At 38.7% G+C, this 72,089-nt stretch overlaps 1 protein-coding gene across 1 annotated transcript; it reads right to left on the bottom strand.

Moving 5' to 3' along the window:
- Positions 1–21,932: 21,932 nt before the first annotated feature.
- On the bottom strand, positions 21,933–66,904 carry UBE3A (ubiquitin protein ligase E3A). The gene is given in 15 exon segments (XM_032226440.1): positions 21,933–22,713; positions 22,944–23,087; positions 24,688–24,761; positions 24,853–25,008; positions 26,160–26,324; positions 27,344–27,549; positions 29,581–29,725; positions 32,135–33,344; positions 33,346–33,394; positions 34,933–35,243; positions 50,100–50,144; positions 52,650–52,764; positions 54,861–55,024; positions 56,548–56,616; positions 66,454–66,904. Coding segments are annotated over 12 exon segments (2,646 nt in total). The 5' UTR covers positions 52,670–52,764; positions 54,861–55,024; positions 56,548–56,616; positions 66,454–66,904; the 3' UTR covers positions 21,933–22,592.
- Between the last annotated feature and the right edge of the window lie 5,185 nt (positions 66,905–72,089).

The raw sequence follows: 72,089 nt of genomic DNA, 5'->3' as shown, positions 1-72,089 counted from the left end.
TGGATTCTCCTGCAACAATGATTATTTTCTTAATCTCCTTGTTAAACGCTACAGAACTTTAAAACTTCAAAGGAGACAGGAGTGATTTATCACCCTGCCTCACAATCGGCCAGCAGAAACTTTTTTAATTAGTTTCATTTTTACAAGACTTCCTTTCTCTCATTAATTTTGCTTATCTGGAATTTAAATGGTGATGAATCTGCTGAACTGTCTTGTTACAATGCTTATTTTCTGAAATCCTTGGTGAAGCCTTGCCAAGCCTCAAATTTCAAAACAAAGGGAGAAATTCAGCATCTCTTCCTATAGCTGCACAGTCGGCCAGTAGAGTTTTATTAACTGCTTGAAGATAAAATTTGGAATGGCCTCAAACCCAAATCCTAATTTGAAACCGTCGCCCTCTATTCCCAGGGGCACATCCCCAGTGCTGGCACAAGGTCGCAGCCTCCACTCCCTATGCCCCCTGCTGGAGACTTGTTAACGAAAGAATTCTTCTTGAGTGAATTAAGTGTGGCTCTCAACGCTCAGACAATTAAAATGGAAGATAAACTTAGAGATCTTAAAGAGGAGATAAAACAAGAGATAAAACAGGAGGGAAAAGAAGAAATAAAAGAAATAAAAGGGGAAATAAAAGAACTTAAACAGGAGTTGTATGATAAAATTGATGCCAGGGTTGTTAAAATTAAAGATGAAATGCTGGGACTTGTAACTGTATTGACAGAACATGTTTCCGGAATTGAAGATAGTCTAGAGCAGTGATGGCGAACCTATGACACGCGTGTCAGTGCTGACACGCGTAGCCATTTGGGGTGACACGCACAGGATTTCATGCGATTCATCCTCGGCTCCTGCACGGCCGCCGAGGATGAAAGAATCTGTGTGATCTCCCCCGCCCACACTCACTTACTGTATCGCCGCCGCCCCTTTCTGAGCGCAGGGGCTGCTGGTAAGGCGTGCGTGCTGTGCGCACACACGTCATCAGCGCGGCGAGGGAGGACCCGCAGGAGAGGAGCGCGGGAACAGTGCGCGCCTCTCTCCAGTCAGGCCGGCACAGAGAGTCTACTCCTGGGACTGTCGGTTACGACCGCACCACACTAATCTCAGTTCACAGCAGGGCTGTGGAGTCTGCTGCTTCCAGCTCCACGTCCTCATCAACATGCCGCTCCGGCCCGCCCCCCGCTATGAATATTCATATTCTTCGCCCTCGTGTCACTAGGAATATTCATAGCAGGGGCGGCTGGAGCGGCATGTTGATGAGGACGTGGAGCTGGAAGCAGCCGACTCCACAGCCCTGGTTCACGGCACCCCAAACAAGTTCAATAATATCAAGGGCAACATACGAAATCGACTGATGAACAAAGAAGTTACTAAGCAGGTATGCTAAATAATTTGTTTTTGGTTTATTAAATACAATTATATATTGCAATTATACATTTTTGTAGTTTAAACTATAAATTGCGCAAAATTATGTTTTGTCGAAGTGACACACAACGCGAGTTATGCTCAATTTTTTGCCAATTTTTGACACACCACGCCAAAAAGGTTGCCCATCACTGGTCTAGAGGATCTTAATGAGGCTAATACCAACTGACATCGAAAACAGAGATGGTGCAACAAAAGTTGAAAATGCTGAAAAGAAATTATTATGATACAGTATAGACAAATGGAACTGGCATTAAGAGTAAGGGGCTGCGTGAGGAGAAACAGGAGAACCTGAAACAGATTCTATCAGAAGCCTTTGGACCATCTGGTGGGAAGACCAGGGACTAAGCTTGACTGGCAGATCGACAAAGTTTATCGCGTTAACTCCTGGGTGGCAAAGCAGAAACAGCTTCCTCGAGACATCGTTATATACTTCACTACAAGAGAGCTCAGAAACCACGATACTACAAGAGTCTTATAACACTAAGCTCCAAATTGGTGGTCAACACCTGATTGTTTTGAAAGAGATCCACCTCAAATGTTAAGAGCCAGGAGAGACTACGCTTTTTTCGTCGAAGAACTCGGAAACCGTCAGATACAGTATAGATGGGATGCACCATTTGGTATTATACTTACATTTGATAGGCAAAGATATCACCTCAACTCCGTATGGAAAGCCCAAGATTTTACCATAATATTTTGAAGGTTGGACATCCTGCATCATCTGGACCTGGAGAAAGACCACAAGAAGGACAGGACAGACAGCAAACTACACAACTATCAGATAAGATGGAGCATCTCTCTCTCCTAGAAGCACAAGGTGTTATGGAACAAAGACCTAGCCATATGATTACTAGATGAATGGAGAAACAAGCTAAAAGGCAACAACCTCAACAATCACCGGCCATCGATCAAGGTGCTACAGTAACAAGTCTGGAAGCAGTGGGAGGAGCTAGGCCTAAGGTTAAACAGGCCATGCAGGAAGCTCTAAAAAAGCTTCAGCCAACCAAAGATGACAACTAAGATCTTAACATGGAATGTCAATGGATTGAATTCTCCACAGAAGAGAAAGAAAATACTTCACTATCTTAAACAGTTTAAGAATGAGATAATTTGTTTGCAAGAAACTCATATCAAATCAACTGATCAAAAATATCTGATTAACTCAAAACTTGGTCAACATTTTGTAGCTTCTGCTATGGAAAAGAAAAATGGTATAGTTGTATACTTAAGAAAAGACATGAAATCTGAATTAATTGAAGCAGATCCCTTCAGAAGATATATCGCGTTAGATCTTATCCTAGAAGGGAAAAAGACATTACTTTGGAGATTTATGCTCCTAATCAACAGCAAGACAGATTCTATAGAAATCTTCATGCCAAATTAGTACAGTGGGACTATAGGTCCTGTATACTATTGGGTGATTGGAATGGTTTGTGATAGGCACTAAAGAGATAAGAAGACTTCTCGCCCAAATACTAAGGCGAGCAAAGCTACCCAAACCTTTTTTTGACATGATGGACAACTTTGAATTGAGAGATATTTGGCGAGAAAAAATGCAGAGGAATATGATTTCACTTTCTTCTCTGATAGACATCAATACCTTTCAAGGATTGATTTATACTAATCACTAATGATTTGCTTTCTAGGGTCAAGAAGACAAAGATTGCGGCTAGGGTCCTTTCGGACCATAACCCAGTTTGGATGGAATTGGGAAGGGTAGTGCAGGCAAGAAGGTCTTGGAGATTGAATGAAAACTTATTTAGATATGAAAAGTATATTAATGATTGTAAAAATTGTTATCTGAATATTTTGTTTTGAATATGATAAGGGTACATCTATGGAATTCGTATGGGATGCAAGCAAAGCGTATATGAGAGGAGTGCTGATGAATATAAATAAAACACATAGATATAAACAAGGGCTAAAACGAATAGAATTGGAAGAGGAAATTAAGAGAAAAGAGTTGGAGTTAACAATGAATCCAGGCGATACAAGGTTAAGGAAGCTATCACCATATTAAAATTTCAATTTGACATGTTGATCTCTGACCAGGTAGCCACTAATTTATTATATGCAAAACACAATACTTTTTGTAACGCAAACAAACCTGGCAGATGGTTAGCTTATCAGACTAGGAAAAAAAGGAAAACTCGAAATATATCTAAACTGATTTACAGAGGGAAGAAGGTGTTTCAACAGGAAGAGATTCAAAAGGCATTTTGGGAATTTTTTACAGAATTGTATAAAGGGGATAAAATTAATGGTTTAGATATAGACAAATATTTAGATAAAGAGAAAATATCCTCAGTTAGAGAAGAGCACAGGCAAAAATTGAATCAACCAATAACCTTGGGGGAAATTTTGCAGGTAATTAAGCAATTAAAGTTAGGGAAAGCACCAGGTACAGACGGTTTGACAGCGGTTTACTATAAAAATTTACAGTTAGAAATGGTAGAACCTCTTAGAGAATTATTTAATAAGATTCAAACGGAAGGTAAAGTGCCTCCATCTTGGAAGACAGCGTTTATATCTTTGATACCCAAAGAAGATCAAGATACTACCCAACCAAAAAATTATAGACCTATCTCATTACTTAATGTAGATTATAAAATCTTTACTAAAATACTAGCAAATAGGTTAATGCTGGTTATTCAACAATTGATACATACCGACCCAACAGGTTTTATACAGGGGAGACAGATGAAAAGTAATGTCAGATTAATATTAATGCATTAGAATATTTGGGAAAGAACAACCAAATCCCTGCTGCATTTATATTTTTGGATGCTGAGAAGGCCTTTGATCAAGTTAACTGGCAATTTCTGTTGAAGATATTGCAAAAAATGCAGATAGGAGTAATTTTTTACTGTCAATTAAAGCAATATACCAACAGCAAACAGCACAAATCATAGTCAATGGAAGTTTAATGGACTCTTTTCAAATTGGAAAGGTACAAGACAGGGCTGTCCTTTGTCCCCATTATTGTTTATTATAATTTTGGAAGTATTGTTGAATAAAATACGGGGCTTGGATGGTCTAAAAGGGATCAAGATTAGGCAGCAAGAATACAGAGTGGACTTTCGGTGACATCATTGGCTATGGCGGCAGGCTTGGAGATAGCTCTGAAGCCTAGCTGACAACCAGGGGTCTGGCGGCATAAAGAGCAATCGTTCTCTGGTCTTGGAGGGACTCAGCGAAGAACAGAGGTGCTTCTCTGCAGGCGGGGGGAAGTGCAATCTCCTTGGCAAGACAGAGGCTCAGCCCTGATCCCAGACGTCTGGAGAGGGACGCATGGCTGTCCCAGCCATGACACAGCACTTTTGTTTGGTGTAGGATTTTTGGTGTGAATCTGGACGCCCTAAATTTTTTCTGAAGAGTAAGTTGGATTTACTATTTGGTTATTGCATCTCTTGCAATCTTTCCCCCCCCCCTTTGATGGGACTTTTAGCGGCAATTAAGACAACAGGAGCAAATGAACTAACAATTGAAGACGGATTTACATCATAAAGAGTCGTCGAAGGCGGCCTAGGTGGTGGAAACAGAGAAGAGGGAAGTTCTTTACCCTGAGGCATAGCTGATAGTAATCAGCGGACTTGCTCTGCCTGCTCCCAAGATTTTTGGAAAAACTTTTGTGCTGCTATAGGAGGAGATTTAAGGCTCCACTTGAGACAGTCAATATTATATCCACTGTGCGCATTGTTTTCTCTTTTTTTCTTTTGGAGCTGGAGCTGAACACTTGAAAGGGGAATACTTCGAGCTGAACCTTTCTTCTTTTTTATTCTCTTCTCTTTGAGGTTTGATTTTTTTTTGTGTTGATGTATTTGCCCCCCCTTCTTTCCTTTCTTCCCTGATATGAGCTCCCTCCTGTACCTTTTTTAGATCTCTCTATGGGACTATATTATATATATTTTTTCCGTATAGATAGCAGCAAAGTAAGTTGGAACATTGCTTAAACTGGTAGCAGATAGCTTATGAAGCAGTGGGATATACTTAACTTAATTGATATGAGCTGGGCAAAGGGGGAAAAAAAAACCCTCGGCATTACCTACTCAGCCGTCCCCATCTACAACCCCTCCAATAACACACAGAACTTTAGACAATATGGCTGGGGTAGAGAAGGCACCCACATTGCAAAATATACAGAGAACTTTGCTATCGATACAAATAATATGGCTAGGAATCAAGAGATCACCGAAAAATCCCTGGCCGACATTAAAAATGAAATGGGAGACATGAGGGGTGAAATGAAACAGCTGTATTCACAGCAAAAGGAGATCTGGGCAAAAATGGAGAAAACAGGAGGGCCAAATTCAAGAGTTAGGAGTAAAAATGAAGGAAAGTGAAGAGAATATGGCAAGGTGGGAGATGAGGCAGCTACATATTAATAGAAGGTTGGAAGATGAGATTGCTATGTTGGAATTAGAAAAGTCAGCCTTCTTTCTCAGATTTCAAAATATTCCAGAGGAAAGAGGGGAGAAACTGAAGGAAATTATGGTGGAGATGATAGCAGGGATCACGCAGAAAGATAAGTTGTTGATACAGAGTGACATCGATGACGTATATAGAGTCTATACTTCCTATACTAGGAGACAGAAACTGCCACGTGAAGTGCACTTGAGGTTTACTAAACGATCCCTGAGAGAAGAAATTTACCAGAAGGCACGTGACCAGAATACCATGTATGCGGGGGAAATGGTCATAGTACTAAAACAGATACCAAGAAGAGTGAGGGAAAGGAGGCAGAAATATCAGGACCTAACAACACAATTGAGGAAACTTCAGGTGATGTATAGGTGGCTTTTCCCAGAAGGGATATCTTTTCTCTGGCAAGGCCAGAGGTTTTGGATTGAATCATTGCAAGATGCACAAGACTTTATGGAAAGCCAGTTGAAGAGGGGAACCCAGAATAACGATGGAGAATTGGACAACAAGAGCCGAGGAGAGGAGCGAAAGAATAGTATCCCGGGAGATGAGAAAGGGGGAAATGAGAAACAAAGCAGAGATGAGAGACCGCAAACGAGGCAGATAACAAAAGCTAAAGCCTTAAACAAATAAACATGGCGGATGAACTCCGCTTAATTTCCTTAAATATAAATGGTTTGAATTCACTAAGAAGAGAAATAAAATACTGAATGCTCTACGGAAAAAGAATTGTGATTTGACATGCTTGCAAGAAGTACATATAGTGAGCCACCAGCAAAATGTGTTGTATTACCCCCGGCTGGGTATAATGTATACAAGTTTAGCAGATGAAAAGGGGCATTGTGTTGTATGTTAAAGACCATATCGATTCTAAATTGGTGTACACGGATGGGGAGGTAGACTTTTAATGGTTGAATTGAAATTTGGTCGATATAAAATTTTGCTGGTGGACATATACGCACCGAATGACAGCCAAAGTACTTTCTTTAGAAAGTTGCATTTAAAATTGCAGTTAGGCTATGACCATATATGTGTGGTGGGTGATTATAACGCGGTGGCAGATAGGACAATGGATTATAACCCAGGAAACATCCAAAAGGGGGGGAAATTAAGAGAAAGGAGGAGAGTTCGCCCCAAAACCTTTGAAGACATGAGGGAGGAATATGAATTAAAGGATGTATGGCGTGAACTCCACCCACAGAAACAACAATTTACTTTCTTTTCACATAGACATCAATCCTGTTCTAGGATCGACATGGCCTGGTTGACACCAGAAATTGGGGATTTGATTAAGGAAGCAGCAATTGAGGTTAATACCTGGGCCAATCATAATCCACTCTTATTGGTGTGGAAAGGAATAAGGGGCAGGGGAGGAAGAGAAGGTGGATGATGAACACAGAGATAGTGAAAGAACAAGAATTTCAGCAAATGTTTAAAAGGGAAATGAGGTTTTTTTTTTGAAGAAAATAGGAAAGGAGTAACCCCACAAATACTTTGGGATATGGCCAAGGCTTATATGAGAGGCCTAGCTATTAAACATACAACAGGCACACACAGGAAAAAAATTAGAAGAGAGGGCAAAATGGGTAGCTAAACTGGAGGTGGTAGAAAAAGCCTTGCAACAGAACCACTAGATGATAGGAAAAAATAAGAAATGGCTAGAATTAAGCACGGGATCTCTCTTCTAGACCAGGAGGATGTCGCTCGGAAACTTAGGGGGATTAAGCAAAACTTTTTGAGCATGCTAACAAACCGGGTCGTTGGCTCTCTTATAGACTTCGAAAAGAAAGAGAGAGCAGATGTATAGCTCAACTGCAGAACAGTAAAGGGGAATTAGTAGAAATCAAGGGGGAGAAACAGGAAATTATCCAAGGTTTTTTTCAGCAGCTATATAGTAGGGAAGAAGTTTCTGAGGACCAAATTAAGGAATTTTTAGACAATGCAAATCTACCCAAGATCTCAAATGAAGCAAAAGGGGTACTGAACCAAAAGATAACAATAGATGAATTAGAAAAGGCAGTCAAAAAAATGGAAAACAACAAAACTCCTGGCATGGATGGTTTGCCAGTTGAAATCTATAAATCTTTTTTGGAAATTTTAGGACAAGAGATGATAGTAATATTTAATGCTGTCTTGACGGATTCTATCGCACCGAAATCATGGGCTGAGGCTTATATAACCCTTTTGCCTAAAGCTGGAGCTGACCGCACCCAAATTAAAAACTATAGGCCCATCTCACTTTTGAATGTGGATTATAAAATCTTTGCAGCTATACTGGCAGATAGACTTAAATTCTTCCTTAACAAATTTATACACCCTGATCAGAACGGCTTCCTGCCATCAAGGCATTTGAAAGATAATGTTAGAGCCTCACCACTGTCATCATGAAAAGAAAAAAAAATTAAAAGGAAAAAGGCTGAGGTCTTTTACCCGCCTCTGCTGCCGGGCTGGCACTTTCTTTCTTTCTTCTTTCCTTTCTTTCTTTCTTTCTTTCTCTTCTTTCTTTCTTTCTTCTTTCCTTTCTTTCTTTCTTTCTTTCTTTTCCCTTCTCCTCTTCTTTCTTTCTCTTCTCTCTCTCTCTCTCTCTTTCTTCTGAAAGCGGGCAAAGCCGCCCTGCCCTATGTCCAACATAGAAGTGGGACGCCTCTATGTTGGACATAGCGGCAGGGCGCGACCAAAAGCGCTTTCTTTCTTTTTGCCCTACCAGCCATAAACCTCACCGCACATCACTGATATGATGCTACCCAGATATTTAAGCAGAGGTTGTGATAGTGCCCTATTCTGATGTTGAAGATTGTTGAGTCTGGATGCGGAGAAGAACAAGCTCAGTTTGAATTCAGCAAGGTAGATTTGCTGTGGATACAGAGGTCCTCTGACTCCAGTGACCAAATGTCTTTGGTCTGAACTCAAAGGTCCTACATGAAGAACAAGTGGCAGCAGTGGCCAAATTTAGCACTCATAGTATTACATTTAGTCAGAACCTTTTGCCTCCGTTTTGTACACTAGAAGGAGAGAAAACGGAAAAGTGGTAATCAGCCATACAGAATGGAGGATTGTTCCATTAGAAGGAAGTAAGACTTTCAAAGGTTTAAATTTATGTTTAAAGAAAATATGATAAATGGCCCATAATAGACATAATTGGCTTTAGGTTTTGAGAAACCTAGAGCAAGATCTGATCAATGAGTACTCTTTTCATTATTACAATCACTGCTTGCCTATCTTGCCCATTACACAAGGCAGATGGTGCACGGCAAACAGCTTCTCCATGTTTTTGCCATTATTTGCATGCTAAAGGAAGACAGATGAACCACTAGACTGGGAAACCCTTCAGTACAATGTGCCAGGAATTGGCAGTGTCTTGGCAGTAACCCTATGTCTTTAACAATAGCCCTGCTAAAGTATTGTTGGAACAGATGTTGGCATGAAAGACAATAAACTAAGCTTTGTTTAGGAAACTTCATTACCAACTTCAGGCCATCTATAGCTAATCTGTAATCTATTATTCTCTATGACAAAGACAGAGCAAGTCATCTGAAAACCTGAACTGCACAGAAGCAGATAGGAAAGAACTGAATTTAGAGACAAAAAGATGATAAAATCCCAGAGTGTATTAGTCTAAATCGGTGTTGCTCAATCTCAGTAACTTTAAGATATGTGGATTTCAACTCCTAGAATTCCATAGCCGTATGGTTGTGAAAGCTAGAAATTGTCAGAATGCGGGGGGGAAAAATAATGCTTGTTCTGTACATTTCTTTAAAAAGTCCCTGATCAATGCAAAAGTTACAAGGTGAAAGGCCTATTTTAATGCACACAAAGTTCTGACAAGTAACATAATTCATAAACAGTACAAATTTAATTTACTTAATTTCCCATTGAAATAATCCAGAAAGTACTCTAAAAAGAAAACAAAAGGAAATTTGCAGGAAGATTATAGGTTCCTGGAACAGGAAAGAATGAGGGCCTTTTGCAGAAATAAATTAACTGAAGGGAGATGCAAAGATAAAAGAAAGTGACTCTAAGGCTGACTTTTATTACTATTTATTTTTCTGAAGTGAGATTAATCTACAAAATCTGTCCTAGGCAGAGAATATGAGCTGTTTTGGGTGGTTTTTTCCCCCCCAATTCTACTTAAGTCTTCAAAGTAGATCAGTGATGGTAATTTCCTATCATATTCTTCCAAAAAAGCTTCCATGAAGGTTAATTTCTGTTTCCCTAATACCTACTGATCAGTGGTGTGTTTCAATTTATTTTACTACCAATTCGCTCATGCATATTCACCTCCTGCCATTGCCACTACAGGTTCGCCCGATCCTGGGCGAACCGGCAGGAACCCACCTCTGCTGCTGATGGACAAAAAAAATCACTTTACTGCTATTGTCATTTTTTAAAATTATAAATGAATTTTACACTTCTCTTGAAAGGTGAATTTGAATATATTGAATCTACACAACTTAAATTATTTCTCCCCTTCCCCAGATTTTTGACTTTTCAAGGGCTGAAAATTAGAATGAGTTTCAAAACAGCCTTGACATTTCTAGTTAGTCTTTTCAAAAATACATTTTAGAACCTAATTCCACCCTCTTCTATTTTTTCAGTGAGGTCTTAAAGATGTCCAAAAAATACCTCTTAATAGAGTTGTTCCCAACCATGCCATGATTTTACCAGGATCTAAAATAAAAATGGCCCTTTGGATGGGCAGAAAGAAGGGCAATTTCATGTCTTCAATGACTTTTAGTTTTCTGATTATAACTTATCATTGAAATGTTTCTAGTTGTAATTAAAGTTGAAGCATGTGCCAAATTTCAGCTCTTCTTCACTTCTGTCTTAGCCACAGATTATTCCCCTCCTCCAATAATGTAGGGAAATGCAAATTATATATGTACACAGGAGCTCTCACCAAAAACATGTTATCCTTACTTTCATATAAGCATGAAACAGATCATAGCATTGCAGACTTATTAATTTGCTCTCAAATTTAAACTTTCAAACTTTAATGGTATTTGTATGCCGCCCACTCCCTAGGGACTCTGGGCGGCTCACAGCAAATAAAACAATAAAAACATTTTAAAACATTAAAATTACAAATTAAAATCAACACAGCATCCATTTCGTCAAATGGGCTGGAATACTCAACAGCCCCAGGCCTGCCAGAACAGCCAGGTCTTAGTCGCTTTACGGAAGGCCGGGAGGGTGGTGAGGGTCTGGATCTCAGCAGGAAGCTCGTTCCACAAGGCCAGTGCAGCTACAGAGAAGGCCCTCCCTCGGGAGCCGCCAACCGGCATTGTCCGGTCGACGGCACCCGGAGGAGGCCCAACCTGTGTGATCTTATTGGTCATGGGAAGTAAATGGCAGGAGGCGGTCTCTCAGGTAGCCAGGTCCGATACCATGTAGGGCTTTAAAAGTAACGACTAGCAGCTTGAAGCGAGTCCGGAGACCGATAGGAAGCCAGTGCAGCTCGCGGAGGATAGGTTGTAACAGGTGTAGCCACTCGCGCGGCTGCATTCTGGACCAGCTGTAGTCTTAGGACAGCCCCATATAGCGTGCGTTACAGTAATCCAGTCTTGAGATGATGAGGGCGTGAGTGACCATTCAAGTGCCTCCCGGTCCAGATAGGGCCGCAACTGGTTGCACCAGGTGAACCTGGGCAAAGGCCTCCCTGGTCACAGCCGACAAATGGTGTTCTAATGTCAGCTGTGGGTCCAGGAGGACACCCAGATTGCGAGCCCTCTCAGAGGGGTGAATAATTTTACCCCCCAGGCTAAGCGGTGGAATATCAGGACCGTCCTTGGGAGGCAACATCAATAGCCACTCGGTCTTGTCTGGCTTGAGTGCAAGCTTGTTCGCTCCCATCCAGACCCTGACAGCCTCCAGACATTGGCACATCACTTTAACTGCTTCACTGAGTTGGCACGGGGCGGACAAATACAGTTGTGTATCATCCGCGTATTGATGATATTTAATCCTGTGCCGGCGTATGATCTCACCCAGCGGCTTCATGTAGATATTAAACAAGGAGGGGGGACAGGACCGAACCCTGCAGCACCCCATATTTGAGGGGCCTAGGGGTCAAACTCTGTCCCCTGACCAACACCGACTGCGACCTGTCCGAGAGGTAGGAGGAGAACCACTGTAGGATGGTGCTCCCACTCCACCTCCCGTAACCGTCGCAGGATACCATGGTCGATGGTATCGAAGGCCGCTGAGAGGTCAAGAAGCACTAGGATAGAGGAATGACCTCTATCCCTGGCCCGCCAGAGATCATCGGTCAGCGCGACCAAAGCAGTTTCGGTGCCGTAACCAGGCCTGAACCCGACTGAAAGGGATCCAGATAATCCATTTCATCCAAGGTCCGTCGGAGTTGAAAGGCCACCACCTTCTCAACAACCTTCCCCACGAATGGGAGGTGGAGACTGGACGATAGTTGTTCAAAATGGGTGGATCCAGGGAAGGTTTCTTGAGGAGGGGTCTCACCACCACATCTTTTAAGGGGTTGTGGGAAGGATCCCTCCCGAAGAGAGGTGTTAATAATCCCCTGGAGCCAACCATGCATCACCTCCCTGCTGGCCGAGACCAGCCAGGAGGGACACGGATCCAGTAAACAGGTGGAGGCACTCACCGCTCCCATGGCCTTGTCCACTTCCTCAGGAGTGACAAGTTGAAACTCGCTCCATAAAATCCGATCAGGACCTTCCCCCGGCACCTTGGCTGGTACCGTCCAAGTGGAGGTCCAGCTCCGTCCGAATCCGAGCGATTTGTATCCGACAGAAACTGGGAAAATTCCTCAGCTCTACCCTGTAGAGGTTCGTCCGCATCCCTCCCTTTCAAGAGGGAGTGGGCTATCCTAAACAGGGCAGCTGGGCGCGATTCTGCAGATACGATAGAGCGGAAAAATGTGCACATTTGCCGCCCATATCGCCACTAGATAAGTCCTAACAAAGGCTCTTAATTGTGTTCGGTCGGATTCAGAGTTACTAGCCCTCCATCGTCGCTCTAGGCGTCTCTTTTGGCGCTTCATCTCCCGGAGTTCCTCGGTGAACCAAGGAGCCCTCCTGGATCCACTGCCGCGGAGAGGCCATAAAGGTGCAATCCGGTTTAGCGCCTCCGCCGCCGCTATATTTCAAGCAGCGACTAAGGACCTCCGAAGGACTGCGGGCCAGAGATTCAGGTATCTCCCCAAGTGCTGTCTGAAATCCCGTAGGGTCCATTCAGGCGCCTGGGACGGAACCACCTAATCGGTTCCACCTCCCTACAGTGGAGGATTGGTTTCCAGAAGTCAAGCCTCACCAGGAACTGATCTGACCATGACAGGGGCAAGATCTTAATGGCCCCTCACCCAAGATCACATCTCCACTGCCCCGAAAGAAAACACGAGGTTGAGCGTGTGACCCGCTTAATGAGTCGGACTTGAATTACTTGGTGTCAAGTCCATGGCTGTCATGGAAGCCATGAACTCCCGTGCTCCGTCAGAGTGTTCGCCAAGCGACGGCAGGTTGAAATCCCCCAGAACAGTAAGCCTGGGGAACTCAACCGCCAGCTCGGCTACTGACTCGAGAAGCAGAGGTAGGGCTGTTGTAACGGTTAGTAGGTGAGTACGTAGTAACAACCCCACTTGACCCCCAAGGTCCAACTTCACCAGAAGGGACTCACACCCAACAATCTCCGGAGCAGGGATCCTATGAGGAGCTAGACTCCCGGATGATGACAGCCACTCCTCCACCCCTTCTCTGATGTCGCGACTGGTGGAGCAACATTTCAGTGAGGGGGACTCCTCCCTCATGGCCCAGCCAGGTTTCAGTAATACATGCCATGTCTGCCCCCTCGTCTAATATTAGGTCCCGGACGAGGGAGCTTTATGAATCACAGACCTGGCATTTAGCAACAGCAGCCTGAGATCAGGGCCTCAGAACTCTCGCCATCTGGTCCTGGAGTGGAGCTGGTAGGGCCGGAAGGGGGGATCGCTGTAACGTAGCAAACCCTCCTTCCCTGGTAATGGCTAGCCCTATAGCTCCTGTCGAACCTGCCTCTCCCAACAATGACCGGGAATGCACCGGCCCATCCCTGCACCTGTCGGCCCCACTCCCCCCCCCATAGCCTCCGTTCTCCCCGGCAGGCCATTTAAACCAGACATTCTGGGACGAGAGGCGAGTCCAGGCCCCCATCCACTTCTGCACTCAGTGGAGGGGGCACCAGGTCGCACTCTCAATCCCCTCATACACACTGGCCAACCATTCTCCACATGCATACCCCATTAATTAAATAAACAGATACAATAAAAACAATGAATTAAAAAGCATGGGCCACTCAAACAATACTCTCATTGTCAATGGCCCATGGGGACCACATTTTTTATTCCTTTGATTAAATTCTCAGGAGAGGATGAGTGATGAATATGCCCCCCATCCCATTTACTAGGTGTAAGATGTTCAAGGTGATTAGTGAGTTTGCCATATCAAAGTTACAGAATCCAGGTAACCACACAGTGGTGAGTTTCAATTTTTTTTAGAACTTCTTCTGTAGGTGTGCCTGCTTTGTGGGAGTGGCTTGCTGGCCATGTGACTGGGTGGGCGTGGCCAACTTGAAATGTGTGAAACTCACTTAACAACGCTCTTGCTTAGCAACCAAAGCTCAGAAACACTGGCACTTGAAGCACACAAGTCTTAAAGCTGTCAAGTTATAAGACCCTTGCACCCTAACCCTTTAGAAAAAAACCCAGAGGTGTTCAAACTTGACAGCTTTAAGACTTGTGGACTTCATCTCCCAGGATTCCTCCTCTCTCTCTTCATCTTGATGATGTGCGGATGGGGGGGGGGAGGGAGCCAGAACCGGTTCTAAACGGCCTTGTAGATTTATGGAAGAGGTTAGAACTGGCAGGAACCACCCCTGACCACAGATGACATTAAAAAGATACAAAAACTCAAAAGATATTTGCTAATGACACCTCCCATAATATGGAATTGCGTGTAACAAATATTCTTCTGATGTAAGAGAAAATGTAGTAAACAAAGTAGTACTTTAAGAAAGTTAAGAAACAGGATTTTCCAAGCCCGCTATTCTATTGCTTAGTCTCCTGTCATACAGAGTTTCCATCTCAAGAAACTGTCTATCATTGAGGGGCTGCATCAGGGCTGTGGTTGACTTTCGGGGCCGGGTGGGCGTGTCTGACTGGTAAGTGTGGCCAACTGGGTGAGCGTGGCCAACTTGATGCCAGCTTGATGCCACTTCCCCAAACTGCTGGCATGTTCCCTCTTCCCATGGTAGGACTGGGCGTAAGCGATGCAGACGGGCCCCTTATATTTTCCAGGATGGTTCCGTGGGCCATATCCGACCACATCACTGGCCGGATTTGGTCCGTGGGCCTGAGTTTGACACTCTTGATTTGGGAATGTAAGGATTTCAGGATTTAATACTAGGTTTTTTTTTCCTGAAACTAGTGAACAGCCAAACCACCTGATTGTCCTTTCAGCTAATATTTGTATCCACTCAAAGTCCGGCACAATTTTTGTCTCCATCAAATTTCATAGGTTTCAAGAAAACAGAGGGAAAAGAAATAAGTTATCTTTAAGCTACATACAACAGATTTATAGCCTGGGTTAAAAAAAAGAATATTATGGTGTTTTTAGAAAAAAGGTCTTCTAATACCCTTCATACTTTTGTGGTAATTTTCTGTACAATCTTAATAGCTTCCCTTATACACACAGTAAGCCCAGGCAATACATTCCCAAAACAAAAATATCACTTAATAGCTTGAAATATAGTTTCACCACCACTATCACCTCTCTCACTCGTTCATGAGAACGAAGAATAAGATGATGCAGATAAAAGGAATTATGCTACGAAACATGCAAACTTAAATGTGAAAGCTAAATGTTAAAAGTACATCTCACTCATAAGGCACATATAAACATAGTGATCTATAGCAGTCAGCCTCCAACCTTTGGGTGTCAGGATCGGCTCTGTGGAGATAAGTTTTTTCCACAGACCGCAGGGGGTGTGGCTTCATGTGCTGCCTGCATTTTGCGGATGGGGCTTCACTTGTTTGCACTGACCAGTTTTCTGGGTGCCGCAGGCCGGTACTGATCCATGGAGCAGGGGTTGGGGATCCCTGATCTACATGAAACAATCAGCACATCATAAAGAATGGCTCTGAGCAAGTTGACAAAGAACATGAGAAATTCTCATTCATTTTCTATGTCCCACTTAATCTACAATCCCACCTTCCTTCGCTACACCTCCCTTGCCTTCACAGAGACAGTGTCAATTTTGTTCATGACTGCTAGGCAATGGAGTATGGCCTAACTGGCTTCCCTCACCCCTTCCAGCAATTCTATATTAAAAGGGCTGGTTTCCTATTGTGTGCAATTTGATCTGCAAGCAGGGTGCTAAGATAGAAAGGGAATCAATGCGTAAAAGCTATTTACTGAACAGTGGGGAGAATGTCAGAGAAAGGGGACCAAAATAATTTATGGCATGATGTTTAGATGGCATCATTTGCTCAATTTCTTTAAAGGGAGGGAATAACAGAATTTGAAGTCATCTATTATATTGACTTCAAATACATAATCCCTCAATGGAAGGACTGTTAATTTGTGGGTGGAGAAGGTTTACCACTCCCTTTTTAACCACTCAGTTTAAAATTCCAGGTTTTATATTACGGAAACTCAGAGATCTCCAAGCAGTTTATTTGTAGTGGGGAAACCATTTTTAGTCAATATATTTGTTAGAAGTTATGGTTGTTATAATCCTTTGAGTCAATATTGGCACCTGGGGATTACTTGGACAGGTCCACAGTTTTATTGGCAATCTTTTGATGTTTTTTCCCCAGGGCTAAGAAAGGAAACTGTCCCAAAGTTATATGTAGGTTTCTGGTCTGAAGACTATAATTCAGTGCTTCCTTATCCCTAGTCCAGCACTTTAAAATACCATTAACAAACTGGTGCTCTTCATTTTTTAAGAAGTTCCTTGCCTTCTTCTGAAGTTCCCCACTACTTTCCCATCTAGCCTATATAGTCTCGAGTGTTCTTTCTCTGATCCTATTTTACTTTTCAAGCGCTGCCGAGGGTCTAGGAACTACTATAACATAAAACAAGTCTCAATAGTCATTTGTTTGGATTCCTATTGATGCCATGTACTATTGTTTCTTTTTTAAAAAAAATCTCCACAAAGTCATCAGGAATGAAATAAATAGGAACTGACTTAGAATTAGAGCCAAAGGTGTGGCTTCTTTACATTCATATACTGTACATACATACATAGGTTAGTTCTTAAGTTTAGTTCTTAGTTTGCAAGACTTGATCTTTGAATTTGAAGCAATTTCTTTAAAAAATGAAATCTAACGTATACCATTTAATCTAATGTTATAGAAAACGGTAGCATACTCCTTTTGTGGCAGGAATCAAATACTGATAAATCCACCACCCCAGGTATTACTTTTAAGAGGAAACTTTCATTTTTGCTTCCTTAACAACAAAGATAAGGAACTTGATCTGATCAACAAACCCTTGACTGTTGATGTAGCTGGTCAGGGTTTCTTGTGATTCATAATACGTTTTGGGGGAAGTCCAAAAACATGTTGCTCACTACAGTAAGAGATATTGTTGAAATATGATTTGCTGTGAAAAGAAGAATGAGCAGTCGAAACCTAAGCACGGGTTGCGGCTTCAGATTTAAATTTCCAGCTCCCACGATGGATGAAAAAGCTAAATTCAAAGATGGAAAGAAATCCCAGCTGGCTTCCTCTTACAATGAAAAAGAAGAGATCCTGTTAAATAAGCAGCTTAGGATTCTAAACTCCCTGAAGAAACAAGCTGAAAATGCCATAATTCTTGACCAAAGAATCTTGTACAACAGATTCACCACTAAGCTCAGGAAATCTGAAGTGGCTCATGCCAAGCTATTTGGGGATCGAGAGCTCGTCAAACAGCTCTCTCGGAGTCTCTTTCCCAATCTGCATTCTGTTGTGACTGAAGATAGTAAGAAAGCGATTGGAGTTCTACTGCAGAATACAGAAGCCCTCAGAGCTATTTCAGCTCCAGGTAGAATTCAGAAGCAGCAAGCTGCCGCCTCTGTCACTAACAGTCACAGCAGCTACAAAATCTGGCAAGGTAAGGAAGCTGAGATTAAAGAGCGACAGAATTCGGTTCCAGCTTCAGGGGAATTGAATGCTCAACTGCAATGTCGGAAGAGAGTCACCTCAGGTGCTAAAGGAGTTTCTGAAGGTCAGCTTGTTTTTATTCAACCTGCCAGCTCTGCTAGATGCAAAAGGTCCCATATTTCCTGTCATCAAGAAAATGGCAGATTGTCCAGTGTGAATTATGGCTTTGCAAAAAGCTACCCCCAGCCATTGCATTCAGCACATCAGGCTACAGATCCTAGTATGTCTTCATCTCTGAGATGTCCAGAAGAAAAATGCCCAAATGCTAAGAGCAGAAGTCGTAAACGGAGACCAAATTCAAGGAGTCTTTTCTTGAATTTGGACTCCATACATTTAGAAATATGCAACAGCAAGACTAAAAATTTTAAAGTACACAATTATGACTTTTTAAATGACAAGATCAAGCTCTTTCTTGAGAAAGTTGCCACTTTAAAACAAGAACGACTCTGCCATTTACAGGACTATTACTCTGACAGACTGCAGGAACAGATAGAGCAGAAATGTCAGATAAATCGGGATTTTGTATGGGATAACACTCAGGAGCAGAGAAAATGGAATCCAGTAGGTACAGAGATCAACCATCGAAGCATTACAATAAAGAAACTGGACATGGATTTCACCAAAAAAGACAGGCCATTAGATATTTTAATATGGGAATATTACAATAAGTTACTTACTGAAGAGAATTTCATTGAAAGACATTGGCTGAATAATAGCCCTAATCAACTGATTACAAAATAAGACTTGGACAATTTTCTTTCCAAGATTAAGAGCTCTTCTGGGATTAATATTGACTAAAACAGACTATCCTTCTTTTAGTTTTCTTAAGTGGTGCTTCATCATTTACTAGAATCTAAGTATAATTGGGAATATATTCTGCAAATGTTTTCTATTCCTGCCCTGTAAATAACAGGCAGGGAAAGTTAGTGATCTTAACTGTTGTATCTTAGAGTGATCCTTACCAATCTTCTATACATTTGATTAATAAATATGAAAAATATGTGTAAATCATGTACTTTTAAAGTTTAAGCTTGTGGAAACAGACATTTCCTATCTTTTCTGCACCATATTCCTATTAATTGGTTTAAATGCATGTTGATCTTCAGTGTAAGTAATCAACTTTTATTCTACACTTTGTCACCATTCAGATTGTATTGATTTGGGTAACCTGAATCATGAAAAAGTATAGAATAGTTCATTACTTATACTGAAGATCAACATGCATTTAAACACCATGACTGTAAAAAAGTACAATTGCTTCTTAAAATGAGAGCTTAATTTGCAGCAAAAATTAAGCTGCAACATTAATTATAGATTACAAAAGTATTCTTTTAATATTAAAAAAAATCATTTATTTAAATCAGATCTGACCATTTAGCAAAAATAACAATAATGCTAGAATCCTCTTAGTGTCCTTTTCATCAAGCTGCTTTTTCTTATCATTTTAAGAATTTGATGCTGTTAAATTCTAAAATGATTGAACATTATAGTTCAGTTTTTTGATTGTATGCAAAATTAAACTTGTGAAGCAAGGGGTTGGATGTAGTAATCAGCTCTCAGTCTCTCCATTTCTTGGAACAAGAAATTTTCAATTTACTATAATTATTTTTCTGTCTCTGTTAATATGCAAGTATGTTATTTAAGTAAATAAAAACAGGTTAAGAATTAATTCTCATAGTAATTTAAATGGCTTTGCCTGTGAATTTTTATTTATTACATCAAATGTACTAGATCAGGGATCACTAAGAATGCAACACCTTTTTTGAATCTCAAAATTATCCTGTACTTTTGTCATTTTATTTTTGAACACTTATAGGCCTGTGATGAAATGAAAAAATGAAAACTAAGGGCACTCAGAAATTGGTACACTTTTCCTCCCTCTTAATATGAAAAGACCACCAGGGCAGGCTGGCCCCAAAAGAAATGTCTATGGGCACATAATCCATGTATGCCATGTTGGTCCTCTCTTCAAATGAAAATGGCTTTCCTAACTTGATTTCCAAGATATATTCTCTCTTGAGTTTATCCCAGGATGAAATTTCTGGTATTGGACTAAAATGGAAGCCTTATATTTTTAATATCTAAGACTGCATGAGCCTAGTAAGGAAAATCAAGAGTTCTAGTGCATCCCAAAATAACTTCTTGGTTGTTACTGTTTAAATCAGAATTACATGCAATCCATGTAATTTTAACCTATTATAATTCTTTGCCATATAATTGTCATACATGGAATCTAACATGGGTCTTATAGCTCAAGCTGAAGTCTTGGAACTTGGGAAAATTCCCAGCAATTTAAGGCAGCTGCTGGTATGATCTCTACAAGGTAGGCCAGCTCAGAAACTATCCCCACAGGAAGACTTTAGCCTAAACAATCTAGTATAATCTTAGCCTTCCTTTGGAATCAGTTTCCTAAGCTGTTCTATCTCAAATAGCTGAGATCAATCCTGGAAGCCTGCTAATGTTTTACTTTTCCATGCTCATATACCACCAATGTGTCATTCTCAGGTCTTAAGGCAACGTCCCTCCCTCTCCAACCATTTGGACACCAGGGACCAGTTCCATGGAGAGGTTTTTCCATGGACTGGAGGGAGTGTGGTTTCGTGTGCTGCCTGGCATTCTGCATATGGGGCTTTGCTTATTTGCACAGCCTGGTTTCTGGCATGCCACCACCCAGTGCCGGTCCATGGAATGGGGGTTGGGACCCTGGCCTGAAGGAATACTTCTGCTTGTTTTATACAAATTATTTCCACGGTTTTCTAAACTGAGGAGTATGACATTTAGCAATATCTAGAGATCAGCTTCCTATAGTCGGTTTTTATTCTGATTGAATAATTATTTTTTTTATTCTGAGGATCTTTTCTATTCTTCTCTGCACTCTTTTTAGCATCTCAATATCTTTTTACATTGTGGTGACCAAAACTGGATGCAGTATTCCAAGTGCGCCTTTATCAAGGATTTATAAAGTGGTATTAACACTTCACATGATGTTGATTCTATCCCTGTCTTTCTATTCTATGATTTTATTCTTCTTCACCAAGAAATTCCAATGATATTCGGACCTAATATCATACTAAGAACATGACTTTTTTTTCTTTGTCACTGGACCAGCATTGTTATTTTATTTGACATTGTAGTAACAGAAGAATTATCTGTTTCTATTACTATTGTTTTAAAAAATAAAGCAATCCTGAAAGACATTTTCCTCTTCCAAGGATTTCAGAGTTTAGTCTTTTTTCACTAATTCCAATTCTGCACCAATTGCAGGAATAGCTATCACCAAGGCACAACCTGACTTCTACACATCAGCTGACATTTACAGTGAGAGGAACACCACCTGTATTGTCTTGATAAAGCACGTATGATCCTTTTATTCATACTGTAATAGCAGCCATGAGCAGTGTGTAGGGATGCTCTGTAGAAAAGTAAAAGTTTTACATTCTGAACTTATGATATACCATGTAAAAGAGAGAAGTGAATTTAGGATTTACTTTCTATACATTGAAGGAATAACTTGGAGTATTACAATGCAAATGTATCCTTTAAAAATCATTTCCCCCTGTTGCTAGATGAGGAGGGGAAAAAAAGCATTTCCTTGCTGTAGCACTGATCATATGCTTTGATAAAGAAACAGCAGTACATTTTTTAAAAAAGCTTGCAGGGAAGACTGAATCGTCTATTTAAAATGTCAACGTAAGATAAATCAATAGCTTCTTTTTAAGTGCACTTCACATGCTTTTGTTTATAGACCCAACATGATTTTCCCCACATTTTCCTATATTCTAAAGTTGTTTGGCTGAAATCCACTTTTCCCAGTAAATATTTTCCTTAAAAAGAAAAAAGGTGAAATTAACTGCACTCACATTTCTATATGGCCAGAAATCTTGCTAATTAAAAACCCGATATGCTACAAAACAAGACATGTGAAAGACAACGTATATAATGAAATGACTTAGTTTTTGTTTAATTGTTGTGCTGTGGCTAAAAGTAAAGGTCTGAAGGCTGTAATTTAACATTCCAAGTTCTCCCTTCCATCTTTATTGATTCTAATGCTTTTCCACAAATGTCTTTGGGGGCTAGAACAGCAGTCATTGCATCACACCATTTTGTTTTCCAAGACTTCAAGTTTCAAAAGCAAAACTGTTCAAAAAGTACAGTTCCCGATTTTGATTTGATAACTGGGACAAAAATGTAGCACATACTTAAAGGTTACACAATCTACAAATGATGGCAATATTTTCCTTGGGAGAGTACAGTTTTGTTTTCTTGTAAATACTCAAAAAGGCTCAACTTCAAGCAGTAATAAAACACAAGCAAAAGTGATTTAACCCTTTAAAATAAATATTCAGGAAAACCTCTCTGTACATACAAGTGAAAGAATATGTAACACTTTCACGCTAAAAGAAATAATTTGTTCATAGAAGCAGCTGAAATCTGCTGTTCCAGCCCAGAGTCCCCAAGTGAAGAAGGGAGGCCCAAATACAGGTGACTACAGTAGCTTGCTTGCTATAAGCTTATGGCCTTTTGTGGGTTTTCTCTTACTGATTTTTGGACAGGGACACCATTGCCACCAATCGTTTTATCCCTTTTATTTAATTCGTTACAGCATGCCAAATCCTTTGGCATATGTGATGGCCTTCAACAATCTCTCCTTAAGTTTCTCTTTGCTGGAATATTCCGGAAGCAAGAGGACATTAAAGCATGTATGAGATGTAGGTAACCTGGAAAAGAAAGAAAAGAACCGAGTCTCAGAATTGTCTTGAAATGCAAACAGTTCAATTAGCTTAGCATAAGAAATACTGATATTTTAGCCATGTTTTATTTTTCACTTTTTAAAGAATTGGGTTATTCAAATGCATGGGTGAGTTTATGTAACCCTCATTTGGGATGAAGTTGAAAACCTATTGCTTAACTACATTTTTTACCTATTTCTGAATTTTAAAGACTTTACCTTTCGGTGTCAGGGCCATTTTTGGCTATAATCATCTTTAGTTTTCCAAGCCCTCCTACTGGCGCTCTGTCTGTCCCTGTTGTAAACTGGAGGAAGAGTCTTTTTTGCTCATCTGTAAATGAATGGACTATTTCCCAAAATTCCCTGCAGAAGTGAAAATTAAACAGAAAAAGAAACTATGCAGTACAAATAACACAAATGACTGCTTAGAGATAATCTGCATAAAACTTGCCTTTTGTCAAAACCTGGCTGTGCTGGCAGGCCTGGGGTTGATGAGTTCCCCTCCCCTCTTGTATGGCTGTATGATTCTTGTGTATTTTTACGTGTATTGTGTTTATGTCCCCTTTCCCCCTTTTGAGTTGTTCGCCGCCCTGAGTCCCTCCCGGAGAAGGGCGGCATACAAATAAACTAAATCTTAATCTTAATTTGCTTCAGAAGTATCCAATACAAGATTGTAATCATCCCAAAGGTGCTTTTTCAAGAGGCAATGGGATTTTCTGGTTTTTCTTTGAAGACGTTTTTATTTCTCATCTAAGAAGCTTCTTCAACTGTGACTGGATGGTGGGGAATGGAAGAATTTAGACTCCTAGCAGACAATCTAACATGCTCATACTCATTTGACCAGCTGTCTGCAAGGAGTATAAATCCTTCCATTCCTCAACATCCAGCTAGAGCTGAGAAAGCTTCTTGGATAAGAAATGAAACACCTTCACAGAAAAACCAGAAAGTCCAGTTGCCTCTTGAGAAAGCACCTTTGGGACAACCACAAACTGGATGACTGAGAATCTCCATAGGCACAAGATTATAATATAATTTTTGGTCTCGTTAAAGACATAATCTCTAAAATAACTTATACAGAAGGAAATCTGGTTACATCAGTCCAGCTAAAATATGTGGATTGCAGAAAACAGCATAGATTTATTTTCTTTTTAGGAATAATTGATTGGGGTATTTCAAAATTATATGAAAGTGACTGTCAAAATTAAAATCTCCCTATGCATGGAGACTACAACAGGTCAATTATGATGCCTGCATAAGCAGAGTATCTCATATATTCACATGGATTTTACTATGACCAGATTCCATCTTTAATAGTTGTGACTTTCTTATTACCCTCTTTTGAGGGATGCAAATAGCTTGCTTACACCAATGCAGTAAAACATCTCTCAAGTTACTCAGTTGAGAGTAAGAAAACGTTATTCACTCGTTAGAAAAGAGATGTCTAATGTCTCCTTTATACAGTCCAAGAATGTTGAAATGCTAATAAGCACATACTGCTAGCTGGTAGAAAATACAGGAATGGTGAGATAACTTGGTCTTGCCCTCTTTTTTGGAAAAGCCCAAGAGGTCTCTATGCCGACACAACAAACTTGTATCAGCCACTCAAGGCAGTTATGAAATATAGGTTATTTATACATGATACTTAAAAAATAATTTTTAATGTGTAAAGAGACTGATGGTGACTCCAGTATATGCCTACAGAGAGTTAACTGATGCTTTATAGGATCTGGCAGTTTGAAAAACAGGAAATGGAGATCACTCCAATTTTTACTACTTTTATTTTAGCAACCATGCCCATCACCTGAAATTTCTTGTTTGAAAGTCTAGCTAAAGAATGAAGGCTTTCAAGTTTCCCCCTTTCTTTTATAATTGTGAGACCTGTATCATATTTGGCTAATCTCCTTGTTTGAAGATATAAGTACCACTTTCTGTAACTGTACATAGAAAAGCTTAGTCCCCATACCTAATTATAAGAGAATCTCTGGTGTAGCCACCATCATATTCTGTGGTTTCTTCTAGGGCTTGGAAGTCCAGATTCTGTAAATAGAATATACTGTATCACCATTATACAATTTAGCACCAACAGCAAAACCAGTAAATTTTTCTCCATTCAATTAAAATGCCTTACCCTACTTCCGCAAATAAGCAATTCAATCTCCTCAGGTCTAAATAAATATTTTAGGGGAGATTCGTTGGTTACCATGTGGAATCCTCTTCGAAAGGCCTTAAATTGTTTTTCCACTGATTTGTTCAGAATGTAGTCAGAATACAGATTAACAAATTCCTGTTTAATAAAAAAAAAGCCGACAACATCATGCTTCTTTTCTAGGTCAGGTATGAGCCTTTGTCTCAAATAAAGAGAACTATGCTTTTCCCACCATCCTCTCAAAAACTAGATATGAATTTCCTCTCTTTTAGTAGCTGTAAGACTTACACATCTGTAAGATTTTACAAATTCTACAAACTTCAAATTATTTCATAAACAAGAATTTTATGTTTTATTTATTTACCTGAAGTTATTAAGTTGCTAGTGAACAGTAGCTTTCGATTTCTTAACAAAGGAGTCCCTATCTAACACAAGATACATTTTTATTCATTAATCAATGTTACTGATGTGCTTTCCTGACTTGCTTTTACATTATTTGTCATTCTCTTATTTTACTTTTAAATTAAAAAATATTAGCTTTAAAAAACCCCAAAATCCTTATTTTACATCAAAGCACAGGCTGCACTCATGGTTCTTTTCCTTATATACTATTCTTCTGATGATAAAGAATATATGTAACTCAGGGCTGAAGGTTTGGGTCACTAGGATTCTCTGGGCTTAGTTTTTCATTGGCAGAAGTTTAATTACCCCCCCCCCCTTTCCCATAACATCTTCAGGACTAAAGATGGATTTAAGTAGGTAATGAAATATCTATAAATGAAAATCCAAGCTTAGAGAACATATCCATTGCCATCTTTCCTCACCTTAGTGCATTCTAGGTAATAAATAGGAATACTGAAAGTTGTAATCTCAATGCCCGTAAAGAAAGCCAAATAAATGCATATCATGATTACCAAGATGCATCAGAAATGCAGCTAGAAACATCAGAGAAATTCAGCTTCTAGTCAGGCACAAACTTCACTTATCTGAAGCAAAATTCTAGCTCTTATGAAACTCTAGTTGAAAGCTTATGGAAATACTTTGAATGGTTAAAGAAAGGTTGGAAGCAGACTTTAGTGCTCTATATACTTTTTGTCCCTACTATGGCATGGGTCATTATAATATTCAATCATATAAGCAAATCATATAAGCAAAGATCCTGAAAAAAATAATTTGCATAATACAAACAGGTTGCAGAATGTATTTACTCAATATGCTATCTTTGCAGTTTTAGAATACCACTTACTTAGATAATCACTGTATAATTGGTGGCAGCCATATTATATTACCTTTCTGTTTTCATTTGTAATAGGGATTTTATCTCCATTTTCCTTTAAATCATGCATCATTGGATTACCAAAGAGATCTGTATGAGATATCTGGAAGGTTATCATCATATCGTCTTCCACACTTCCCTCATACTGCAACAAGTCTCTTAAGCTCTGGTAGAGAACCTAAAACAGTAAATATATTTCATGTAGCCTTAAAAAGCACAAGAAGCCTGATGCATAGAATGTGTACAAACATTAAGAACCAAGGTAGATGTAGGTATCTAATTGTAACAGTTATTTGAATATTAAAAGCAACTGTTGGAGATTGAGAATTGGATGAGAAAAGAAGGAAGTGCCTTAATTTGTTTCTTTTCCCAAAGGATGCCTTGTTTTAACAAACTACACTTTAAAAGCTGTTTTTCATATCCTGGAAAAATATTGCTTCCGGTAGCTGGAAAAAGGTGGCAAATTTGGCTGAAAAAGTCACAAAATTTAAATCACTCATCACCATTCCTCTAATCAGATACCACAGTTTTTCCTCATTTAAAAACCTATGCAATATTGGGAGCATACTGATAACTTGATCACAACTAATTATGCTTCAGAAGCTAATGAATCTGGGAGCTGTTCTCTCCTCAAAATGTGGCTTTGCTATGTCATCCTCTGCTAACGTCCATCACCTGGAACAAGCTAGTAATGCAATGTTAAGATTACACAGCTATTTAAAAAGAAATAACAAAGAACCTTTGTCAGTTAAGACATCCACATTATACATTTCATAGCCACATCACTGCAGGTCATGGCAGTGTTTTATAAATTAAGTCTGCAGATACTGAATTCTGTTTCAGACAAATAACAGTGTGTGGCCATCTTTTTCAAGATTAGCAGAGAGTTCTAGAGTATATTATTAGATGTGTACAAATCTTATTTTATACTAACATTCTTAAAATCCACATTAGCAGTCATATGATTGATAGCTTGTATAAATGCAGTGCAGATACTATCTCAGCAAATTATTACTTACTTTACGGAATTCTGAAACAATATTGATCCTCATTTCCCAAGTTTTCTAAATTAAAAATAAGAGATGTTCACACTCATACAAAGGTGAATATTCAGAATACTATAGTGTCACCAGGTTTAAAATATAACAACACTGAAGTGCAGACTTCCAAACAGTAGGAAATCTTTAAAGGACTTACAGGATGAGAGTCTGCCAGATCACGGAAAGTTCCTTTTTTGCCCATTAATTTCCTGTAGACAACCATTGGAAAATGGACATCCAGAATACAATTATTGTAAATAGCCAGGCCCAATACAATCCCAATCAGTGTAAACTGTCCCTCAGTTTCAAAAGAGGATGGGTTAAACCAAAACAATTTTGTGGATTCATCGTAAGTGAACATTCCTATATAAAAAAAGTTACAGGATTTCAGATTTAATGAAGTTAGGTTCAGTAACTAGACATTTTCTGATTATCAATTTTTCACTTTTAAATTCCATGTGTTATTTAGTCATTTTAATTCACAATATACTGTTCAGCACATTAAATAGACATCTGCACTTTATATGAAAGCTCAAAATGATAAAGCCACCATTGTTCCCTAATATTCATTTTAAATGAACAAAACTTTAAAAGCTGTGCAGTGAGAGAAAACAACCAAGAGTTCAGGCTTTTATCAAGAATAATAAATGACTTTTGTGTGTATCTTTAACACTATATAGATTCAGAAAAAAGATAGTAGAAATGTTCCAAACGTTTGCATACATATGCAAAGCACAATGGAAGAGAGCATGAAATAAAATTCCTTATTAAATACCGATATAAAAAACAACTTGCACACTTTTTCTAACATTTCAGGGAAATATTAAACTGTAACCACCATTGAATGTGCAAGATATTTCTGCTGAAGGAGACATTTTATGTGCATTTTTACAGGCAAAAATCGTATGCATCTTTTAAGAAGGATATTATGTAATTTTACTGAAATAGATTTTTTAAAAATCTGAACAAAATCCAATCATCACTGATGATGGACTTTTCTGAGATGAGAAAATGAATAATTTCCATTTTCTGTATTAAATAATGGGGGGGTCAAATTTTACACCCCTCAGAGAGGGTCCGCAACTTGGGAGTCCTCCTGGATCCACAGCTGTCATTCGACCATCATATAGCGGCTGTGACCAGGGGGGCATTCGCCCAGGTACGCCTGGTGCGCCAGTTGCGACCCTACCTGAATCGGGAGGCCCTCACAACAGTCACTCGGGCCCTTGTGACCTCTAGGCTGGAATACTGCAATGTGCTCTACATGGGGCTGCCCTTGAGGAGCATCCGGCGACTTCAGCTAGTACAGAACGCAGCCGCGCGAGTGATTGCGGGTGCACCCCGATTCACCCGCATTACACCTATCCTCCGCGAGCTGCGCTGGCTACCTGTCGATCTCCGGATGCGCTTCAAGGTGCTATTGATCACCCATAAAGCCCTACATGGCAGTGGATCTGGATACTTGAGAGACCGCCTTCTGCCAATTACCTCCCTACGACCTATAAGATCCCATAGATTAGGCCTCCTCCGCATTCCATCGGCCAGCCAGTGTCGGCTGGCAACTACAAGGAGGAGGGCCTTCTCAGCAGTGGCCCCGACCCTTTGGAACGAGCTCCCCGTAGAGATTCGTACCCTCTCCACCGTCCAAGCCTTCCGCACAGCCTTGAAGAACTGGCTCGCCCGTCAGGCCTGGGGATAAGGATTCCTACCCGCCCGAATGTTGTATGCATGTTGCCCATTATTTATTATGTGGTGTTGTCTCAATGTTGTATTTCCCCCTTCCCTGGTTTTCTGTGAGCCGCCCTGAGTCCCCTCAGGGAAAAGGGCGGCCTACAAATGCAAATAAAACCTAAAAACCTAAACCTAAACCTAAATTCAAAGCAAAAGCATTCAATCCCAGCAGGAATCAACAATCAATTTAGGTAGTAATCAGGACCATGTGATTTCACACAGTACGTGTGTTTGATTAATATAAATATTTAAACATCTAAACAAATATTGGCGCCAAACTCATAAAATAATATAAAAACTTAAAGGTATTTCAATAATTTGGGTATTGCATGAAACTATGTCAATTTCATTTTAATTTTAGGTCAGCAGATTCCGCCCAATTATGTCCTGGATAAATGCTTTATTTACTTGGTAGATTTTTATCTCACTTCCCTGCCCCCAGCTCAAAGTAGCTTACAAGGAGATCTTCATTCACTTTCTCCTCAAAATAGCAAGGCTGGGCTGGTGAGTGTGGCCCTCATCCAGCAAATTTCCATGTGAGGGGATAGACTTGAGGTAGGGCATCCTCAGTCTTGGCACAATACTTTAATCATAGAACATGCAGTGAAAAAATAGTGAGGAGTGCAATTAACCACACACTAACCATGAAAATTACTTACTTACCAATATCGGGGTTGAAGATTTCTTCTACAACTAGCTGAAAAAATTCTTTGGAAACTCCTCCTTCATCAACCCCTTGTTCTCCTTCAAATTCTACATACAACTGCTTTTTCAAATCAGCTGGATTTTCCATTGCAATCATTTCTAACTACAGGGTGAGAAATAAAATAATCTTTCAGTAAGTGCATATCATTGAACATGAATGTAATTTTAAAACCATCAAAAGACACAATGCCAAAGCTTAAAAACATCTTTCTAAAGTCCATACTGAGAACATTGCGACTTCATTTTGGGGGAATAGCTACAATGGGTTTTTATAATATAATTTTACTCTGCCACAGAGAATAGAGTCATAATGAATTTACAAGGGAAGGGATACGCAACGAACCTGTTTTTGGCTTACCTTGTTGAGAAGCATACAATTAAATTAACTGGGTTGAAACGTAAGGTTTAGAACAGTGTTTTTCAACCACTGTGCCGCAGCACACTAGTGTGCCGTGACATAGTGTAAGGTGTGCCGTGAGAAAAACAGTTTATATATAGTCAATATAGGCACAGAGTTAAATTTTTTTAACATTTTCTAATGGTGGTGTGCCTCGTGATTTTTTTCATGAAAAAAGTGTGCCTTTGCACAAAAAAGGTTGAAAAACACTGGTTTAGAAGCATAGTAGAAAAACACCACATGGGTGACATTTCAGTGAGATTGGTGTGGAACAAGGTCATATAAAATAGTAACTTGCTTTGTAAATTGTTTTTCAGATAACTGCCAAAGAGTGAGAATCGAATTGTGGTGTCACTATTTGCACTAATCTTCACTCTGGTGTTACCTTTCAAGAGAGAGAGAGAGGGGGGGAGGGAGGGAGTGGAGAGAGAGAGGGAAGGAGGGAGAGGGGGGAGAGGGGGGAGGGAGGGAGGAGGGAGGGAGGGAGGAGGAGAAGAGAGAGAGAGAGAGAGAGAGAGAGAGAGGAGAGAGAGAGAGAGAGAGAGATTTCTGCATTCATTACCACCATGAAAGTCTCCAATGTACAGAATGACCTTTTCCCCCTCATCACCCTACTCAATGTTTCACACTGGGCTGAGGAGTATTTCAGGAAAGTACGTGTTGTCCTTTTCTGAACTTTTCCCCATTTTATGACTTTTCTTGCCACGATTGGTAAGTGAATCGTTGTGCTTGATAAGTTAGTAACCCAGTTGTTAAGTGAATCTGGTTTCCCCATTGACTTTGATTGTCATAAGGTTGCAAAAGATGATCAGATGACATTGGGGCACAGCACTGGTCATAAATATGAACCAGTTGCCAATCATCTGAATTTTGGTCACATGATCATGGGGTTGTACTTTGAATGATCACTAAATGAAGTGTTGTAAGTCGAGGATTACCTGTATGCTACAAGAAACACAATGAATTTCAGGATATACCCAATTAGTCTGAAGCATCTGGGATCAATCATGTATTAAAATACCAATAAGCAAATATTTCTTTTGTTTTGCATATTCTACTATTGGTGCTCCTTTTCCATGAATGCACCATTTAAAAGGAATGTAAAGTTTTCCCTGGGAAAAGGAATTCTCTTGAGAATCTTGATTTCAACATATTCTAATGACTAATAGCTAGATATGACTTATATGTGGATCAACATAATATGTGACACTAAACAATTTAGCCTGGTAATTAAACAATTGCTTAACACAGTATCAGCAATTTATGTTCTAACCTATTAAATTCATATTTTCAGAGAATTAACTGTATTACTGCATTGCAAAATGGAAAAAAATGTTTTTTTAAACATAGGAATTAATTAAATGAAAATCAGCTAAGTCAAATATCATGTCTTAAACAATTAAAATTTAAGGACTCCATCAGAGCTATTAACTGGCAATATTCATGATTTAACAAAACTGTAGCACTTGCTCTATATAAAAAAGGCAAAAATTGAAAAAAAACACTGAAAAAAGAACAATAACTTCCTGAACTAAAAAATACATTTTCCAAAATATCTGCTTTTCAGATCCATATTAAAACAAAGATGGTAGTGTTTTCTTTTTTCTTTTTTTACTCTTTGTATCATTGTCCATGGATACATCAATATGATGGGGTTATCTTGATATGTTAATCCATAGCTATTATTGTATATATTCCAAACTTATCTTTCAAAAAAAAAAGTATGTAGTGCAATTATTTCATCCTTGTAAAGTCAAGTTCAAAATGCTTAAATTTTGTTTGAATAATTATATTTGGAATGAAAACCAAAAAAAATACTCTAGAAACGTTTATAGCTAATTGCTTTGGTCTTGATCAAACAAAAGCTATCAACAATTTTTTCCAGTTAAATTTGAATACTGTTTTATACTTAAAGAAACCAAACAGATTATGGAATGATTTTTATTCTACTGCACCAAAACCTTTGTTCTTTGATCAGAAACTCTATTTAGTATGTAAATAATTTTTAAGGTACATTTTTAATATGTCCAGAAGACCCCAAAGAATATTAACAAAACATTAAGACTCCTATTTTTTTTAAACAGCAATAGATGTTTTATATATCAAGTCACTTACCCGAACAAGCGCATCATCTATGATGTGATCACGTCTGACTTTGAGTCGCAAATATGGGTTTAACTGCTGGCCTTGAACTAAACTGTAAAGGACAGTTATACGACGTTCACTGTACATACGGATTCTGTTGTCATAATACAATCCCAGGTTCTTGGTAACGGCATTCAGTATAAAGGGGCATGTCATAAAGGAGAATTTATTTTCTGTTTCTACCTTGAAAAATGTATAATCTTTGTCCATTTCTAGAACATCATTCAGTGGTTCATTGATAAACTCTTCGAAGAGGATAAGTGGCTTTCGGCAATCTATAGTTTTTACGCCAAGTTCAGTTTCCAGAGGGTCTACCCGAGGTCCTTTTTTATTTCTTCTTTCCTCACCCAGGAGTTCTTGTAGAGTTAATTCACTAGATTCTGGGATAGGCTCTTCATCCTCCTCTTCATTGTGATCTGTGTCTATATCTCCTCCTACTACATTTGCATAGTAAACCATTTTTAAGCACTTTGAAGCAGCAACAATAGCATCATCATCATTCACTAAGTTACGACTATTGAATTCATTGCTTATGACTTTGTAGGTTATAAGCTGCTGAAAAGTTTCCATCATTCGTCGAATCTGGTCTGCGCTGTACTTTGACCACAGTCTGACCAATTTTGCTTGAGCTGCAAGGGGGAGCTTACTCATTGCTTTGCAAAACAACGGTAGTGCCATTTCCAGGTACTCAGGACTATGAAGATTACCATTTTCCATAACAATAATAAACAAGTTGAGATAGTTAGGATCTCGAGAGTACACATTATGATAAGTCAAGTCACATTCAACATTGGGTGACAAGTACACAAGTGCATTTAAAAAGGCAGTTTCTATCTTTTCATTAGAAAGTAATCTATTGTAGACCCGTCTGATTGCATCGATATCTACAGATACTTCATCTGGGCCTAATTTTTGCAGGTTGTTATCCCCCTGTGCACTGTCACCCATTCTTGATGACGATGAGGATGATGATGATGGTGCAACTAAATCTTCTTCCATGGCAGAAGAACATGCAGCCTTTTCTTTTTCATCTTCATCTTTATCTTCATCTTTTCCTTGTAAAGACTTCAATTCTTCCTTAGTATGCTGCTTGGCTTTTCGAAAACTCTGTACCAAAGCCTCAGCACTAGAAAATACTCTCCCAACGACACGGATTAAGGGAGAATAGTCTTCTTTTTCTACATAGTTCAAGAATTTCATATACTTTTTCTTCTGTTAAAAAAGTCACATCTAGATATTTAAAAACAAAACCAAAATTATTATTGAAGTCAAATTAAATACATTTACATAAAAGGCATTAAAAGAATGACTGTTTACAACCTTCAACAGTAATTAACAGTTTCTGCAATCAGAACACACAACTTATTTTCCTACTTACACAAACTCTATACCTTACATCTGTTAATTAAGTTCACCCTTTACAAACTTTTAAAAATATTCTGGTTCTAAATTCTGAATGGAGGAATAAATGATCTCAACCTGATATATACATATATTTTTAAAATTATGCCAGAATGAGAGGTTTTTTTTGTTAACATAAAAAACATAATCAACATCTCTAATGGTTATTTTCCAGTCATATGTAATCCTTGATTTATGATTATAATTGAGCCTGAAATTATGGTAATTAATTGTGGTGATTGTAGAGTGTGTTGGCATGTGATCTGACCCAACATTAGAACTGCATCCTGACTTTCTTCGTATTCCTATCTTCTTCAGTCTAGCGCTACAGTTCTCCTGCCCGCTGGCCAGACTTCATCCTACCCAGGATGAAATCAATCCGTTAGGCTGTGCTTTTGCTCTCAAAGTTGGGTAAAAAACCCTCCATTTTTATTCAGCCTCTTTGACAGCAAAAATGTTATTTGCAAGAGGGATTCTACCCTGTTTGGGGCGAAGTTTTTCCAGAGGACAGCATTTTCTTCTCAAAAAGGCTGGATGAAAATGGATTTTCTCCCCCAGATACTCTAAGAGCAAAAATGCTGCCTATGAAGGGTCCTGAATCTGTCAAGCAATGCTTTTGCTCTCAAAGAGGCAGCAAAACCAATATTTGCTGGAGACTGGAGTCTGTTAAGTAGCCTTTTTGGACTTAAGGAGGCTGGCTGAAAAAGGTTGAAAAAGGAAATCCAATCTTGGATTTCCGGACAGATTTTTTTCAGCAAGCCTATAAATTGCATTATGCTGTGACCAGGGGTGGTATTCACTTACTTTCCCTACCGGTTTGCAAATGTGAATGCACACTTGCTCACTGCACTTGCACCCCATCTGCACATGCACTTTGATTCCACGTGTGGCTAGCACGCATGCCCACGGCTTGAAACAAGGCTACATAGGACATTTTGGAGCCGGGCAGGCCCACCCATAATTTGCACTACTGGTTCAGGCAAGCTGGTCTGAACCGGCTGAATATCATCTCTGGTTGTGATCTTCCCTGTTGACTTCCTGGGAAAGCCACAAGAAAGATTACAAATGGTGATCACATGATTGCAGGATACCTGGTGACCTGTCATAAGTGCAAACACATCCATCGCCAAGCATCCAGATCATTATCATGTGACTGCAGAATCCAGAGATTTGAATGGAGGTTGTGAGTAACTTTGTTCAGCGCTATTGCAATGTCGAACAGTTGCTGAATGAATGATCATCGAGTGAGGACTATCTGTATATGATATATGCTCAGGATAATAAGTTGCTCTGTTGTATGAAACAATGCAAACTATACAAAGTTGTATCCAATGTTGCATCCTTGCTGAACATTCTGTAATGCTTACCTTTAAAGTCATCTCTTGGACCTTGCATTTCCTTCTTGTTCATTTTTCTGTCAGTGCAGGCGTTGTTGTGGGCACCTTTGGAATTATTTTCTAAGTAAGCCGAGCTTGTTCCTTTCTTGGAGGGATGAGGATCACAGAGTTTTGCATTAATCTTATAAAGGTCGAGGGCTTTAATGGCTGCTGCATTGTTATCCATACGCAGAAAAGTTGGACAGGAAGCACAAAATTCATTCGTGCAGGCTTCATTTCCACAACCCTCAGTTAACTGATGGTAATAGCGTTCTATTAGATGCTTTGCAGCTGCTCGCTTCCTGTACCAAACATTCAAACAGTAAGTACATGGATTAGTATGGCTTGCATATACAACTTCATTCAATTGGTCAGCAAAGCACAGATTAGTAAAGCTCTCAAGTAACCCCTCTCAGTTTAAGAGATCTAGAATTATAAGCTGCATTTATTAAATAAAAAATGTAATTTTATGTTTAATTTTGTATAACTTGATCTAATTTAAAAATATATATAAAGTGTTTAAGATAGCAGTATTTCTTAGACAAGTTTAATTAAACATTAACTTTCAATTCATTTCAACAACAAAAATCTAAGAAAGAAATCCTTAAACTAAGGCCTAAGCACCATGACAGGAAAGTAACCATCTTCACTGTATGGAATTTTAGTTAAAACCATGTAAAAATGAAATAGAAGATCTTCTTTTTGGAATCAATTCATAGCAGTTTATTTATGCAAGCTGCCTTGACTATTGAAAAACAGGTAGGTGGGACAGAAATTTGATCCATCAATCAGTGCAAGTTAAATGCAACCTCTAGTCAGAGAACAACACATATCCTTGGTACAATTGAGCCCAAAATTTATCTTGCAAAGTGAGATAGTTGTTAATTTTGTCTGATTTTATGACCTTTCTCGCCACAATTAAGTGAATCACTGCAGCTGTTTAATTAGTAACACGGTTGTTAAATGAATCTGGGTTTCCCCATTGACTTTGCTTGTCAGAAGGTCACAAAAGGGAGTCAGGCGACCCTGCAACCATCATAAATATGAGTCAGTTGCCAATTTTTATCACCTGACTATGGGGTTGCTTTAATGGTCGTTAAGTGTGAAAAATGGTCATAAGGCACTTTATGGTGACGTTGTAACTTCGGATAGTCATTAAATGAACTGTTGCAAGTCGACGACTACCTGTATAAGTAAAAGAAACTAAAGTATATATAAAATGTAACAGGCATAGTCAATTCCTTTTCTGAAGTTATGATCAAGCTCAGGATAAAAATGACATATTTTGTTCTATGTTGTTTCTCCAATGTTCCATTTCCCCATAATTGGTTTACAAAAATATTCTAAGCCAGACCTAGGCATTTTACCAGCTCCAGGTCATAATCCAGTCCTTTGGTTGTCTCTGTCCGGTTGATGTTACATCAATTGGAAATTAAAAGAATATAAATAATGTGCACAATACAACTGTGTTGCTTTTACTTTGAAGGCAATTACTATTCCCTCCCCAATGTATGTATGTGCGTACCTACATGCGTGCCTATTCACCTTCACAGCCCTATTGGTTAAGCCGTCCACAACAGTTTCAGTTTCTCATGCAACCCTTCCGATTGATCTTAGTTATGTACCCACTCCTGTTCTAAGCCATGGAAATTTGAAGAATGCATTTACCACTAAAACAGCAGGCACAAGTTCGATTTCTGCTGTCTGTGGATGAAGCCTCGTACCCTGGCATAAATTGGAGATCGCAGATGGACCTGAACATTTAGATTCATTGTTAACTATTATTCTTGGCCACTCATTAAAGTAATGTAGAGTGCAGTCTGGGGTCAGGTAAAATTTTTTGAAGTAATCTAAAATTGCATAAAAGATAACTCTTGCTCACCATTTACAGTATATGTGCATTATACATAAGCTTGCTATGATGCTGAGCTGTCATGTTGTTAAATACAAGTGCACACTACACATTTACATTATAAAGAAGCCTCAAGCCAGTATGCATAATTTTACTACTGTATGAGCTATGCTGAGGTGACTCAATTATTGCTGCTTCATTACTGTAATGGAATGTAGTAAAGAGGTGGATTCCCAAAGGGAAGGAGTGATTCCAGGAAGTAAGAGGCAACTCAGTACAAATACTGTGTATGAGAGAAAGAGGATAGACAGACTCTCCCTAATAGTTCATAGGGTATATTGTAGATGTGGACAGTAGAGTCTTGAGTCTGGCAAGATTTTGTCTATTGGTGTAAAAACAATAAATAACTCAGCTTGGAAAAAAACACGTCATTCTTGGTTTTGGGCCTGACAAATTAGTGGACTCAAACTTGTGGACTTTTTGTGCAGGTCTGCATGCCAAAAAAATAAAATAAAACAAAACTCAACCTACCCACCCCAATTAGCATTTGCTGTCACTGCTTGCTATGAGGATATTAATTTTGCATAAACATACATTGTCTTGGCCAAAATGTCTGTAGGTTGGGTGAGAGTTAGCAGTCAGGAATTTACTTTAGTGGCCTAGGATGAATAATAAAGAAGTGTGTTTTCCATCCCCATTATTCTCCATGTCAGAACACTGGAAAGATTTTTAACATTTGTTCTAGCAGTCTTTGTTCTAACAAAACACCCAAAAGATTGCAGTAGAAAGTTCCAAGTATCTCTTCTGTTCTAAGTTCAGAATAAAACTTAAAAAAGAAGCCCTGTTCAAATATTGTCTGAGATACAAGAAATTAGATCCACAATAGCACAAGGAAAATATCTGCAAACTGCTACAGGCAGAAAAGGGATCCCTTCTTTCCACAGCAACCCTTTCAGGCTTTCAAAAATCTGCTGGAACAACATGGAGGTAACTGGGAGCTGCAAGCAGAGAGGGGAACGAACTAAAAGTGCTCTCTTTTTAGCAACTAATTATCTGAACAAGAGATTCTACTGAAATAAATTCATTTCCATAAGCAGAAGGAACCTCCCATTTGTGCAATACCTGGACTTAATCCATTATAAAGAGATGCACAGGATGTATGATAAATAAACAAACAAATGTATTAATACATGGTTGTGATTTAAAATCTACTGATTCAACTACGCATGACTCTGTAAAAGCAGTACATTAATTTTAATTTTATAATAATTTGCATATTTGGCAAAGAACAAGAGGGGGCATGCAGTCCTCCTGGGCTTCGTTTTGGGCCGCGACACCTTCCTGCAATCCTTTGCTAGCGAAAATGGAATTCGGGGGAGGGGGGAGGCACATGCAGCCCTCCTGAGCTCTGTTTTTATTTGGCAGATGGTTGCAGGAGGCTGTTGTAGCCCAAAATGGAGCCTTGATGAATGACATCAAGCTTGCCATGCCCCCCCCCGGGTCAAACACAAACTTGATGCAGCCCTCAATGGAATTGAGTTTGACACCCCTACATTAGACCAATCTGACTGTCAGTTAACAAATGTAATCACAGTGAACTAACCTTTTACCTTGTAAATGACCATCAAAACATGGTTTTGATACTGTTTTGTAATTGTGGTTTCTTAAAATCTCTAAACTACTCATTTTGAATTTAATTTTAATTTTAAATTTAATTTTAAATTAAAGTAGATAAGAAGTAGACTAACGCCTTTAAAAGCAATTTAAATATTCCCCAATTATATACAATATTAACTGAGGAACATTTAATTTTAAGAGTATAAGAAATGGTTGGATATAAAGACTAATCCTCTCGTGATATACATGATCACTTGGTACTCCCCCAAATGCATTAATGCTGCTGCTTGTCCCAGGATAAAGATACTGACAGGAGTTGGGGGGGGACTGAAGCTAGGGACATAGGAGTATGGAAAGACAACTGTCTGATGTATATTCAGATTTTTAGTACTGTATTTTACTTAAAATGACAGAGAGGTTAATATGTAACAAGATTGGTATTGAGAGACTAGGAGTATGGAAAGAACTGTCTGATGTATATTCGATTTAGTACTGTATTTTACTTAAAATGACAGAGAGTTATATGTAACAAATTGGTATTGAGAGACTGGGATTCAAAATATTAAAGCTTTGTTTTAAATATCTTTTTACCTTAATCAAATAACTATAGAAGATTCTGGTGGGCTTGTTTTAGCTAGTATATTACTCCTTCAGCTTAAAAGGATATTATGCAGAGAGAAAGTTTCAAATTTTGCCCTAATTAGGCAAATTTCTTAAATAAACAAAAATACTATTTAGATTGATCCAATTCAATTTTCAAGAAGAATTGCAAATCCCTTAAACAGGAGAGGTTCAAATATTTAAAAATAATTTATCAATACGCAAATATATTACCCCTTTCCCCAAAAATAAGAACTCCCTGGATAATAAGCCCAATCGGCTTTTGAGCACATGCACTAAAATAAGCTGTCCCCCGAAAATAACCCCCCCTGAAAATATTGCAACACAGCAGCAGCCAAGAGGTGACCATGCCCACTGCCTCCTGCACCTCAAAAACAATAAGACCTCCCCAAAATAAGGCCAAGTGCTTTTTTCAGGGGTCAAAAGAAAGACCTTGTCTTATTTTCGGGGAAACACGGTAATGCTTTCAAATCAGTTTCACTGAAATATTTCAGAACAACCTCATGCAGAGCTTTATGTCAGCTTTATACAATGAGATTTTACATGCGAGGAAATACTAAAGAATATTAGGTAATTTATAGCATGCCGTAAGTTGATATGGTAAATAAAAAGGAGAATCATCAATCTTTAAGACTGGCAAGACCTTTCACAATTTTTTGTGGCATTGAGACTATAGATTTCCCCCAAAAAACAAAGAATTAAATTGGATTTAGATCAGTTACAGTTCTTGGATAGATTTATTTATTTATATTATTTTTATGCTATCTGGCTCAATCATGACAGTTTACATAAAGTATAAAAATATTGAAATAGCAGAATAACATAGAACGAAAACAAAAATGAAAACAAAATAACATAAGCAAGGAAACAATCTAAGTCATATAGAATTTGGTTAGCTTTGTTATTTTATATTAATTTTTGCTATTATGGTTGCAGCTCTAAAGGCAAATAGGTATCATTTTACAATAACAATATTACAGTTAAGTTTGTTTCCAGACAGAATTCAAAGGCAAAGCTGGAATTTGGAATTTATTTAGGTAAAAATTTGAACTGTTTCTGCAAAAAGCCGGATCAAATCTGAGGTCTTCTGTTCAGATTTTGCTAGGGGTGATTTCTCTTTTATTGTATATAGATACACTACATGTTTTTCTTTTTTCTACTATGGCCTAGTCACGCTTATGAAATGTGTTTGTATGTGCACACCCCTTCAATTCACTGACTCCTGGAAACTTCCTGGACCCTATACTTTTCTTGGAAAGATTTCAGAGGTCTGACACGGGGTCTTTCCTAGGGCTGTAAGTACTGGCCCAAGGTCATAGAGCTGGTTTTAAGTAGGGGGTAGGAACTACCCTGTTTCCCTGAAAATAAGACCTCCCTGGATAATAAGCCCAATCGGGCTTTGAATGCATGCGCTAAAATATACCCCTCCCCGAAAATAAGCCCTCCATGAAAATATTACAACACAGTAGCCACCCTGAGGTGACCACGCGCGCGCGCTTCCTACACCTCAAAAATAATAAGACCAAGTGCTTATTTCAGGAGTCAAAATAAAATTAGACCCTGTCTTATTTCAGGGAAACACGGTAGAACTCAGTCTCCAGTTTGTAACCCAGTACTTTAGCCACTACATTAACCGGGTTTTGTAAAGCATTATCATATTTGTAGACCACCTTCTTTATTCACCTTTAGATACCATAAACAAACAAACAAACAAACAAATATCTTTTAATGAACTTTATTTTGGTGATATTGAAGCAGTATTTATTTCTTGGTTTCTGTTCTTGATTTCTAAACTTGGATTCATTTTAAGGATTTACTGGAATAGGTTACTTTATGTTAGGATGTAAGAAGTACAGTGGTTCGCATAGTTAGGATGCTGGATTGACAAGCAGCCTTTAAGATCCAAGTGTTTCCAAGGAACGGGATGGGCTCCTGTCCTTTGCTCCAGCTCCTGCAAGGGACATTAAAGGAGTCCTCAAATGGTGTTCCCTGTGCAAAGATGAAGTCTCTGCAACCTGGAAGCACCTTGGTGCTTCTGACACAAGTTGACGTGATGCTAGGATGTATAAAACATTTTGTGAATGAACCATTTCATGCACAGAATAGCTGGTTTTAGGTGATTCATGCCTGTATTCATGACATATGTTCCTGTGATGTGTTCCTATGGTGGTATGAGGCAGGAAATGTGGAAAAGACAAAACCAAGGAATATCCCATGAAGATATCAGCAATGGTAGTGACAATAGGGAAATAAGGCCTGGAGGGATCTAGGAAGAATCAGGAGGCAAGAGAACTGATGCACAGACCATGCAGAAGAGGAAGCATATGCCTGTTTTGCGCTACTTGTCCTGAAATTCACTATCGTCCCTTCATATTTTTGTTGGCTAAAACCTGGAATGATCAGAATATTGGGGGTTTCATTTCTGTCAAATCACAACCAACTCAAAAGGAACAGCACACAATGGTTTGTATCAGGTTTGAACCAAAGCTCATTTTTCATTTCTACAGGCTCCTACATTTCAGCCACCTTGGAAATGCTTTACTGGATTCTAAATTCCTCTAAAAGTGGCCTTCCTTAGCATCAAGTCTAAGTCCAAAAATCCTCTGGTCCTGGGGGAAAAAATCACGGAGGGTCTAAAATCTAAGTAGGCCAGAAACAGAAACCAAATGAACTCATGATGGTAGAGAATACTCTAAAGACAGAAGATGAAAGCAATTTTACCAGATGCGATCTAAAAGAGTTTAATGACCAGTAGTCATTAATATTCCCAATGGGTAAAATAGCACAAAACATTGCCCTCGTCCTTTTTGTACTATGAACAATTAAAATATTTTGTTTCAAGATAAATTATGATAGAGGCAATACAAGATGAGATAAAATTATGAGACTGAAAATCAATTTAACCTTATAGTTTGAAATACTAATGAAGTAAATCTTGCTTATCTGAATATCAGAAAGAAAAGAAAAGCATAAAGTAACTGACAATCTAGTGTTGAAAACAAACATTTTAATACAGTAATTTGGAGTTATGTTTGCTTCTCACTCAGAAGCTGAAATCAGAATTGAACTGAAGAAGCTTTTTGGATGAGAAACAAAATGTTTTCCTAGAAAAAACCAAGAAGTCCATTTGCCTTTTGGAAAGTACCTTGGGTATATGAAGTGTCTTCTTTATGTAGTTTTAGGATAGAACAACAAAAATGCAGTCCCTTTCTAAACATTGGCAAATGTTTACCTAAGTTTAACAAAGCTTGTAGAAAGCTTGGTTTGGGAAGATGTATGTAAGTGAAATAACATGCAACAGATTTACAATACATGATGCTACCACAAATGAAAAACCTAATAAAGAAAATACCCTAAAATTTTGGAAGCTTGTGAAAAAACAACAAAAAGCACAATGGGAATGCAAAAATGATCAAGCAGGTTGAAAGCACTGTAAAAGTGGCTAGAATGGAAGATGTTCACATAACAACAGAAATGGTGCAAAATCAAGCAAAGGAGGTCAAGAACTGATGTGCCCATGGTTTAGATGAGCTACATGGATTCTGGTTGAAATTATTAACAAGTCTGCATGCAAGATTAGCAAACCAGATGAATCATATTCTGGAAACACTAGAAAGCTAACAACTGGAAGAACTTTTTTGATTCAAAAGTATAAAGAAAAGGGAAATAAACCTGAAAATTACATGCCATTAACTTGCCTGCCAACAACATACAAATTATTACAGGCATTATTGCAAACTAAATGTATGGATTTTGGAAAAAATAAATTGGAAAAAAGATTTGCTGCCTGTAGAACAGAAAGGATGCTGCAAAAATTCAAGAGGAACCAAAGACCAACTGATGATTGATAAACTGTTTTGAAGAATTCAAAAAAAAAAAGACAAACATTTGTTTGTGGCTTGGATTGGTTATAAGAAAGCATTCTGATTCTGTTCCACGCAGCTAGATTGAGAAATGCTTAGACATTTTTGGAATTAGCGGCAACATCCAGAAATTCCTGAAGACTTGCATGAAGCTATAGCAAACTAAGTTGATGGCCTGTGGAGAAGAACTTGGTGAAGTTGAAATCAAACAAGGAATCTTCCAAGTTGCCTCATTGTCACCTCTGTTATTTGTACCTTCAATGGAGCCACTAACAAGCATTTTGTACAAGACAAATTGTGGCTATGAATTGGCTAAAAAGGGTTTGAAAATTTCCCACTTACTCTACATGGATGATTTAAAATTCACTGGAAAAACAAAAGTTGAATTGAGCTCACTGCTCAAAAGCACGGAGGAGTTTAGCAGAGACACTGAAATACAATGGCATTGACAAATGTGCAACGATACCCAAAGGGTTCTCTAGATACATAGAAAGTTATCAGATCCAACTTACTAGATCTGAATATTCTGATTTTGCAAAAAAAAAAAAATCTTACTTGGAACTGCCTATATACTCAGATGTTACCTTAACAGCTCTTAAAGGGCCCCTAGCTAGGACTTGAACTGTAAAGTTTTGAAACTATAAAGGACTTGAACTGTAAAGTCAGAATCAAATTGAAGATTAAAATCATCAACAACAGATACCATACCAAACAAAACTTGAATGGCACTTGGAAAATATGCACATTGACAAAATTTCCTTCTGACAATTACAAAATGTCACATTGCTTGGGTCTGCACATACAGTAAATTACGGTGATATATTACAACATCCCAAGTTCTTCAGAAGAACAGGATGTGCAGAAAGGCCAACAAAAGCTAAAGAACGGGCAGCTGTAATTTCACATTTTGTGCATATAACAATAAAGACAAAATCACCACCAGTCAATTGCAAAAGACATCTTTACTTGGAAGAGCTTAAATCCTTTAACACCATCAGACAACATCTACCTATCCCAGGTGCTGGAAACAATAAAAATGCCAAATCCAGGCTAAACATCTACACTGCCCAACAATAATAAAGAAATTACAATAAAATAAATAAAAGATACAAGTTAAAAATGGCAAATGCAATAAAGCATGGGATTGGATTTTCTAAATTGGGTTTCTGAAAAAGAAATATCAGATGAAGATGATTTTTGATTATCTTAATTTTTAATACAGGCTTATGTACATTTGTTCAGTAACTGTTCAAAGTTATGGTGGCACTGAATAAAATGGAAGTATGACAAGTTCTCAAAGTTCTGGTCATCATAGCATCCCTATGTCATGTGATCCCCATTTGTGAATTCCCCTGCTGACTTCACATAAGAAAAGTCATTTGGGAAGCCAGCAGGGAAGATTTTGCAAATTGCTCTGGTAAGTTGTTCCCATAGTGCCCATAGTACCCCATACTTGCATCTCCACTGGCTCTCCTTGGACATGATAACCCAATGAATACTTGTACTTAAAGTTAGATTAAAAGCCACTCAGCATTACTGCATCCATTCTCTGGAATAAATACATACAAGTATTTAGAGAGACTAAACATATGAAGAATGGTTGCAGGAACTGGGTATGTCTAGTTTAATGAAAAGAAGGACTAAGGGAGACATGATAGCAGTGTTCCAATATCTCAGGGGTTGCCACAAAGAAGAGGGAGTCAAACTGAGAGTACCTGACTGGGTACCTGAGAGACCACCTCCTGCCGATCACCTCTCTCAGACCAATTAGATCGCACAGGTTGGGTCTCCTCTGGATTCCATCTGCCAGCCAATGTCGGCTGGCGACTCCCCGTGGGAGAGCCTTCTCTGTTGCAGCTCCAGCCCTCTGGAACGAGCTCCCTGTTGAGATCCGGATCCTTACTACCCTCCCGGCCTTCCGCAAAGCCACCAAGTCCTGGCTGTTCCAGCAGGCTGGGGGGAGCTGAGAAGCATCTACCTCCACAGAAATTGTGAATGTTGGTTTTGTTTTTAATATGTTGTCTTTGTCTCGTTCCTCCCTTTCCCTTGTTTTGTGAGCCGCCCGGAGTCCTCCGGGAGTGGGCGGCATACAAGACAAATAAATAAATAAATAAAACAAACAAACAAACAAACAAACAAACAAACAAACAAACAAACTATTCTCCAAGGCACCTGGGGGTAGGACAAGAAGCAATGGGTGAAAAATAAGGAGAGAAGCAACTTAGAACTGAGGAGAAATTTCCTGACAGTGAGAACAATTAATCAGTGGAACAGCTTGCCTCCAGAAATTGTGAATGCCCCAACACTGGAAGTTTTTAAGATGTTGGATAGCCATTTGTCTGAAACAGTATAGGTTTCCTGCCTACACAGGGGGTTGGACTAGAAGACCTCCAAGGTCTCTTCCAACTCTGCTATTGTATTATATTGTAAGTAGGCCTCTCTTAATTATGGTAATTGGAATCAGAATTTCTATCATTAACTGATGCAGTAATTCCATTTTACCACACAGCTTAGTGATTGCTGTCATTAACCTAAATAAGGTAAGAGATTGAATCTTCCTCAACATCCCCACCATCTATCGTCCCCCATTTCTGCCTTTTTGGTCGCCCTGCCCTCTGCCACCTATTGCCCCTGGCTCTTCTTGCCTAATGGACTTTCACTATTTTCTTCCTCTCGTTGCTGCCATGGCATGCCTAGTTTAGCCCTGCCACCCTTGTCCAAATAGCATGCTGCCTTCTTGCAAGACTTTGGAAGATTTTGAAGCCTTGTAAGAAGGTCAGATGTCTTGTACAAGGCTACACAGGACTCTGGGAAGATTTGGCACAGCCAGCAGGATCAGCCAGCAGCAGGAAGAAGAAAATAAAGGTCAGTGGGGCAGCAGAATGAGTGGGGTGGGGCCAAGGTAGCAAGGCCAGAGGAGTATAGGGAGACAGAGGCAAGTGTAAAACAGCCAAAAGAGCAGAGATGGGGGAGATACATGGATGGAGGAATTGAAGTACTCTTTGATCATAAGTGTAGTTGGGTTGCCAAGCGCCCAAATTTTGATCACGTGATTCTAGAAGCATTGCAATAGCCAGAAATGGGTATAACTACTACCATTTATTCATTTGCATTGTAACTCTGAATAGCTGCTGAACAAATGATAATTAAGCAAGGGTACTTGTAATTGTTTTGAACACCTGTATGCCCAAGTCAATAGTTTATTAAAACTATGGTAGAAGAGTTCTGAATCAAATTTGTCCAAATCTGAGTCAAATTATATTCTATGATTTGAAATATTATGTGATTTTTAGTGTTCTAACAGTCATTCCCATTATGAATTAGCTTTCTTTTATTCTATGGAGAAATATTTTTCCTGGAATTTCATTTTTTAGTATATAAAGTGTGACACATTAAAATTAAAACATGCTATTGTTTCTAACCATGTATCAATGAAACTGATTTTATTTGATAGTTATTTAGAATATAAATAGATTATAACTGAATCTCAGTTAAACAATTTATTAAGCTAATGGAATAGGAGATAGTCCATTCTTTTGTACTAACAGAAAACTGCTTTTGGCATGAGACAGCAAAAGCATTTATTCATTGACATATTATTATTTATGCTTCTTAAAGAAGAAACATTTAAAGTTAAATCTTTGGATGAGAAAATTAAAGTATTGGTGATGCTTTAGATATGCTTCTGAAGGATACTTTAATTTCTGCTAATTATAACTTAGGAAGTTCAATGGCTTTGAAATAGAATTTTTATTGCATTTTATCATGCAACAATATTTAGAAAAGGAAGAGAATTTCAGTAATTTTTAGACAATTAAGCTATGTAGTTCTCTATTAGATGCACTTTAGCAAATGAAACAGGTATTAGATCAACTGTTTTTAAGAAATACATTCTAAATTATGTAGTTACACATTTTTAAGGGCAGATGATGAAAAAGATGCTTTTCTACAACAACTGAGATGTCCTGTCTCAGGAACTATGATTGTAATTAATTTTATAAAATTTGGTAGTGTATTGATGATACACAAAACAAGCTTGGCTTATCTTTTTCAAAGACAGTCCCATGTTTTACCTTCAATGAGGGTACTATTCAGCTTACCTTAAGCTTGACAAGAATCCAACCATATAGTGCAATATATATATTTTCTAGTCTATGTGAATGCTACAATTTTAATAGTTACATTAATTGTTGGTTGCAGTTTGTTTTTCTGACAAATCTGTATAAACTGGATTTGTTAAGCCATGAAGCTTTTGATAATATTAGGTTCATAATTAAGTTATTTTAAACTCCAAATAGTGAAAATTCAGCAGCCATTATTTTATTGGATATTGAGAAGCTTTTGATGGAAGACAAAATATCAATTGTATCATTTACATACATGTGAATTAAAGAGGCACTGGCATTTAATGGACCCCTTTCTCCCAAAACAATCAGTTAAATCAAGATTAAATTGTACAACACCTTAAATTTAACTTTACACATTAAGACTAAATCTATATTGCTGCTAAATGTGTAGCAATGGATGTCTGAAATATGTTTTATTTCAGTTACTCTTTTTCGGATAAAAAAAATTCAGTCATTTTTTAAAAACTGTTTTCTTCATGAGCAGTTTACCATGATCTTTTCTTCATTTAACTTTAAGGGCGCGTTGTTAATATGAAGCCATCTTTGGATCCAGCCATCTTAAACAACTATCGTCCAGTCTCCAACCTCCCCTTCGTGGGGAAGGTTGTCGAGAAAGTGGTGGCCTCTCAGCTCCGGCGGTCCATGGATGAAACCGATTATCTAGACTCCTTTCAGTCTGAATTCAGGCCTGGCTACAGCACGGAAACTGCTTTGGTCGCACTGACCGATGATCTCTGGAGAGCCAGGGACGGGGGTCATGCCTCCGTCCTAGTGCTCCTTGACCTCTCAGTGGCCTTTGATACCATCAACCATGGTATCCTTCTGCGACAATTGCGTGAGGTGGGGGTGGGAGGCACCGTCCTTCGGTGGTTCTCCTCTTACCTCTCGGATAGGTCGCAGTTGGTGTTGGTTGGAGGGCAGAGATCGACCCCTAGGCCCCTGAAGTATGGGGTGCCGCAGGGTTCGGTCCTGTCCCCCCTCCTGTTTACATCTACATGAAGCTGCTGGGTGAGATCATTTGACGGCACGGGATAAAATATCACCAGTATGCGGACGATGTACAGTTGTATCTGTCCGCCCCGTGCCAACTCAGTGAAGCGGTTGACGTGATGTGTCAGTGCCTGGAGGCTGTTAGGGTCTGGATGGGGGTTAACAAGCTTGCACTCAATCCGGACAAGACCGAGTGGCTGCTGTGTTTCCCTCCCAACAATTGGCCAAGTATTCCATCTCTCAGGCTGGGGGGTCAAACTGTACACCCCTCAGACAGGGTTCGCAATTTGGGAGTCCTCCTGGACCCACAGCTGACTTTAGAACACCATCTGTCGGCTGTGACCAGGGGGGCATTTGCCCAGGTTCGCCTGGTGCACCAATTGCGTCTCTACCTGAACCGGGAGGCCCTCGCAACAGTAACTTGTGCCCTTGTGACCTCAAGACTGGACTACTGCAATGCGCTCTACATGGGGCAGCCCTTGAAGAGCATTCGGAGACTCCAGCTTGTCCAGAATGCAGCTGCGCGAGCGATTGTAGGTGCACCTCGGTACACCCACGTCACACCTATCCTCCGCGAGCTGCACTGGCTGCCTATTGGTCTTCGGATACGCTTCAAGCTGCTAGTCGTCACTTATAAAGCCCTTCATGGTATTGGACCTGGGTACTTGAGAGACCGCCTGCTGCCAATGACCTCCAATAGACCTATTAGATCCCACAGACTAGGCCTCCTCTGAATTCCATCTACCAGCCAATGCAGATTGGCTACCACCCGGAGGAGGGCCTTCTCTGTGGCTGCTCCGGCCCTCTGGAACGAGCTCCCCGTGGAGATTCGGACCCTCACCACCCTTCAGGCTTTCCGCAAAGCCCTTAAAATCTGGCTGTTCCGACAGGCCTGGGGCAGACGAGTTCCCGTCCCCGCTCGAATTGTGTGTTTGTTGATTGTTTTTAAATTGCTGTCGTTGTTTGTCCGTTGTTTTTTCTCCTGTTTGTATCCCCCCTTACTTTGGTTTGTGAGCCGCCCTGAGTCCCTCTGGGAATAGGGCGGCATAGAAATGCAATAAATCAAATCAATCAAATCAAATCAAATCAAAAGTTTTACGTATGACATTACTAAAATGCTCCTCAAGCTTCAAAAGTTTAAAAATATCCAGGTTATGGTTAAAAACCAGGACATGGCTCAATTGTAGTTGCACATAATTAGTAGGAAACTATGGCTGTTTAGAAACAGCTTACACCTTACTGGTTTGAAGATGGAAAATTAACAGTATCAAAAGTACCATAGGCTTCACCTGGAGATACTCCTGTTGTATTCCAAAGATTGCAGCAGCTGCTGCTACAGAATGCAGTGGTTAGGCTTCCAAGTGGGTGCCTGACTATCAATATCTTATTCCATTTATGAAGTGACTGTAATGGCCGCCTATTTAACTACATGTACATCTTTTTGAAACAATCTGATGTAAGAAACTGTACACAAATATTTCATGTATGTATAAATTGTAGGACTGTGCAGAACCTTTAAAAAGAGATCTGCACCTCTTTAGAAGGATTTGTATAAGCCCTAATAAATTATATACTTTAATTTTAGTTAATAGGGTTCAATGGGACATTGAATATTACTCAAGCACTAAACTATGGTGTTGTATTTAAAAAATAACTTTCTGAAAGCTGGATTTTTATAACACATGAGGATACTTAATATCCTTAATATCCATAATAATCCTTAATTATTATGGGCATTATTCTGTTCTGCTGGGAGAAACAAGCTTTCCAATTAGAAGAAGAGGCTGAATTTATACCCACTCCTCCATTTCTCAAATCTTGTCCAGCATAATGGGGACTCTCTGGAATAAATTTTGGAGCACAGAGAAGACAGTGGGAGGAAATTCAAGGAAAGTTCTGTTGCATAAACAGCACCCCATTAGATAAAGTTGAATATAGTCCTATAAGGTTTCAATGTTGAATTAATTTCTCTGAAATACAATTTAAAGGTAGCTGTTACAAAACTGCCATAATACAACCCTGATGTTGCATCTGGCTTAAACACACAATATACCAAATGCATTCTGTAATAATGCTATTTATACTTACATTCGGCTAGTTTCAATGTTTTCAGAGTGAGGTTCTCCTGGTGATCTGAAATGTTTAAATAAAAACTTAAGCAACTTTGCATGTAGGTAAGAAGAACGTGATATGGCTCTATATTATGTGATGTTAATGCTTCACTAATACCTAGTTTTCATAGGAAAGATGCTTACAAATAAGGATGCCTACAGCCAGGAGAAGCATAAATACAAACTCTGGTCATATTGCTTACAATTAACTGCTTTAAATACCATTTTATAAGGCAACTAAAACTAGTAAAAAAAGAGCTAATGAAAACCTCTAAGTATGGAGATTAAATTTCAGAATATATAAATCCTCTTCTCAACTGCAAAGCTTGATCCATGAACGTTAGTTGATTATACAAATATTATGTCATTATTTGAGACAAAGTTCAGCCGAACTATTTATTTGAATAGTACTACAGCTGAAGCAATGAAATTTGTTACATAGGAATATACAAAATGTTTCAAATGTGGGACAGCTGTTTCAAGTGCAAATCAAGATAAAAACAGCCAATTTCACATGCAAGGTGTTTCACATTTAAAACATTTTGTTTATTGCTCTTGTTGTCTATTTGAGTTCCTCTTTTTGCCTTGCCTTTAATGTTTTTAGGGGCTAGAACTAGAGATAACATATTCTTTATCAAGGAGAATCATGTTAAATAGCGTATGAATATACTTTTTCCTACAGTTTTATTCAATGGTAGATAGCTCCAGATTGCCAAAAGTATTGTGTATCACACGATGAAAATTGTTAATATCTATATAATGGAAACTAGGATCTATTTGGGCAACTGTAGTAAAACTTTTAAACGTTTGTTAAATTTAACACTAAAAATGAGAACGAAAAGTCATCCAGAAGCATTCTGAACAGAATAAAAAAATGTTGAGATTTCTGAAATAATATGATGATGTATATGTGACTGGTATATTTTTGGATAAAATGAGCTCCAAAATTCCAACAATTTGATTTGATATTTAAAATTAATTTTTAATAGTTATAAAAACTAACCTTTCATTCTCATTGATCTGGTTAGTGTCTCCTAAATAACAATTTCGGTCCAGCTGTAAACAACAAACAATGGTTTGCCATAAAACAGGGCTCAATTTCAATGCTGAAGGGAAGATGAAATGTAAAACCCTTGAGGTCCTTCCTAGATAACTCACTAGGCATTAAATGTGACTTTGGGTCATGTTTGAGTAAATGACTTTGCATACCAATATGATTTTATTTTACTGGACATTTCAAATTCAAAACTGGGGTGGATTTGGATGACCTATAAAATTAATAAATAAATCTTAATTTCCAGCTTTTTAAACAGCATCAGCAGATTCTTATTTAAGTATACAGTCTTCCAAACTTAAGTCAAATCATTCTTCCAAACTTAAGTCAAATATGATTTATTGGCCGGAATGTTCCCCCTTTCTTGCTTTAACACTTAGTTTGATGAAGAGTCCTGGAGAACACAAAAGTTTAGCAACTATTTTGTGTTATTTATGTTGGCCTAATAAGGGTATTGTAAAAAAAAAATTACATGACATTTTATGTTTATATCCTAAATGCTTCTTCAAAACCTCTTTCCACGGAGCATCAAATATACCCTTGATTCAAAGATGTATTTATTTTTCTTGTTAGTTCGTAAGTATCAACTGAGATGAAAAAATTCCCATGGTTCAAAACAAGTGTTTTGTTTTGTTTGTCTTTTTAAATTTTTCAGAAACACAGCGGACCTGGTTTTTAACATCAAAAAATGTAAAATTATTGATTTTATAAAAACTGTTTAAATTAATGCTGATCAGCTTCAATGTGTCCTTCAGTATGTTCAATGTGCAGAACATTTGTATGAAAGCTTTGAAATTCTAAAAAATTTGTTATATTAAGTAATCCAGAAAGAACTACAGAGTAATCAAATGCTCAGCATAAAGCACTTGCAAACCTTTTTAGTTATTATGTATTTAATATAATTTTATCACAAATGCTTTAAATTTTCAGCCCTGAATTATACTGCAGAAAATGTGATCACAACACACACCCACTAATCTGAATACTGCAGCATGAACTAGCAATTTCAAATGGTGGCTCACTTCCAAAAACCCTCGGAGCAACTTCTCCATTCTGCAAGCCACTCCTTTTACCTCCACTGTAACTCCCTAGGAAAGAAAAAGCAAAGGTATGCAAGTTTGCTGCATTTAGCAAGATTACCAAGTTTCCTAACAAAACAAAATTTTAAACCAAAATAAAATTTGTTTGTTATATGAATTTTTCTTTAAAAAAGTTCAAACAGATTTAGACAGTGGTGAGTTCCACCAACTATATGGTGGACTAAGGTAAGTATCTTCCAATGGTAATTCTGAAATGATAATATTTTAAATATTATCACAATCATTCATAATTATACAAAAAGGGATTGCCATCTCTAATTTACTTGCCTTGATAGTGTCCTCCTAAAGTTTAATAATTAAATAGTTATGAATGCAGTTGATTTGTATTTAAAATATTTGTTTTATAAAAGTTTTGCTTTATCTTGACATTTACCTTTTACAAGCTGTGGCCATTCGGTGACATTGGGGTGATCACAATTTTGTGTTGTTGATTAAAAATACGTTCTTGCCAGTCCTCTTGTATTGAGCCAACCATAGGTTTAACAGTGCTAAATAAACAAACATATGGTAATTAATTTATATACTCTACATCCATGTTTTCCACAATAGTTCAGTTTTTAAGAGCTATTTTGACTTCTATAATCACTTCGAAATTGTTCAAGAATATTTGTCAGGTCAGTAAAAAGCCAGAAGTCATTTTGAAAACATGATTAATTCAACATTTCACATCAGCAAAATTCTATAAAGATCTGAAGCCTGCTCCTTTTTGGTACACAAATATGTAAAAGAGACCCAGTCGTTGCTATAATCCAGTGATGCCATCTAAATCATTTGTAAGTTGATACCATATAAGGAGGTCCAAATACATGACAATTAACTTTTGCTTTCCCCGAAAGCTTTTCCTGCATAATCCCATTTGTACAGCAATATAACTGCGGAAATCAGTTTGCTTCCAGTTTGTACCAAAGATTAAGAAGGTGAGTTTAGTCATCAACTGATTTGTGATTTTCTGGCTAGAGATGAACATTTTCCTTGACTATGCAATAAAGCCTAAAGAGACTAGCTTCATGTTCTTTAAAACAGAATAGTACTCAGAAGAGAAGATGAAGGGTTAAGAGAGTCTGCCTATCAACATCTGAACAGTAAACTCAAATGACTTATTTCAATGCAAACTCCTTGTGAAGAATTCTGGAAACACACTAAAACCCAGAACCTTCTGCAACTAACTGGTTTAGCTAAGATGACTGAACTGATCCCTTGTGGAAATCACTGTGTGTGAATTCTCTCATTCTCTTTCTCTCATTTTTTCTTTATTGCAAGAAATTCCTCCTTATATCTAAAGAATTAGCTTCATTCATATAAGACCTTTTCAATATATATATTCCTTATGAAAAAAGAGTAATAGTTAAACAGCTGTCTTTATTTTCAGGGTAGGCACTTTCTTACGTTTTGTATATTTGGCTTTGGACAGGAGGATCAAAAAAGCATATTTTTATTTTGTTAGAATTGAGCTGAACCCTATTTTTACTGGAGAAGCTATCATAATGTCCACAATTTGGGGACTGGCAACTGGTTTGCAATTATGATTATGATTGCAGCATGCTGTTATCACATGATTGCCATTTGCAACCTTTCCTTCTGGCTTTCCACCAGCAAAGTCAATCAGGAAACTGGCAGGAGGTTGCAAATAATGATCATATGACATCACACCTAATGACCAAGTAGGATTTGCTTAATGACAGCAACCAAAACTGTCACAACTACTATTGTATGTCAATATGGTAACATGACATTGTGCGTTAATGACCACGTCACTAAGCAACAGTGTTACCGGCCCTAATGACTTGTTAAGCAAGGAACTTAGAAGGGCAGCAGAGCACAAGATTGTTCTTCATGCCTACAATGGAATATTTTTTAGCCTCAAAATCACTATAAGTGAGTGAAAGATGGATTTTAATGGGTAAAATCAGAGTGGCAGAAAATATTTATCTACAAAGGTTCTGTTTTCAATATTTATCCTAAGTTTAAAAGATGAATAAATTACAAATAATACACGTACATTTTTGAATTTTGATCATGATTTGTAAATATTCCATCAACCCAACTGGGATGATTAAAGATTACAGATAATAGTAGTTGTAGTCAGGCCTCTAGAGATCATCTGCCTCTAATCTAGAATCACAGTTTTTCTAATAACATGAGAAAGAGCTTCAGGCCCAATCATGGGATTGGCATGAATTTTCTATCCTTTTTCAGACTTGTCTTTTAAAATATTGAATTGATTTACATGGCGACCCAACTCACAAATGTGAGCTGGCTAACAAGGATTAAATTTTATGAGTGCACTAGCAGATAAAATGCAAACCCACTAATCATAATGACATTAATTGTCAATGAATTGCATCCCCACTGATATAAAATGTTACATTGAAGGAATATATAAATAATTAGGTACATAATAAAGATCATAAGAATATAATTCAGCGACTTCATTCACAAGATATGCAGCATTCTTATTACCCTACGGTAAAGTTTGATAACCATTGTTTCATATTGTTCTATTACTTACAAAAAATATTAAGAGGGCAATACACTTTGACATGCTTTGACTCTTCCCACATATTTGCAGTAGTTTCAAGCTTACTTGTCAATTGTTTCCTGCTGTTTGGCTTCACTGATATCAAACGTAAGGCTGATCTTCTACTCTGTCATGTCGCTATCAGCCAGTGATTATTCAGCAATACTCGTACCCACAGTACCCTGAGGCCTCCCATTGGCTTTCTTCTCTCCAACTGAAGACATCCATTGCTGAAACAGAACCAGACGATGTCTTATACGTTTCTATTACCTTACCTTATTACTTTTAATATATAATTGTTAATTGTTGGTTTTAAATTGTTTTAACAATTTAAAACATTTTCTAAGCTAGAATACTATAAACTAGCTAAAAAGTGGGATTATCAAAAAGCAGAGATAAAAAAATTGTGAAGTATTGCCTGTTCAGGCTATCAAACTCTACACAGTTACTGAATAAAACAGCTTAATTGTGACAACATTGTAAAATTGAGTAAAGTGGTGTGATCTGCCCTTTGATAATACTATTTAATTTTTCTTAAATCAAAAAAAGTTGGCTCGAATCCCAAGAATTTTCTTAAGGAATTCACAAATTATGGCTGTACAATAAAAGAGATGCATCACAAAAGTGCAAACAAAGCAACGATCTTCAGGATTTTGCATGGATGAAGTTAAGTGACTATGCATTTGAAGTCATGAGGAGACAGTTGGGTTAGAGTTGGGAGCAATTTCTGAACAATTGTGTAAGCCTTGTAAAAGACATTGCTGCTTTAATAATTAAAATGGAGCAGCTTTTTTAAAAATGTAGATTATGGAGAATGTTATAAATACATATGCGTCTGGTTGGGTACCTATAGATAGAATGCCAGATTATTGTATTTTGCTATACATATACGTATGGGAATCCAACTGGAAAGACTACAACTTTGCTTATTTGCATTCGGTTGGAAACAGCAGTTGCATGCACAGACTTTTTCAATATACAGGCTGCATTTAGAATCCAAAATTTTGGTCAGAGAAGAGTGTTATAATTGAATTAGTTGTATTGTATCTTTTGCCTCAGGTATAAGAAGTCTTTAGTGAAAAATAATTTGCTAAAAATATAGAAATATTAGTAGAAAAGATGATACTCATAAGAACCATATGCTGTAGAAAAATAGACTAAATGATTCTTCAAAACTGTGTATTAGAAACTTCCCTTCAGCAAACATCGTGTTTCAGTTTCAGCATGCATTTTTTTCAAATATAACAAATTGAACTTGATGAAGCTTGATGGCTTTTTATTGTTGTAAAAGTAGACCAAAACTCATTTAATTAGAGCTAATAGCCGTAAAATTAGTTTTAGCATTATTCTAAGGAAACAACCAGGAATATTTTAGTATACTAATAAATTATTGGAACAAAAGGCATAACAGATGGATGACCATACATTTTAGACATACAAAATATATGAAATCCATTTATGAAAGTTCATTGAACAGTTAAACTAAAATAAAAGTGGCTCAATTTGTATTCTATCCACAAACAATTGGCTTAACATCCAAGTAGAGCTGCTATCAAACAATATCATTCCCTTCTTACAATTATTACCGGCAAATACTTACATTCAATAGACACTTGTATATTACATGATAATTGATATTTAGCAACTGAAGATCATAAATACCTGTGTAAATATTTCTATAAGTTAGATTTAGTAAGTGCAGTTATTTTTGCTAGTAGGAATACAATAATCAAGATATAACTATTCTACTTACCATGTTTTTCTACCACTTTAGCAGAATGTTCTTGCACAGTTGCCAAATAGCCTTTGGTGGGTTGTAGACCTAGAATATATTATCTTATTTAATTTTTGAAATAGTGATATATAATTTAAAATACATAAACTCAATGCTAGCCTCTTAACAGACTCACTTTGGAAATACTTATCCTACACTCAAGATATTTTTGTTAAGCTGTAAATTAAAGTATATTCCAATCTTTTTTAAAAAAAAAAGTTTCTGACAGTAGTATGTAAAATAAATAGATTTCATTTTACAAAAATAAAAATGTACAGCTTATAATAAAATTTAAATCCAATTTCCATAATCACATTATTATCTCAAAAGCTAAATAATCTTTGTATGAAAGTGCGCAAAATCTTGGGTTTCTTGACTGAAATTGCAGCAGCAATTGGGGTAGGGAAAGGTAACAACTTGAAAAAAATGTATCTTTTGTAGTAAGATTTTTTAATATACAACTAACATTTGTATGCATTTAAGCATTAAGTTAGCATTCAGCATGATTTAGGAAATATTTGAATCACCAATGAGAAACCATTGATTAATGCAACTCTATGTACTGTAACAATAAACTTAATTGGGTAATATTTCCTTTGAATAAACTGATTCACAGTTTGGGTGAATTAATCCTTAATCTGCCTGCCCAAAATTTTGGTGGTAGCCAACAATCTGGTTCCATAGCTACTAATGCCTAAATATAAGACTCTTTTTTTCCTTAAATATATGTTCCTTTGTTCTTTGAGAAGCTATATCAACCTACGTTTCACTTAAAGTATTTGAAAGGAAGCACATTAATATTTAAAAGATTTGAAAACTTTAATTAATCCAGAATATGATAATCATTTAGTGACCGGTTTCAATTTCCTTGCTAGAACTAATTCATCAGTTGCTGGTCACTTCTAAGAATGACTATAAATATTGATTATAATCAATAAATCAGAATAGCAATGGGCAACCTGTGCCATTCTTATCAATTTCAGTCAGCATGACCAATGGTGATTGTTGCCGAGAGCTTTAGTTTGAACTCCGCATATTGCCCATGCTTGTCCTTATGAAGCTTTTAAAAGATCATATATTTTCATGAATATTTAGGCATTGGATTCTTTGGAATGAATCTTCTTACTGTTACCATTATCAAGGTATAATTAATAGCAATATGAAAGGAGAATTTATCCTTAAGTTTATTAAGGGGTGTTACGAAACAACCTATTACAGTATGCTTTATTCAAACTTGTGTTTGCCATCCAAGCACAAAAAAGTTTTGCTTTTCTCTCTTGTGAGGTGATTTATTAGATGATCTTATAAAAGTTTGAAATAAACATACTGGAAGCTCTCATTTATTGTTGGCTGTGTAAAACCCTACATTTAATGAAAATGCACATATTTGCGAAGCATAAAAATATAGGGATTGGAAGCCTGGCATTTTAAAAATAATAATTCCTCGAGTGCTGATCCTCTGGGGTCTGATAACCTGTATTTTAAAAATATGGCTACCATGCTCCTCAAAGTGTTTCCTCACAATTTTAAAAACTGTATGGAAAAACTACTGTACTGGTTGAAAACTGTTCCCAATTGCTGGCTGCTTTTAAAGTCATTTAATTCATGGGGTATTAAATGTATCTCCTTTATGTAAAATAAAACTAGAACGTCTTATTTTTAATTATTATTAGTTGAAATTCTCTATTCAAAATTCAACAAGCAGCAACAATAAAACTTTCCATAGCATTCAAGGCTTATAGTTCACTCACTACGTTAAGGAAAATATAACAAAATACTTCTACTATGATAGACTAGAGTTTTTTTTTCTGTTTTCAGAGGCTAAAGAACGTAAGGCAACCATCAGCAATAACTGTAGCCCTTTAAAGTATTAAATATATGTTTACAGTTAAAAGTGTTCTTATTTCTAAATGATATTGAATTTTGCTAGCATGAATTTGAAGGGTTTAAGATTATATGCAGATTACAAACCATGGACTGCCTGCACATTTAGATCTTTTTCTGATAGTATTATTTTCCCCAGAGTCTTCTTAAATGCACCCACAGGATGACTTTCACATAATTTAGCTTGATTTTTAAATAATTTTGGATTAAGCCCCTGGTTTAAAACCAATCTTAGTTAATGTTGAAACAAATCAATATTAAATCAAATACACTAGTTAAACAAAATACAAATCTTATTAAAAAAATATTTGAAATTAATTAAGCTTGCCAAGAATTTCCTTCTAGCTGAACCCAGCAGAAAGATGTTCATCTATTTCCAACATTTTATTGCATTCCTAGAACATCATCCCAGCTGGGCTAAATCATAGTTCAGCATTACATGCAAACACAGTCACTATTAAATCAAATTTCCTTTATATCCTTAGAGCAGGATCAAAATTAATCAAGCTGTTTATCAATAACTTATATTTAAGAATTGCTTTAATTTTAATGAGGGGATTTCTTAAAGCAACTACAACTTTATTAGCATTGCTCATAAGCTTTACAAATGACCTTCTTTAATGAATAGCAGGTAAGTGCTGATCTCATGCTCCAAGGGATTCAAGACCTTTTATCTAATTATTTTCCAAATTGCCCAGCCTTATATATACTAATCACACACCAATGGTCATATACAAATCTAAACAGTTCTTCACAATTAATATATTTAATATGGAAAACAAATAAATCATCATAAAGCTTGCTACTGATAAACAGTATATGGCAACATTCTATTATTCAAATATCATGATATTCGCTCAAACATGTTAAGGTCATCAATTTAAAGGTTTAGCTTTCCACTCTCATCATGGATCTTGTTCCATTTAAAAAAACAGCATTAACTATAGTGTGATATCACAACTTGTGTTGGGGGAACCTGAAAGTGAGGGGGGGGAAAGTAATTTTCCTAAATTTTTGAGCATTTGAACTAAGCCTAATGAGCCAAAGTAAACCTCCAAATCTGAAAGTCAGTTTCACACCAATATCATGATGTTATAACACCAATCACTGCAGTTGTTGCAAGTTAGTAGTGAATGTGACTTGGTTCTCCTAATGGATGACTGTTGTTGGACAGTCTAAAATTTCTGTTAGTTCAAGCCAACATACTAATAGTGACAAGAATTATGAAGGTTTTTGGATAGAAGAGAGTAAGAGTGAACAAAAATACTACTGTCCTCCAGACAAACCTTAGCCATTTGAATTGAACTAGGGATTTCACTGACTTCAAACCAATCAAATAAGTTAATATGTCATACACTTAGCTTACTTCTCTCTGTTACAAAGTTTTATAGTTGCCCTGCTTTCTATACCCTAGCAGCAAAATCTTCAAACATACTGTCTGGTGGAAGCTTCTGTAAAAACTACTGAAGTACATATGCACTACATGTATTCTATTAATTTTTGGAAACTACATAGAGTAAACTATGTGATGTAAACTAGAGTAAAGCAAAATAAATTTTTGCAAATTTATTTAATTTAGAAAATATACCTGCCACTGCCCGTCCCCTTTCAATAACTGTGGGGTGGTCACATTATAGTTATCTGCTGAAGACTTTCTGTACGTAAAAAAGTCAGCAGCATTTATAGAATTAAGATTTCATGGCATAGAATAATTGTATAAGGGAACATAGAAATGAAAGAATTATCTAAAATGTGCACCAAACCTTTCTGCATATAAAAGACAATTTTACTTTTCTCTCCAGGTACATATTTATCATACTGCAGTTTATTACAGTTTCTGATGAAGTCAGAATAAAATAGGGATGGATGTAGGTCAATATTTCTCATTCCCCACTGACATGTCCATTTCTTAGATATATTCCCCACTTCAGTGCTAGATTGGGTACTCCAGTCACTTGTTACTTGAGAATACTTTTCCACTGCCTAAGAATAATTCAGTTCCACATATATGCTGTCTTAAACCTATGGATGGTTGTGAGAACAGAATGGCTTCTGGCTGTTTAAAGACACAGATATAACAATAAAAATATCATACACTGAAACATATCTAATTATATTGACAATATAGTCCTAATCTCTTTTATTTATTGATCAAATCGATAATCATTGCTCATCTCACAGGAAGTGACTCTGGGCAGCACACAACAATTAAATAAATAACAAATATATAAGAGCAATTATTATACAATTAAAAAACCATTATTAAAGATTAAATGTTGTAAAAATTAAAAACATACAAACAAATATACAAACTACAAGGCATGGACACAGTAAATAAAATGCCTCTGATTCCCTGAGGTCCCTGGGCATGGTGTCATTATCAATCTGAGGGACTTCTGAAACTTTGCAGGGATTTCTGAAACATTTACAGGGATGTAGTCTAATCAGACTTAAAGTGGGGAGGGAAGAACGTTTCATAAAATGGGTGTCACAGCTGAGAAATCTAGCCTCTTGGGTCTCACCAAATTTAAGTCTAAATGTGATGGATTATAGTAACCAGCAGGTTCCCAGAAGAAGGGAGCATATTTGAAGGATGGGCGTGATCTGCACAATCTGGAGCTGGATCATGCGAAGAGGTAGAGATTAGGATAGCCACTCTCTAGAACTCCAGAGAATATCTATTAGATTATGGTAGTATTGTTTTAGATTGGCAAGATTCGGTCTATATGATGTAAGCAAATAAGAACTGAATTTTGGAAGCATTGTGCCATGTCATTGTTGGGTTAGGCCTGACAGTAGCAGATGGTACCTGCAACATGCCTTCTCTGTCAGATCTAATGGGACAGGGTGATGTAATTGGAGAGGCAATCTTCTACATAACCCAGTCCCATGCCATGAGCTACTGTTTCTCTCTGATTACAAAATTTTCAAAGTAAATCTAAGCTTTACAAAACACAAAAGGTCCATTATAAAAATAAAAGATGTGGGGGGACTCTGTCGCAAATAATTCTTGTGATTATTATGCAATATACCTTATACATTTGCATTGGACATTGGAACACAAATATGTAATGGTAGAATTCCTGTGTCATCCTGGTTTGCTGTTGAAATTGTCAAACTGAAAAATGTGCGAGATGCTGGGAAGAGTCTGTTTTTAGTTTAATCTAGAGTTACACAATCTGGGCTACAAAAATCCAGACCACCAATAGAAGAAATGAGCAGAGAGATATAGTCAACGTTAAATCTCTACTGATTGTCAAGGTCCCAACTGACGAACCCAAGCAAGCAAGCATTGTTGAGAGCACATTTTGAAGTTGACACTTATAGTTAGTGGATTTTTGTAGTTCAGATCCAGGAACCACAAGTATTATCTGCTCAATTACCACCATAATATCCTTCAGCAGTTAATGCAGTGGATTGTAGCAACTGTTGTCGAAACCATCTGGAGAATGAGATATCCAAAACCTTTTAATCATAGTGCTATAAAGTCTTGTTGCAAGAATTCCTAGCTTTGAATAAATTCCCCTGATTGGCTTTGGATTTTAAAATGTTTCCAACATAGCCAGTTATATACAGAACCAGAATAGTTTCATTCCCATTCTCAGCGAAAACGGAATGGAGAACCAGTAGCCATTTATTAAGCATATGCTTAGAAGAATATATTGCCGATGGGCTCCAGTCACTGACTCACCTGGATCAGACAGGATGTTGTATCTGCATTCACTAGAGATTTAAGTTAACTAATCCCAAAGTGTAGGAACTGATAGAAATTACTCTTGGTTGCACATCTGCCAGCTAACTAAGTTAACTACTGTTTCAATAAAGTCTTTGCTATAGAAAAGGTGAGTAGTCACCTCTAGCAAGACAGGCAGCATACAAGTTGAATGAGTGCCTGAATGTATGCATGTATATACCTGGTTTGGTAGGTCACCTTTTGAAGTCAGCCATTATACAGAATGGTACATGTATGTATATATATATATAAACTTTTATACTACTGAGGTTTCAGTTATGAATGGAAATACTACATTGCTATCTGCCAAACTCTGGTGTATATATAGGGAGAACATTCTATGGATATTCTTGCTGATTAGAGCTTTTAGAGCATTCTAAAAAAAAATACAAGATTTAATGAGATGCTTGTCTATTTTATGCAGATATCTACTGGAGGATAATGTGTCACTACCATCCAAACAGACCATATACTTTTTGTTGATGTTTACTTCTAGCTATGTTCAGTGAAGCAATGGTTAGGTTGACACATACTTTAGTTTGGGTTTAGTATAAGTTGAATAATATGACACAGGCTTTGGTGAATCAAAAACTTAAGCTAACATTTTGAACTTTTTTTACTGCAGAGAATCAGACTTAGTTATGCTTACTGTGTAATGCTTTAATATTACATTTAAATCAGCACATAAACCATTTGATGGTGGTATGTAGCAGATTCTGACTGAACTCAAAAAGCTAAGCAAGGATGGACCTGGTTAATACTTAAGAGTAAGAAACTAGGTATCTGGAAATATCAGCTAAGTTGATAAGTAAATATAGGTTTTTTGTATGAAAATACTTGTGTATTGTTACTTATAAAACTACATGAACCTGAATATGAAGTCATCAACAATCAAGCTCAGCTCAAAGGAGACTATTTCTTACCATTTGACATCAGAGCTTATCAGTTTTAATATACTCATTACCTGTCAATAACTATACAAATTGGCATCCCATTATCTGAACAAAACAAGATATGCATCTCATTCATAATTTTACTAAATTCAGGACAATCACCTTCATTAAGTTCACAGAGCACCTTTTCTGGATCAAGCTACTCACCCTCTAGAAAACATTTACATATTATTTTAGAACTGTAACAACAATGGTATTGCACAATTAAATCACATCTCAAAATTTGTCAGTGCTTTAAACAAAGACTACCTAGGAACTCCAAAGAAATTATTTTGAACTTCCAAAGGATAGAGAGGTCAATAGGACAAAAATTAAATATTTCTGCAATAAACTCAATTACTCCAAATTTGCACATTAAAATCTGAAGAAGAAATTGCCTGAGCTCCATGCTCATTCTGCAAATTCTTGAAATTGGCAATATTTAAATCAGAACTTGAATCACCATATGAACTATTGAACAATCTATTTTTTTTTTATTTCTGCTCTTTAGTATCTCCTGATGATGAAAAGATGTATTCACCCAAAAAAGAATACAGCATTAGTTATTGTTCAGTTGCTAAGGTGTGTTCAACTCTTTGCAATCTGTGGAGCACAAAATACCAGGTTCCCCTGTCCTCTCCCCATTTTTCTGGAGTTTGCCCATTCATGTTTATTGCTTCAATGACACTATTTAACCTCATCCTCTGCCATCCCCTTTCCCTTTTGCCTTCAAATTTTTCCAAACATCAGGGTCTTTTCCAGTGAGTACTCTCTTTTCATTAAGTGGTCAAAGTATTGGATCTTTATACAATGTTGATATTTTCTAGCCTTAACAAATGTTTCTCTTAAGCCACCTGATTTTACTAGTAAAAGTACGCACGTTCCTTTTTAATCTAGTTATGAAAAATAATGTGGCTAAACTAAACGTGCAGGGAAACTGGCTTTTCTACTTTCACTTTTATTTCTTTGAACTAAAGGATCTGGATTCTGTTTGGTGGTTGCAGTAATTTATTTAAATAAAATTAATATTTTTATGGCATTCATCAAGCAACTTCACAGGTGTCCAAATTATAAAAAACTAAACAGGAATATTTTTTGGCTTGGACTCCTATCTTATGTAGGGTTTTTTAAACTTCACAAAGTTTAAGTTCAAGTTCAGTTTTATTCTTTTTGCTCAGCCAAATACTTGGAGTGTTGACCTAAGGTAAGGAAAAGAAGTAATATATTTGATAGAGTCCTCATATTATGGCTCAATCTTGCTACAACCCTACCCACTCCCATATTGTTTTTGTGTGGAAACAGCTCAACCTATAGAGACTTGTAATTCAGGAATCTCTACATACAAGTTTCTAATTTCACAAAAGGCACGTATATGCATATATTGAAGAGGTTCCATTTCTTCACAATTCAACCCCAAGTTGTAGTAGGTGGCAGAGCCTAAACACTGGACCACAATGGGGCAGCAGAGGATACAAGGCATATTCCTCCCCCCCCCCCCCCGCCACACCACACACTTAAACAGCCACTTGTCTAGTGATTAAAGGGCCATGGTGCAACACTGGGTGAGCTGAATCCACCTCACAGTGTTGTTGTTGTAGAGAAAATGAAGGAAGGAGTACAGGTAGTCCTCGACCACAATAGAGCTCCAAATTTCTGTTGCTAAGTGAGACAGTTAAGTATGTTTGCCACATTATATGACCTTTTTGTCACATATCTTAAATGAATTACTGCAGTTGTTAAGTTAGAAACATGGCTGTCAAATGAATCTAGCTTTCCCATCGACTTTGCTTGTCAGGAGATCATAAAAGAGGATCACATGATGCCGGAATTCTGCAACTGTCATAAATATGAGTCAGTTATCAGGCATCTGAATTGTGATCACATGGGGATGATGGGGATGCATGACCATGGGGATGCAACAACAGAAGTAATTTTTTCAGCGCTGTTGTAACTTTGAATGAACGGTCACTAAATGAATGGTAGTAAGTCGAGGACTATCAGTATTAGGTACTGTTTGTTGCTTAGAGCTACTTACAAAATAATAAAGGAAAGATAAAAAATAAGTGCAGTTGAAGTTTGTTAGAACTTGAGTATTGACTTTAAACTTTAAAAACCACAAGATTAACTAGGACTAATGAACTGTTGATATTATGTTGTCTGAAAGTGAAGACTGGTATGTCCCCTGAGGTGAAGAATTAAATGTAGTGTACATGTCAGTTACCTGAATATTGGTGATTTCTGTTTGGCAAAAATCAACAAACAAGGAAGGCAAACAAAACATACTGCATTCAGAAAAAAGTAAAAAACACATCAACAATGACCATCTAAATAGTTCAGAATAAAGATTACCTGATTACCTTACTTTTTCTATGGGGAAAAAAATCAAGCATAAAAAAATTGCATGAATATTTCTCATAACCAGTTGTCACATTAGAAGACACAAGAATCTGGTAAATTGACTCCAAACACAGTCTTCCTTTTACGTTTATGTTTTAAGCTATGCTTCTTTTGGCATTACTTATCACAGTGCCAGCTGCACTGATTTATGTAATTTTCTACACCACAGGGTGAAAAATTTAAAGTTGATTTTGCTGCTTTATACTATAATGAACCATCTTAACCCTTGTGTGATGCAGCCATTTATATACTTCAGCCCAATTTCAGAACTGCACTGGAGCCTAGTCCAGGGGCAAATTGTTTCTAATTCTCAGATACAGTAACTCCCCACAGAGTTCCCACTATAGTGTGCGGATGGTGGCAGGCAGTGAGCGGGTTGGAGGCCATGGAGGAAAAAGGAGGCCTAAACTGACAAGCAAAATACCCAAATTTTCAACGCAGACTCCCAATCGGCATCGGGAGTCTGCGTTTTGGTGGGGTTGTAACAGTCCTTTAATCCGATTCAAGGAGGCCATTTCCTCGCTTTTTTACAGCACCATCCTACCCTCGGCGAGTCGAAGTTGCATTGTGTTCAGTCGTGCTAATACTCTCCAAGAACGGGTGTGCGGGACAGCGGCCTAACGTTGCCCAACGTTACCATCTTGACGTTTTATTTCTCGGCACCTGGCGGGCACTGCGCTAAAACCGCGCCGCCGAGAAAAGGAGCTGGCCCCGAAGGAACTTCCAGCGGCTCAGCCCCGGATGGCAGCGCCTCCGCAGGGAGAAGAGCGACCTCCCCTTCCTCGCCTGCCGGGGACAGGCTCCGCCGTCTCCCCTTTAAAAGCACGAGCAGTTCCTAGGGGCTCTGATGGGCAGGGAGGCCTGACGAGGCAGGCGGAGGTCCCTCTCGAGCGGGAAGGGCAGCGTGCACAGCGAGCCTGGAGCGCGACTTTGCCTTACCTGTCGTTTTTTCCGCTGTAAGCCGGCAGGCTCTGGCGAGACCGGTCAGCTCCGGACGCTGGACAGGCGGATGGTTGCTCCTTCAAGCCGACGCCTAGGCTAGGCCGTGCGGCCAATGGCAAAGGACGTGAAGCGCGCGGGGAGCCGCCGAAGGCGAAGGCGGGGACGGAGCTAGGCCGGGCCAGGCGAGGCCTGGGAATGGGGAAGACCGTCGGCGCTCTAGGCGTGCGCGTGGCTGTCGAGATGGTGGCGGCTGAGTAAGGGCCGCGCTGCGCCTCCGCCTTTTCCTCTTGGATCAATCAGAACGCAGCACCACCATCTTGGAGGAGGAGGAGGAGAGGGGAGGGGGGTTTGCTGAAGAAGGGAAAAGGAAAAAAAAAAGGCAGGACAGACGGATGTCAGCGCGACGCAGCCTCGGAGGACTGACGAGAAGGGAAGCTGCGGCCCGGCGTGCATTGCGCGCGGGCAGCCGCGTGAGGTGAACAGAGCCCGCCGCTCTAGGAGCATCATAGAGTCTTAGAAGAGAAAGGGGATTGGAGTTGACATGTGCTTCTTTCGCGCTCGGGCAACTGAGGGGGGTGGCAATTCCCCGGCCGTGTCAGAACACTTGGATGGCGGAAGCAATTAACCGGAGGAGGGGGGTGGGTGGGGAGTGTCAGTTCTCTAGAGCAGTGGTCTCCAACCTTGGCAACTTTAAGACTTGTGGACTTCAACTCCCAGAGATCCTCAGCCAGCTGGCTGAGGAACTCTGGGAGTTGAAGTCCACAGGTCTTAAAGTTGCCAAGGTTGGAGACCACTGCTCTAGAGCAGGGATCTCCAACTTTGGCAACTTTAAACCTGGAAGACTTCAATTCAAAGCTTTGCTTTGCTGGCTGGGGAATTCTGGGAATTGAAGTCCTCCAGGCTTAAAGTGTCAAGGTTGGAGACCCCTGCTCTAGACAGCCAACTATCCGAGACCATTTTAAGAGGATTCCCGCGTTGAACAGGAGACAGGATACACAGCCATACCAGCCTTTCGATGGTATTCCCTCCCTCCCCCGGCCCTTGAACTTGGGAACACGAGAGCAGAGTTCCTCCCTTCGAAGCCGGCTGGGCCAGGAGAACCAGCGATGCGAAGGATGAGGGTGGTGGTGTTGCAAGAGGAGTATCCAGGGATCGATTGGGGGGGGGGAGGGGAGCCCGAGGGTTACCTAAGTGCAAATCCAGGAGAGGAACAGGAGTAAGCACGTGAAACACTGACTAACAGCAGAATACATGAAACACTAACAGAATAACAGTTGGAAGGGACTTTGGAGGTCTTCTAGTCCAACTCCCTGCTCAGGAAGGAAACCCTACACCACTTCAGACAAATGGTTATCCAATCTCTTAAAAACTTCTAGTGTTGGAGCATTCACAACTTCTGGGGAAAATAGTTCCACTGATTTAATTGTCCCAATTGTCAGGAAAGTTCTCCTTAGTTCTAAGTTTCTTATCTTGTTGATTCATTTCCATCCACTGCTGCTGCTTCTACCCTCAGGTGCTTTAGAGCAGTGGTCCCCAACCTTTTTATCGCCGCGGACCAGTCAGCCTTTGATAATTTTACCGTGGCCCGCTGAGCGCACGCAGGGGTGGGGGGCGAAAATGGGGGAATACAAACATACTTTTTAAATCCACCTTCCCAATTCAACACCTGAATCATATCCCACCTTCCATTTTGTATGTAGATTTTAAGGAATAAACAGCTGAATTAATCAAGGTCAAAGATAAAAAGAGCAAGGGCAAAATTAATAAGCCAGAGGACAGCAATGTAAAAAGAATACAGTATTAAGCCCATTCACTCTATCTAAGCCCCCCCACCTCACAAGGTTGTCGTGGGGGAAATAGGGGGTGGGAGTATTAGGTATCTTCACTACCATATATAAAAGGAGATACTATCTTAAATAACAAAGTGGGCCCCCACCTCCAAAATATACTAAAAGAAAAAAGATTCCATGTGCTCAACTAATTTTTTTTAAATCATCATATATTATGGACTACAGACATATATATATATATATATATATATATATATATATATATATATATCTATATATATATCTATATATATACACATACATACATACATACATACATACATACATACATGCATATATACATACCGTACGTATGTACGTATGTATATATATAATGTCCAAATAACAGGAAAAGCGCTCAAGGACCAAAGTATATTCCTTTTTGCAGCCTTAAGAGAAACTCTCATTTTTTGAGGCTCAGAACCAGGCATTCTCGTGGGCTGCAAAAAGGAAACGCGACCCGGGAGCGCAGCCTCCAAGAGTCCATATCGCCAATAACTACGCTTGGGGGGAAAGGAAATGTGTTTTGTGAGGAAGAGAAAGAGCGCGCTTCAACCGATGCCCATTGGCGAAATTTGGAAGAGAGGCAAGAGACTTCAGGCACCGAGCCCCCACCCCTGGCTGCGGCAACTGGAGCGGGCGGGAGGGCAGGGAAGGGGTGGCAAGACCGCCGCTTTCCACCGTGCGCTGCAATAGCGGTAGCGGCGGCCAAAGTGCGCACCCCCCATCTCCCTCAAAAGACCCCCCCCGCCCTCGGCTGCCCGACGTTCTCTCTCTCTCTCTCTCTCTACCTCTCCCGCCGTTCCTTCTCACAAGCCAAGGCCGGTGGGAAAAAGAAGAGAGCGGCCTCCAAGGGCTTCCGCTTCCAGCGCATGGTCCGCCCCCTCCTCGCCTCGCTTCCAGGCGAGCCGACTGAGGCGAGAAAGGAGAAAGAGGCGGAGGCGTTCACTGAGGGGACGGCTGACTTGGGGAGGGGGCGGAGGTGGTGTAGTAGCGGGGGATTCTTCCTCCTCGCCTCACTTGCTCCTTTGCTTCCGCGCAGCTCCCCCCCTCCGGTGGCGGCGCTGCATGAGTGAAGAGTCGGGCCGTTTGCATGGCCCCCGGCCGCTGCGCGGCCCGGTGCCAGGTACTCCACGGCCCGGCACCGGTCCGCGGACCGGGGGTTGGGGACCACTGCTTTAGAGAAAAGCTTGACTCCCTCTTCTTTGTGGCAGCCCCTTAGATATTGGAACATTGCTATCATGTCACTCCTGGTCCTTTTTTTCATCAAACTAGACATATCCCATTCCCAGCACTATCAAATTCCAGTTGATAATGCAGAACTCCAAACTGTCCCAAGAACTCCTTACAGGAAGAAAAATCAAGCTGATTTTTCATGCTACACCATCATGAAAGATCTGCCATTGCCTTTGTTGTAAAAAAAAAAAATCAATGTGCCAGTTGTCAAGAGTTACTCTTCTTTTGTGGTAACAGAAACATGGGTGTTGGAATAGAGCTGGAAGAGACCAGCGGTTCCCAACCTTTTCTATACACTGCACCCTAGAATGGTTCTGATATATTCTTGCACACTTACAAAAGTAATACCTGATTTGAATTATGCATATACACTATAATTCTGAAACTTCTAAACCCAAATTTTTGCACACCTGGAATATTGTCTCGCACCCCTGGTTGGGAATCTGGTCCACCATATACCATTTCAGACAAGTGATTGTCCAGTCTTCTTTAAAAACCTGCAGCGATGAAGCATATACAACTTTTGAAGGCAAGCTGTTCCTGTCACGTTCACGTTGAATGCAAACAGAGAGTCAGTTTGTTTGGTGAAAAACTTATCTAATATTACATGATAACCAGCACTAAATGACAATGATACAGAAGTAAGAAAATTCTAAGTTAACACCATTACTCATAAATATACCATTACCCCACCCACAGCTCCACCCACAACTACCCAGATTACACCCAACCACCATCACCAATCATGACGCACATCCTCAGCCACCCCCCCACTCAGTGTCATCATAGCCTTCCTGGTTAGCTGCATCCAAGCAGAAGAGTTATATCAGAGTAGGCAGTTGCACCCAAGTAGAAGAGTTACTCTGCAGAGCAGTGAGGGAAGCCTTACAGAGCCACATGCAGCTATAGGCTCTGCCAACATCAGAGAGTCACATCAATGTGGCAGCATTGGTAATGTGTAAGCATGGCCGAGCGGGCATGGTGATGGACAGGCTCCCCGCTGAATGGCAGCCCGAGGGCTGACATGCCGCCCCTACCACTGGAGAGGACTCTGGAAGACAAAAGGCGCTATTAGCGGTATCCTCTATAGGTTTATCAGGTTATCGACGATGGAACTGGTGATCAGGCATGGTACGCGCATCTCAGAGGACCTCACCCACGATGCGTCTGTAATTGGATATCCCTTCCAAACTACCAAATATTGTAACGTGCCATGACGACTATCTGATTTCATAATGGCATTCATCATCAACCTGCACTGGAGACAGTGGTGTTGGAAGATTACATAGTCCAGTGGTGGTCACTAGTTTGAGTAAACTGTTGTGAAACATCAGGCGGGTTTTCCCCAACAGGGAAGGCAGCTTTAGTTCTACCGTGACCGGATTAATTACTCTGACAATTGGGAATGGACCTATGAACTTGGAACCAGCTTATGGCAGGGCACTTTAAGGCGTATATACTTGGTAGATAAAAATACCTTATCACTGACCCAAAACGTTGGTTGTGGACTACGTTTCTTGTCAGTGTCTCTTGTACATTTCTGCTGCTACCTGCAATGCTTTTTGGACATTTTCCCACACTGGATGCATGTAGTCTATCCATTCCTTTATGGTTCCGTGATCAGCAGTGGCTTGGGAATATTCAGGTATAGCCATGAAATCAAACCCATTCACAATATGGTATGGGGTATACCCAGTACTACTATATACTGCATTGTTATGTGAAACTTCACCAAATGGCAGTGGATCTGCCCAGTCAGTTTGCTGATATTGCACATAACAATGGAGATACCATTCCACTGCAGTATTAGCCCTCTCTGCTGTGCCATTGGTAGCCGGATGGAATGCAGAATTCAAACCCTGAAAGGACCCCATCCTCCTCAGGAAGCTGCGCCAAAATTTAGCAGTAAACTGTACCATACAATCTGAAATTATACGTTTAGGTACACTATGCAAATGGTAAATATGTACTAGGAATAATTTGGCCAATTTTTTAGCTGACAGGAGCCCTGGACAGGCAATGAAATGAGCCTGTTTCGAGAACAAATCAACTACTGTCCAGATAACAGTATTCCCCCTGCTCTCTGGCAGCTCCACAATGAAATCCATCGCTACGCCTTCCCAGGGCCGAGTGGGCTTTGCTACTTGTTGTAACAAGCCAGGAGGAGTTTTACGCTGTAAAACTGCTATCTGTTGTTCCATTGGAACATATATTTTGGACCCTTTCCAGACTAACCCGTCTCTTTTGGTTAGAATCTGCTGATTCACCTGGAACCAAGGGTCTAGTGGAAGTGCATCTCTAATAGACTGTGATATTAGCTGGAGGCTTTCTGCCCTGGATGCTGGCCACTAAAGCTATATTCGCTGACTGGGGAAACATAGGCTGGAAAGTCTGCTCTTGATCACTGAGCTGGTTGTTAACCCTGTATGTTTCCACCATTCGTTCACTGGCACCACTGGTTGAGATTTAGGAATAGCCCCAGTGGCAGAGGCTTGGTCTGCCATGGGCCTCTCCTCACTTCTTACAGCTACCTCTGTTTCCTCCTTCTGTGTTGGAACGACCAAAGGA

Source organism: Thamnophis elegans, chromosome 11, assembly GCF_009769535.1.
Source record: "Thamnophis elegans isolate rThaEle1 chromosome 11, rThaEle1.pri, whole genome shotgun sequence".
NCBI classification, from domain to species: domain Eukaryota; kingdom Metazoa; phylum Chordata; class Lepidosauria; order Squamata; family Colubridae; genus Thamnophis; species Thamnophis elegans.
The sequence above is the reverse complement of the archived record's forward strand: the minus strand, read 5'-3'. Positions and strand labels throughout refer to the sequence as shown.